The 69,472-nt window shown below is 56.4% G+C and overlaps 1 protein-coding gene across 1 annotated transcript; it reads left to right on the forward strand.

Annotated features, from left to right (window-relative positions):
- Window positions 1-19,703: 19,703 nt before the first annotated feature.
- Window positions 19,704-34,609, forward strand: NGFR (nerve growth factor receptor). The gene is made up of 6 exons (XM_074926630.1): window positions 19,704-19,810; window positions 23,450-23,591; window positions 27,980-28,339; window positions 30,349-30,592; window positions 31,304-31,464; window positions 31,540-34,609. The coding sequence occupies exons 1-6, from the start codon at window positions 19,769-19,771 to the stop codon at window positions 31,839-31,841; spliced, it is 1,251 nt and encodes a 416-aa protein (XP_074782731.1). The 5' UTR covers window positions 19,704-19,768; the 3' UTR covers window positions 31,842-34,609.
- Window positions 34,610-69,472: the final 34,863 nt, after the last annotated feature.

Consider the following 69,472-nt stretch of genomic DNA (forward strand, 5'->3'; position numbering starts at 1 on the left):
CCCGGGTGGGTGGGTGGCTGAGCCCACCCGTGCGGGGCCGGGTGACTAATGGTTCCAGGTCGGATCCCCCCCTCCCCTCTGCCCAGGGGCTCTGAAAGCATTTTCATCTGAGCTGATACGTTACAGAAAGCGCTGGAAGGGGCTGGCCCTGCACAGGAGGGTGAAGCTGTGGCGTGGCCCCAAGATGGGGGGGTTCACCCCGGGCTGGCAGCATTTGGGGGCCTGGGAAGACCTGGGACCCCCCCGTGAGGCTGGTGGGAGCTGCTCTGCCGGGGGGGACGTGGTGTTTCTGTGCCACTGCCCGGGTCTGCGGGAAGGGCAGGAACAGCCCTCGGCTCATTTGCAGAAAAGTAAAGAACAAACTTGGCGGTTTTGGGGGTGACGTGACCAGGATTCGGGGGGTGTCTCTGCTGCTGGGGTGCCCACAGGGAGGAAAAACCCTCCTGGGGGTTTCTGCATGGCTCGGAGCAAGGTGGGGGGTCAGGTCTAGGGGGGTGCAGCTGCTGCATCCCGCCAGCCCCATCACTTGTCCCCGACACGGGGGTCCCCAGCCCTGAGCCAGAACCCTTCCAGGGGCTCGGGCTGGGCTCGGCACACGCCACATCCCGTGCTGGGACGAATCCTGCCCTCTCCCGCTGCGGCCCCTGGGACAATAGCACCTCAGTCTCGCCTCGTCGCCAGCAGCTGCCCGCACGGCCGTGCCCCACAGCCCCGTGACCCACAGCCCCATGCCCCACAGCCCTGTGCCCCTCGGCCCCCTGCCCCTCCTTCCCCCTGGGGGGGCTGCGATGCTCCCCCATTCCGCTGGCAACAGCCGGGCTGAGCATCCCCAACCTGCCAGTCCAGCAGCTGTTTCCAGGGGAACTACGAGGGGGTCAGGAAGAGGTCTGGGATGTTTTAGTCTTTCTGTAATGTCCTTAATTGCTCATTTATTTAGTGCAATTAGTCCCAGGTGCTTGCTCTTGTCTGTGTGACCCCAGCGGATGCCTCTCCAGCCTGGTCCAGCTATTCCGAGCTGCCAGATCGATCGGCTCCTGGTGAAGGTTGCCGAGTCCCCTCTCCCCACTGAGCCAGGCTGTGCCCATGCGTGTGCACGTTCACGTCCCTCACCTGTGACCTTGTCCTTGGCACTGTCCCCCCTGTCCCTACAGGGTCAGCTCAGCCCCAGCATCCCCCTGTGCCCGTGCAGGAAGGATGGGGCAGGGGGATGCTGTGCTACAGCCCCCCAAGATGTGCACCCCGTGACAATGTTAGGTTAAGGGTTGGACTGGGTCATCTTCAGGGTCTTTTCCAACCGAGACGATTCTGTGATTCTGTGAGTGCAGCCCCCCCGGGGAAGCCAGAGCATCCTCACCCCAGTCAAAACCGTGCTGAGCACCCAGGGACAGGCCAAGAAGGCAAACGGGCAATGCCAGGGGCAGGAGCCATCCCTGGAAAAAAAAAAAAAAACACCTCCCCCCACTTTCTACTGTCTCGGCGGAGGCAGAAACGCTGCCGGGGGGCTGGCGGCTGCTGGAGGGGAAGGGTGGGGGGAAACAATCTGATGCTTTGTGGAAGCTGCCGTGAAAAGAAACCACTACGAAACGCCGGCGAGGTCAAGCAGCCCCGGGCTGCCTTTTGTCCCGCAGGCAGAGCGCTGCCGGGGGCGAGGGGGGGACACACACAAACCGCAGGGCCCCCTTCGCTCTGAGTCAGGGCAGGAATCACCAGTGCTGGCAGCAGGAGCCGAGCGGGGGCTTGCAGGAGTCGGGGGGGGGTTACCCAGCCTCTGCTCTTTGCCCACCAGCACAACCTGCCCCATCTCTGCCTTTGGCAGCCCATGGGGGGGGGGGGGGGGGTTGGCAGCCGCCCCCACCCCCCGGCAGAGCACCCCATTGCCTCCAGCCCTTCCCTTTAACTCCTCCAGCTTCTAAAAGGCCGGGGGCTTTCTCTGCCAAATGCATCTCCATCGCTCCCCAGGTATTACTTCCCCCATGGCTCACTCCCAGCATCTTCATTCCCTGGCACCGTTAACAACCGGGAGCTCTCCGAGATTAAACCTTTTTGCTTCCTATTTCTCCATACACCCAAATTTCAATGCACTTTAATTGTCTGCCAATTGATTCCCTAAATTCCCCACTGACACACATAATGTTTAATTCGCGGATACTGGGAAAGAGGCAGCTCGGGGGCCGTACGAATCCAGCCTTAACTCAGTTGTGCTCAGACAGATCGCAGAGCGTCGGGGAAAAGATGCTGAGAAAGCCAGTTCTTTGTGAGCCGGGCACTGGGGGGGCTGGGGGGGGGTGTGTGTGTCCACTGGGGCACCCCCCAGAGTTCAGCCCCGGAGCTGGGCTCTCAGACCCTGCAGCAAAGTTCACGTTCACCAAAAGCTGCTACTGAAACATCCCCAAAGCCGGGAGGGCAAAGGCATGGCCTGATCCTGCCCTGTGGGTGTCTGCTGAGCTTGGATGGAGCTGGGGGGCTCTGAGGAAGGCAGCCCCCCCTCCCCGCCGTGCTCTCATCCGTGGGATAACTCCCTGTTGTCCCCAGATCCGGCTGTGCACGGCGAGGCCACATCCTGCCCCGTCCCCCCTTTGCTTTGCAGCGTGCGAGCTGTGAGGCTGCCTCAGGCGAGGCGAGGGGGTGCCCCCAGCCTCCCCCCTTCCCTCCCGCTCCCTGCCCCGGCATCCCTGCCCCACGGGATCTGGGGAAGCCTCGGCAGCAACAAGCAGAAATAATGAGTCCGACCACGAAACGGAGATGAAAAAACACTTCAGCTAATGGCTGCCCATGGTGAAGGCTTTGAAGTTTATTGGAGCCAGACCTTCGGGGGCTGCGCCGGTCCCAGGGAGGGAGCGAGGGGGGGGCTCAGCCCTGGGGAAAGCCTCGATTCATCCGCCGGAGACACCGACTGGACATCACATCCCCGCCGGGGTCAGCCCTTGCCACCACGGCACGGGGAGGTCGTGACAGTGGGGACGCGCTGGGGACCCAGCTGCATCCTGGAGGAGACTGTCCCCACCGGAGGGGTGACATACGGCCCCCCCGGCCCTGTCACTGCCAAGGAGGGGTCCCCTCAGCGCCAGGACTATGTGGGTGCTCTGGGTAGGGAGGGGACCCCAGCTTGGGGCACTGCTGTGTGACCCCCAGCAGAGGCATTTTGGGGGGCAGCTCCCCCAGAGCCCCGCCAGGAGAGGCTGCGGGAGTGGGTCACGCAGGAGCTGGGGGTGCTGGTCCCTGCTGGGGTTTATGGCCAGGCTCTGCACCGGCTCTGTGTTACGGAGGGAGCTCAATTTTCAAACTGCTGCTAATTGAGCACTCGGGCAGGCGGGTGGCAGAGCTAACGAGAGGTGCTGGGGGGACGCGGAGCCCTCGCCTTACAAAGCCGAGTCCGTGGGACCAAGCGGCTGCTCCCAGCACCAGCCGTTGCTTTGCAAGGGAGAAAAGCAGACAAAAAAGTTTCTTTTTCCTGCTGGGGTGAAGGACAAGTGGTCCATGAAGGTGCTGCAGCACGGTGGGGGGAGCAGAAACCCCCGTCCCAAGCAGCTTGCATGAAGCTGGGACATGGATGCAGCCCCCTTCTCCCAGCCACCGGCTCTTCCCCACCTCCCCTGTAGTGAAGGGGAAATCCTTAAATCATTTAATTCAATTAAGCCTTGTGGTCGCTGCCAGTTAAATAGATGGATCACACGGACCTCTGCTCTCCCCTCTCCCAAAGCTGATCCTTCATTAAAGCCTGTCCCAGGTCTGGCAGGAGGGAGGCTGAGGCTGCTGGAGAGGGTCTGGGGGGATGTCGAATGCCCAGAAAGATGGGTCCTGGGGGGGCAAATCCTGCCGGGAGGGCCAGGTGCTGGGGCAGCTTTAGGGGGTTATTAGTGTCCCAGCATCACCTGGGTCCTGTAGCACGACAGACCTGACCCAGGCACAAACAGCCCCCAGGGGGGACCTTCTCCCCAGCTGCAACCCCCCTCGCTCTTCCCCAGCCCATCATTCGCAGGGACGTGGCTCGGGAGCAGCAGGATTTCATGAATGCTACCGGGTGTGGGACATTCACCCTCCACATGTGGGGTTTTGGGGGAGGAGAGACCGAGTCTGAGCCCCCCCCCCCCTCAAACCACCTTCACACCTCCGGGAGCAGCCGCTGCAGGAGCTGATCTGCCCAGGAACGCCAACAGCCATCAAAGCAGGGGAATGCTCCTGGCCTCTTTATACAGACAGTAAAAAGCTTTAAACAAAAGCTGCTAAGTAAATAATAAAAGCCAAAAAAGACTGGAGGGAATTTTTTGCCTTGATAGGAACTGCTCCCTCCCTTCCCCTGCTCCCCGCTTGGCCCAAACCACCCGGCCGGGGGTTTATTTCCCTGGGCGACGTCTCGGAAGTCTGTGCTGCACCAGATTTGCTCCCCGGGGCCTTTGAATGGAGGTTTTATGAGGGGTAATAAATATCGAGAGTGTAGCTGTTCAAAACGCCACTTGCCAGCGTCTTGCAGGGGGTGGAGCAGGGGCTGCAGGGAGGGAATTTGGAGGTTCTCACTGTGAGGGCTTGGCCACATCGTGGGTTCGCCTCAGCCACGGAGCTTTACGGAGGTTTATGCCACATAATCCCTCCAGACATGACCCTCCTCGCTGCTGCCAGCTCTGCCTTCGGCTGGGTGTCAGGGTGGGGGTCACCTTCCTGCCTCCCACACCCCACCCTGTCCCTCCCCACTGCCCTTCTGCTGTGGTGACAGTGACCCCAGAGCCTGGTGACATGAACACAGCCGAGTAGCTCCTTCCCAACCCAGCTTGCCTCAGGCCAGAGGGGATGGTCAGGATGAACGGGAGCTCCCCGAGCCTGCTGGTGCTCAGCCCCCTACCCCAGTGGCTGGCCAAAGCTGGGGGGACACACGCTTCATCCAAGCTGTCACCCCTGCCTGGCCCCAGAGGGGACCCCGCACCCTCCTTTTTATAGCTCTTCCCAGGAAAAGCCCCTCTGCAGCGGGCAGCTGCTGGGGGGGGGAGATGCTCTTTCCAGAGAAGCCAGGAGCAAAGCTGCTGCTTTTCCCAAAATCCCCCCCCAGGCTTTAAAATCTTCGGGAACTCACAGCAGATTGTCCCAACCTTGCTGTGCACAGCTCCCCGTGGGGCACGGGTTAACTACCCATGGCAGCGAGGCCCTTCCCCGACGCGTGCATGGCCGAGCCCTCTCGGGTTCCTCTGCTTTCAGCTCAGGGACACGTTCATGGGAGTTTTTCCCAAGGTTTCCTGTTTTATTGCACCCCCCACCCCAGCCCCTGTGGCTGCAGAGGAAGGGGGAACCTGGGAGAGGGCAAAAGTGGGTCCCACGTGGCATTGCAGGAGGGAAGGGGAGACCGTGTCCTTGGAGGAGCCCTGGTAAGGACAGTGGCTGGAGGAGACACCCAGGGAAGGTTTCCCTTGAGGGGAATGTTGTCTGAGCTGCTTTCTGCCCAACAGATAGGTGAGAGTCGGGGAGAGCATTTTGCTGCTCAAAGCACTTTCAAAAAATCCCAGAATCATCTGGGTTGGAAAAGCCCTTGCAGCTCCTCCAGCCCAACCATGACCCTCCCCCTGACCCTTCCCAACTCCCCCAGATCCCTCAGCGCTGGCTCAGCCCGACTCTTCAACCCCCCCAGGGATCCCGGGGACTCCCCCCCTGCCCTGGGCAGCCCATTCCAACGCCCAACAGCCCCTTCTGCACAGAAATCCTTCCTCAGAGCCAGCCTGACCCTGCCCTGGGCAGCTTGAGGCCATTCCCTCGGGGCCTGGCGCTGGGGCCTTGGCTCCAGAGACTCACCCCCCCTCTCTGCCCCCTCCTGGCAGGGAGTTGCAGAGGGCCAGGAGGTCTCCCCTCAGCCTCCTCTTCTCCAGACTAAATAACCCCAGAAAGGTTCAAGGATTTCTGTGCAGAGCGAGCAAAGCTTTCACCCAAACTCTGTGCAGATGGAAGTACTGCACTGTTTCCTTTTTTTTGTTGTTGTAGTTTAATTACATACAACTGTGGGGGTGAAAAGCATGCAGGATGGTTTGTCTTAATTTCAGTATCCTTTGGAGATGCTGGAAATGGCATTTCCAGGCAGGTGCAACAAGGCTGGGTGCTGAGCCAAGCGGCGTGGCTCTCGCCCCCAGCACCTCGCCCCACTCGCCGCAGCATCCCTGTCCAAACTGGGAGCAGGTCACCAGGGGTCACGGCTCCTGCGCAGCATCCCCGGCGCGAGCCAAGGCAGGCGAAGCAGCAGCAGGGGCTGCACAGGCACCGTGTGAGGAGGGGAAAGCCCTGTGGTGCAGAGCCCCAAGGGTGAAGCAGTGTGGGAGCAGCCAGACTGACAGCCGTGCTGCCACCTCCCCCACCTGCACCCTGTGCCCTTGACACCGTTTCCCCACCCTGGGTGACCCAAGGAAACTTCCCACGAACAGAAGATGAAGGAGAACAACCCACGGCCCAGGTAACCTACAGAAAGCATCGTCACTGGCTCTCTGAGAGCCGGCTGGCTGAACAAGAGTGGCAGACAGAAACCCAGCCGCGGGGGAGATCAGCAAACCAGAGCAGGGAACAGCTGCCGTGTTTTGGGAGAGTCGCTTAAGTGGAATAATCAAGCCAAGCACTCAAGGCTTTAACGGCTTTAAACTCCGACAGGGGGGGGTTTAGACTGGACATCAGGAAAAAATGTTTCCCAGCAAGAGTGGTCAGAGAGTGGAACAGGCTGCCCAGGGAGGGGGGAGTCCCCATCCCTGGGGGGGTTTAAGGGCCGTTGGGATGAGCTGTGGGGGGATGTGGGGTAGGGGAGAGCTTTGTAGAGTCGGGCTGAGGGTTGGACTCGATGATCCCGAGGGGCTTTTCCAACCTGAATGATTCTGTGAATGCCCTGCCCCGTCAGCAGGGACGCTCTGGCAGGACACCCAAGCACCTTCCTGGTGAAAACAACGTGAAAGGAGCTGCTTTTCCCCAGGACCCTCGCAGACGGCCCTTTGCACCAGGGAAACCACTCGGGGAGAAGCTCAGGTCCAGGGCTCAACCATCCCGAGCTGGCCAGGGACCTTTTCAGGGGCTTTCCATCGGCTCATACAGCAAAGGGCAGGCTTCTGGCATCCTCTGTGCCCTGGATAATCCTGGCTCAGGGATGTGAGTGAAGTTGGGTGTGTGCACAAAGACAAATCCTCCTCCCGACCTGCCCTGAGTGGTTGTCTGCCTCAAGATGCCTCTTTCTTCCCTGGCAATGATTCAGCCCATCTAAGATATAAATTGTCCCCGGAAGATTCCTGTCCCTCTCCATTGACTGGAAGGAGACCAGAGCAGCTACATTATTCATAGAAGCCTCTCGGTCTGATGCCCAGGGTAGAGATGCAGCTTCCAGAGCACACGCTGAGCACCCAGTAACCTCGCTGTAGATTCAAGCCTTTGAAAGACCGGTCAGAGACACCAAATGCAGGTTCATCTCCCCACTCCGGGAGCTCTGCTTCCATCGGTGGGTGCTCAGGGAGAGCACCCAGCAGCACCTCTGCTGAAAACAGGGATCCCATCACCCAACAAGCACCCCTGAGTTTGCAAGCAGGGGAAGCAGGATGCGGCCCAAGGAGCTCATCACCTACACATGGATTTAACAGGGCAAAACCTCCAGCATCCAGACTACGGGTCACTGCAGTGGAAGGTCCAGCCCACATTTCCTGGAAGGCTACAGCGATCTTCCAGGCATCCCTTCACAGGAAACCTGCAGTAGCTGAATGAGCAAACGGGTGAATGAGGCTCCCTGCGAGGAAAACTGCTCCGCTGCTCTGGATCTGGGTCATCTGGTCAAGGCGAGGTCTGAGAGCTGGTTGAATAACTCCGGTGCATCTTGCACGGCGGGGAAAGATAACAGAGATCCCACCCTGCTTCTCGGCTTGCTCTGGAGCAGGTTGCATACGGGGAGAGAAGGGAGACAGCCAGTGCTGCTCGAGGCTGTAAATTAACCTCAGGGTTTCCTAATGGGACCCTGATTTATCTCCTGCCTCTGTCTGAACTAATTGAGTTCATTCCACTCGGTGATTCATGCCATGGAAATGGGTTCCAGAGAAAATGGGACCTCAAGCGGCTTCAGCAAATCCCTCGCTTTATTAGCCAGGGAGCCGTAATGCTTTTAAAACAAGGAGATTTTCAAAAGCAGCAGCCAGCCCCCAGCCCATCAGTCACTGCCAGTGGCCGCAGCTCAGGTTTCAGCCAGGGCTGCCACGTCCATCCCTTCCCCAGCCAGGGCTGTCAGAAGGACCCAGAGGGCAAAATAAGGGGGTTTGTGGCCCCCAGCCCTGCTGGGGGTGGGCTGGAGGCTCAGCCAACCACCAGTACCCCCAGAGTGGTGGCAAATGTGTCCCCTGCCCCTTCCCATCTCAGGGGATGGCAATGGGGAGGGAGGTGGGTGAAGGAAAAGCCACCCTGAGCTGCTCTTACCACCCTCTGCTCAGCCCAGGAGGAGGAACAGGGACTCGGTTTGATTCCTTGCATCTGCACGGCGGGATGAGCATCCCCGGCTCTGACCCACATCTCAGCTGAGAACCCAGCCCCGGAGCTCACCCCTGCGCTGCCCATTGAGCATCGCACCCTCCTCCTCCTCCTCCTCTTCCACTCCACCCTGCCAACTTCAAGAGCCTTTCCCCAAACCTCCCAGCTTTCCCGTGCTCGGCTCTGCCGATTGCAGCAGAAATTCAGCCAAAACCCCCAACCAAGGCAGTCGCGGGGATGGCGGCTCCGCCAGCCCTCGGCTCCCCCCCTGCACGCACGTGTTTGTTTGTTGGGCTGTTTGCGTGCGGCTGAGCAGAGGCAGAAGGAGGCTTTTGGCGACAGGAACGGCAGATAATGGTTTGTTTGCTTTCAGCTTGTCTCGCGTGTCCCCGGGGAGTCTGAAGGCTCGGCCTCGCAGCCTGGGCATCCCGCCGCTCCTCCTCTGAAGCAGCGAGGATGGGGCTGGTGCAGCTCTTGGAGACCTTGGAGCAAACCACTCGTGATTTATAAAGACATTAAAGCCTCCTACACCCACATTTCCCCATCCCACGGTGCTGGCAGAGCCCTTGCCAGCCTGGCACAGGCCCTCTCCAGGTCACCAAACCTGGGTGCAGACCTGGGGGGGATGGAGGGATCCACCGCCAGGTGCATCCCGAGCTGCAGTCCCTTTTGAAGGATCCTGGGGCAGCTTTCCTCGGCCACACCGCACCCACCAAGCACACCCAGGAGATGCTCACCCCAAAACACATATTGCTTCTCCCAGGTGGATTTTCTGCTGCCCGGCTTGCCCAGCCTCCTGGTGCAAATGCCAGCTGCGTTTCCTTATTGCTGTCATGTTATGAACCTCATTAAAACCCTTCTAGAAGCCAAAATAAAATTACCTTTACCAATTTCCTCCTTGTCCTCAGGATTGTTTACTTATTTGGAGAATTCCAGCAGGTCTGAAAGGCCTGCTTCCCCACGGAGACAGCGCTGCTCATCCCAATCAGATTACCTTTATCCAATTGATCTTCATTTATCTGACCTTTATAAAGCTCTCACCTGATTTCCAGAGCACAAGATGTTTGCAGCGTACGGTTTCCTTCCTCTCCCTCCTTGGCTCTGCTCTATACGGGCAGCTGACTCCCCAGCAAACAGCCACTAAACCTGCCGTAACCCACTGGGAAACAGTTAATTAAAAAAAAAAAAAACAACCCAAACCCAAACCAACAAACACTATAATTGAGTGGATTGAACTGAAGGGGCTGGGTACAGGCAGGGCAAGAGGTTGGGAGGGGACGGAGCTGGAGGCACCACGCGTATGGATGCTGTACATCCAGCAGGGCTGGGTTAGCAGAAGTCAGTGCACGAAGCCTGGCAGCTCCCACCCGAAATGGGGGAGCCGGGCAGCTCCCAGCCCCCCAGTCAGCTCTTGCAGATGCTCTGGGCTTTGTTGTGAGGGCCAGCGGCTGGCTCATTTGCATAGGGAATGAAGGCAGCAATTAGTTTACCTCATCATCTCAGCAGACTGGGAAATTAGCTCCCTTCTGATTCAATCACAGTTGCTGGGAAGAGGCTTCAGGGACACGGAGGGTGGGGTGGGGTGGGGGGGAGGTGGCCATCGCACCCGAGCACCCACTCCAGAGCCCCGCCAGGCTCAGCCTAACGGGGACGAGAGCCGCCGGCCCAGTCAGCCCAGTCTCACACCAGCGCCCTGCGCTCACACGCCGCAGCTCAGCCTTCAGCACGTGCCTTCCTCATCTCCGGGCTCATTTCTGCCACATCCCATGTGGATGGGACACGGGGAGCCTCAAGCACCTGCTTTGCGTGGGGAAGAAGTCAAACCCTGCCCCAGCCTGGCATTTCCCCAGGGCCGATGGCTCCAGCTTCACCTCCCGCCACGGGGAAGGATTCCCTGGGGAGAGCAGATGCACTTGCCCACGTCCTTCACTCCCAGACCGCTCCCTCCCTTGGCACAGAGCCGTAATTCTCCTTGACGATTTATTCCCTGCAGGAATATTAATGAGCCTAGGAGGCGCAGAGAAGCCCCCTCTCCCCATTACGCTCCCGGGAGCTTCACCTTGATGAGCACTTCGCTGCCGGGCGCAGGTCGGAGCTGCTCTCCTGTGGGGAAGATGGATGGAAATGCATTTCTCCCAACCACATTGCTGCTGGTTAATGCATCCAGCCAAGCTCCGGGAAGGACCCACCACAGCTCTGAGGCTCCAACCTTCACCACTTTCAAAAGGGTAGAGTGAAGAGCTTGTCGTTTTTCTGGAACAACTTCCCAATGACACCCAGAAAAGTTTTGCTTTTATATCAGGTGCGACACCTTTGCCCTCCCAGCATCATCTCCTGTGTCCCATCCACCTTAAAAGTCTTTAATTCAATCCAGCTGGGCTCAAACCCTGCAGGGCTTCCCATCTCCGGGCTTACCCAGCCATTGCTGCGGTCCTCAGCTGGACTGTGAAGGTCCCCAGCATCTTCCCAAATGTGAAATTTTGGAGAAATGAGAAATTTGGGGAAAATTAAGGGTGTCTATCTGCTGACACAAAGGTTTAAACCCCGGGTTGTCCCCAAACCAGCCTCCTGGGGATGGCAGAGGGGAGGTGGAAGGGAGCGTCTGGGGTTTGGCCATCCAGCATCTCCCAGACCAGCACATGGGGCTGCAGGGGGGAGTCACGGCTCTGCAGCCCCCCAGGCTGGCCCGCCCCTGCTGTCTGGGCAGAAACACCATGATTTCCCACCTCTCCTCACGGCCCTGCGATAGCACTTGATCTCCAGTCCCTCTCCACCCTTCCCTGGAGGTTTCCTGACCCGCTTTTGTGCACAGATGCTCAGAGAAGGAGCTGAAAAGGAGAGGATGCTGCAGCCGGGGTGCTGGAAGCAGTTGCCATAGGGACAGTATCTGAGTGGCAGCTTGGGCTTCATTTGCAGTCCTGGCCTCCTCTCCTTCCCTTTTCTCCCTTTTGGTATCTCCAGGAGCCTGATTTGGCAGCTCTGCCAGGGCCAAATCCCTCCCTGAACTGGGGGAACATCAGGTGGGCGCAGGAGGAAAGCGCTGGATGCTGGAGATCATCAGGCCGGATGGATGGATGGATGGATGGGTGGATGGATGGATGGGATCTGTCAGGATGAGCGTGGACCAGAGCAGGGAGGAGGGAAACGTGGCCAGACAATTCCCAGAAAACTGTATCCCTTGATGAAAGGGAAGGTTTGGGCTGTAGAGACCCAGCAGTCAGAGCTGCACCCACCTGTCCTCACCCTGTGGGGTGGAAGAGCATCCCCTGGCCTGGGTTGGGCAGGGAAAGCCCAAAGTCACCCCCAATCCCAGGAGGGAGGTGCATGCAAACACCTTTTGCCCTTGCTAAATTCAATGGGAAAAGGCTATCCATCAGAGAGACAGGGCTGGAGGAACCACATGGGGATCTGAGGAATGGGGCCGTCGGGGGTCACTTGAGACCCCCGTTACCTGACGTCTTCACCCGCATCATTATCCCAGTAAACAAAGGCAGCTCTCTGGATCTCTTTGTTTCCCTCTAAGTGCTCCAAAATGTTTTGCATTTTAATCAAAAGCAGAGGAGAAAGGAGCCCTCTGACACCGCCGTACCCCACTGTCTCCTTCCGCTCTCGCAGACTGTCTGATTTGGGTATATAAAAGGAGAAAATGGGATTATATTGGAGCTCCCTCTGTTCAGGTTTGCCCCACATCCATCCAGCGCCAAAGGGCTTCAGCTGCTGGGATGGACAGTCCCTGCGAGGAGAGGTCCAAGTTCGTTAGGAAGCTGTGGTTGAGTTTATTACCCTGGTTATTACCTGGCTTTGAGGAGATATCAGAGATATCTTTGAGGAGAATTCAGCCTCGGGAGGAGAGTTTCATCATTTCCTTTTTCCAAGCAGGGAATGGGTGCTGGGTTGGGGGGCACCGGGGTCTCTGTGGGGATGGGATGGAGGAAGGTGTGGGAAGGGCATTTCATTCTTCTCCAGCCCTGCTCAGCCCCCGATCAAGATTTCACCAGCGACTTCAGCCGGAGCAAAACCAAAGAGGAGACTCAGGGGGACGCCTGGGGAGAAGGAAAATAAATGGGGCTGGAGTGTTGCAGCTGTTCTGCACATCCCCGGCAGATTACAACCATCAGGCTGGCTCACCCCCTCACCCCTCACTGCTGGAGCTGCTCTTCCCTGGACCAGCCTCGTAGAAACCTCGTCACGCTCCAGGAAGCAGCTCGGACCCCCCTCCCCAGCCCCTGCCCCTTTCTTCCTGCCCCAAATCAGCCACCCCCTGCCTTTGCTCGCTGCCAGACATGCCTGGAAGGGGGAAATGAAGGTGATTTAAAGACCTGCAACCTTTAGGGCCAGTGCCCCAGGGAGGCAGGATGAGTGATGGGCAGCGGGGCGGCCGCAGTGATGGATCTTGCTGTCGGAAGAGGGTCGGGATGGGGCCAAGCTGCTGGAAGTGGCCAGTGCAAATGTGCAGGTGGCCACGGTGGCACAGTGGCCGATGCGTTCATGACTCTGGTAGCAAAGGTTTTGGGGAACAAAGAGGGGAATCTCTTCCCCGGATAGGAGCCTCGGCTGTTTCCTGCCAGTCAGGAGCAGGCGGGAGCAGGAGCAAAGCTTTGCTGCCTCGGGGTTTTCTGAAGTTGGGCTGGGGAGGAGAGCGGACGCCCTGCGGATGATCGTCCAGCTCCAGCAAAGCTGAGCAACCTCCCAGGGCTGCATTAGTCATCTGGGATGGCTGGATGTCCCCGTCCTCACAGCGACCTGTCAATGTGCCCGTAGGGAGCCTGAAAACAGCCCTGAGCAGAACAGAAACCCCCCTGATCTGCAAACCAACAGTTCCAGTTTCACCAATTAATAAACAGAGTCCCAGTATCTCTGAGCACTCGGCAAATAAACAGCTTCTCCTTCCAGATATCAGTGAGAGAGGCAGGGAGCAGCTGCCCTGCTTGACACCTGGGGAAACTGAGGCACAGCAGAGTTAGCAGGCGATAGTTCTAGCACAACCACTAATAACATCCCTGCTTGGTGTGGGTCAGGTGCTGGGAGAAGGGAAGAAGGAGGTAAAAAACCCTCTGGATCTTGTCTGGGCTACGAGAACTCTGGAAACCAACTGGGAAAGCATCCCATAGCTGGACTGGATGGTCGTTGTAGGTCTCTATTCTATTCTATTCTATTCTATTCTATTCTATTCTATTCTATTCTTTCCATTTCCATTTTATTCCCATTTCCATTCCCATTCCCATTCCCATTCCCATTCTTATTCCACAACCGGCTAAGCATCGAAACAATTAAAATAAATGTCACTCCCAAAATAAAAATAAAACCGGCAAAATCTCAGCTATGAGTCAAGGGAAAAAAACACCCTCCCAGTCCTTCTCCAGCCCGCACTGCCTGCCTTGCTCCACCCTTATCGATGCCATGACAGATTTGACATCCATTTCCTCCCAACAGCAGAATTCTTGATCCATCAGCAACAAAGCTGAATCAATCAGTTCCCAAAAGCCGGGCTGGTGAGAAGAAAGCCAGCCCTGCCCCTGGCATGTGGAATCAATCAATACCTTAAGCAGAAAAATATTGATAATGTTGCTGCTGCAGACATATTTATGTCCTTTATTATACGTGCCACGAGGAGCGATTTTCTCCCCCCTGCCTGGCCCTGCCAGTGTTATTTTAAATTGTGCAAAATTTTCCTTCTTTCTCAGGGAGGGAAACCACGGTCTATTTTTACCGTCTCAGGATTTTGCCGTGGCTCCATCCCGAGGAGGGATTGAGTTTCCTGGACATTGTGGTCTCCGCTCGCCGGAGATTCCTTCAGTCGGTCCTTATAAGGAACCAGAGATTCATCTCAGCCGCTACCACGAATCCCCCCTGCTGCAGTCAGGGTGATGGATCACGCTGGAAAAGACAGTTAAAGAAAGAAAAAAGGAAAGGGAGGGAGGCTGGGAGCCGTGGGGCTGAGGATTAGCAAGTGAAAAAGGGAGGGGAGGGGGAGGGAGGATGGAGAGAGTCATTAGGAGAAATTACAGGCATGGAAATCAAGGAGTGTAATTGAAGCCAGATTGGGACATTTTGATAGTAATGTAAATAATTTTTTTTGGTGAGTTTGAGGAATGCTGGCTCATTCCTACCCCAGTGCTGTGCTTTTGGGGTGCTTTGGGGTACCCCAGGCAGGTGCCCAGCGGCAATTTCACATCCACACCTCAAGGGTATCTGGGGGCCAAAACCCCAGTGAAACCTCTGCTCCAGAGCCCCCAGACAGCACCGGGCTGGCCCTGTGGCCCCAATTCAGGCAGCACCCAGCCACGTGCCCCACACATCCCGGAGCCCTTCGGTCCACCCCAGCGCCGTGCACATCCCCAGCGCTGTGCAATCCCCAGCGCCGTGCACATCCCCAGCGCCGACGATTCATCCCTCCCCGATCCACCTGCAGCGGCGTCGCTGACACCAGTGGGCTGTGTCCATCCCAGTACCTACAAAGAACTGGGGCTGCTGTTTCATCCTGGCCCAGGCTGTGCTGGAAGGGTGTCACCTCCCACCCTGAGCCAGGAGGGCAACATCTGAGCCGCCTGGTTTGGGTGCCGTGGTCTGGCCAAGCCCTGTCCGCACTGATTTTTCAGAGCACTCCCCGTTTTTTGCAGGAGCGCAGCACAGACAGGATGAGCAGCTACAAGGCTCGAGCAAGGGAAAAGGGGGAGGTATTAACAGCAGTCCCTCCCCAGCTGTCTAAATCAAGAGAGCAGTTTTCCCCTGAATGGTAAAATTCTGCCGTGGGCGTAGGAGCCCGGAGCTGCCTGGCGTTTACGCTTCATCCAGGGAAGATGCTCGGCAGTTTTTAAATTGCGGTTCAAGGTGGAGCTGATCCTCCCATCCCTCCATCGCGGAGAACAAATGAGTGGTTTTGGAGCTGGCAGAGGCTCCGAGCAGAGGATGGGAGCGAGGAACACGCCTGTGCGCCTGCTGCACGAGAGCCGACCTTGGCCTCCATCCCTAAAAGCTTTTAAGTACCTAAATCCCATCGATCGTGAGGAGAACCAGAGGCGCAAGGGCTGCGGGAGCCCTCGGCTTCCTGCTCTCCAGACGTGGCCTTGGCTCTTGCCAAGTGGCCCAAGGTGCAAATTTCTCAGCAAAGCTGGCCTAGAAAGTTCAAACGAAGCCATTTTTCCCCCTCATCTTTTTCCTTCTTCCATCGAAAAAATTATACTGAATTCTCTAAAATGCGACTTATTGCCATGAATTCCTCTCCACCCTGCTAAGACTCTCCATCAAGGAGAGCTCCAATCGCTCCCGGTGAAGTGAAGCCCCTCACTGAAGTCAGCAGCAATAACCCCAGAGCCTGATTTCCACCCCAGATTTCCTCCATTTCTCCCTCAAAAGGGACATTTCCCAGCACAGTGTGGGCAGCTCAGGGCCCCCCCTCACCTTCCCCCGGAGCAGCCGGGCTCTGTCGTACACCAGGACCCATCCCCTGCTCTGAAAACCAGCCCAGCCCACGGTTGCAGGGGCCCTTTTGTTCCCCCCAGGCTTTTCCTTGCCGCCCTTTATTTAAGCTCTCAGCCCTGGCTGTGAACAGCCAGGATGATATTTTCCCTATGTGTATTATTTATTCAACATTATTTATAACTTACCATTACTGTGTTACTGTCTTTGTTGTGAAAGTAATTACCTACGCTTTTTAGTATAATCAATAAAAAGTTTGAAGGCAGGAGCTCGCACCGAGTGTTTAACTTGTGCTGTTTCTGATGAGCCCTCGAGGATGGTAGGAGAGGGGAAAAGCATCGCATGGGTTTGCTCGGACACCTCTGGCCCGTGGAAGTGGTTGGGGGAATCTCAGAATCATCTGAGTTGGAAAAGACCTTGAAGCTCCTCCAGTCCAACCATTAACCCAACATTGACAGTTCCCAACTCCCCCAGATCCCTCAGCGCTGGCTCAGCCCGACTCTTCAACCCCCCCAGGGATCCCGGGGACTCCCCCCTGCCCTGGGCAGCCCATTCCAACGCCCAACAGCCCCTTCTGCACAGAAATCCTTCCTCAGAGCCAGCCTGACCCTGCCCTGGGCAGCTTGAGGCCATTCCCTCGGGGCCTGGCGCTGGGGCCTTGGCTCCAGAGACTCACCCCCCCTCTCTGCCCCCTCCTGGCAGGGAGTTGCAGAGGGCCAGGAGGTCTCCCCTCAGCCTCCTCTTCTCCAGACTGAACCCCCCCAGTTCCCCCAGCCGCTTCCCAGCAGACCTGTGCTCCAGACCCTGCCCCAGCTCCGTTGCCCTTCTCTGGCCACGCTCGAGTCATTCAATGGCCTTTTTGGGGTGAGGGGCCCAACACTGAACCCCCTCAGCGAGGGGCGGCCTCACCAGTGCCGAGCCCAGGGCTCAGATCCCTTCCCTGTCCCTGCTGGCCACGCCAGTGCTGACACAAGCCAGGATGCCACTGGCCTCCTCAGCCCCCTGGGCACACTGCTGGCTCCTGTTCCTGGATGAGCCTGAAGAGAGATAAGGAGGGGGAGAGACGGTCACTCCAAGGATGCTCCATGCTCTGTCCTTGAAAGGGGCTTAATGCAGTATTTCACCAAGCTGTAATTGGGCTTTTGCTAATTAAACCTTCCCTGTTTGGGGGCAAAGAGGCACGCCAGCATGCGGCTGTCCCTCTTGCAGGCGGCGGTGCCACCCGAGTGCCAACAGCCAAGCAGCCAGGAGCCCCATGCTGCCCCTCCGGCAGGGAAACACCTCCATGTGTGATCCCCCCCCCAGCCTGAAGGAAGGTTGGGAGCCAACAAGAAAACCCAAAGTTCCTTTTCATATCACAGCCCGGCAGCTTGCAGCCAAACCCCTCACCAGCCTGCTCTCAGCAAGGCAAACCCAGCTCTGCCGGCGGCCAGCGCTGCGCCAGCCCCTGTGGCATCGTCCCGCCGTGGCAGAGCGGGACAGGCAGTGCTGCTGAGACCCAATTTTGGGCCTCCTCGATGGCCACGAGCCACCCTGGGAGTGTGACCGGCCACACGTGGGCACATGGAGCTGGTTGTAGGTGGATGCAGCTTTTGGCTGACCTTAGGGGTCCCTTCTTCCATCGGCAGCCTAAAGGATGCTCCCCCAGCAAATAAACCCCTGGAGCCTTTGGTTTTCATTCCGAGAGGTGACAGCAGACTTTTAGGAGGCTCTTTGTCATTTCATGGAGTCAGGCAAGGTCCAAAAGCTTTCTGGAACAGGAAAAAAAACAGTGGTGGATTTAATGAAAAGCACTAGCAAGTCCCTTCACCAAAGGAGCCGCAGAGGGTTAGGCTGGGAGCAGAAGTTTTCACTTACCTTCGCTGGCGGCTGGCCCAGCCTCGTGCAGACGCAGCCCAGCAGAGCGGCCGTTTCTGTCTGTTGGGCTCAGCTTTACATCGCCAGTACCGGGTTTTTCCCGGGGTGACCCCCCCATGCTGGCATCAGTTGTGCAGCACCCGTGCTCGGGGTGGTGGCAGGGAGGGTGGCTCGGGGATCCCGCTTGTCCCAAGCCCTGTGTCCCCGGCAAGTGCATCCTGCGGTGGGAGGCCGCAGCCCCAAAACCCTGCAGGGTGGAGGGATTTATCAAGGGGGGCCAGGGGGAAGCAGCTGGGTTTGCCACTTGCTGTGGCGGAGCGGCAAAGGCAAATTAATTGCGGGAGACCCGGGCTGCTCCCCCCGCTGTGCCCAGCCCCACCATATGTCCGCAGGCAGCTTTGCCCGGTCTCTATTCATCAGTGTGTTAAAAAAGAGAGCGGGATGCTTGGCTTATCCCTTCCCACCCTGCCCATCCGATCTGTTGGTGGGCATCCCGCACCCCACCGCCCCGGGCTCAGCCTGCCTCATCCCCACCTGGCCCCGGCACGACTTTCTGGCCAGCAAACCCATCGCCATGTGGTTCACACATGTGTTCCCGCGTCTCCGTGCTGGAGAACAAACGGCAGCTTTGGCTTCGGTCTGATTTTATTGAAAGGCAAGACCGTGATGTGAACGAGGGGCTTTCCCTAACGCCCTTCTCGGCTGCCCGGCGGAGCAGCGAGAGCTGGCCGGGAGCAGCTGACCCCGTGTGCCTCAGGAGGTCGATAATTTGCTTTTCAAGAGGAAATCCCGCTGAGCTGTGCTCAGCCCCGGGTGCTTTGCTGCCCAGGGAGGGAGATGTGACCCAAGGGAGGAGCCCACGGGGCTGTCAGGAGCTGGGGGGCTCCAATGGCCGTGGTGGGGGGAAAGGCTGGACCCAAGCATCACTGTGGGGAATTCCGAAAGCACCTGCAGAGCCCACAGAGGGGAGGAAACACCTGGCGCTGGCAGGACCTGAGGCCAAACCCACTGTGCACTGGACAAAGACGGAGAGGGAAGGTGTCTCTCCTCTGTCCTGGCTGCAGGAGCCACCCCAGGGGCCAGCGACTGTGTGTCTGGGTATTTCCAGCTACTCTCCCTTAGGACACCACCAGAAAGCCCTCTTCATTCTCCAGTGAGCCCCACAAAGGGCGTTTTTGGTGCTGACACGCCAAGGCGGGGCCTGGCTAGGCTGAGGGACAGGCTGTGACATTCCCAGCTGCCATCACTGTGGGGTCTGGGCTGGGCAGGACAGCAGGCAGCCGCCCTGTGAGAGGCTGGGAGTGCCAGAGCAGGGGAGATCAGCACCCAGGGAGCTTTTTAGGAACCGAAGGACATCCATGTGTTGGGGTTTTTCACTGCCAAGGGTTGATTTACAGAGAAGAGCAGGCAGCTTCGGACAGCACAGCATCACCTGTGTGCTCCCCGCTGGGGGCTCCTCCATGTTGGGGTCCTGGGGGTGTCACCAGGCAGCCGTGGGATGTTGTCCCTTGTCACAACGCAGCCAAAGTTGGGTCACCCCATCCCAGCCCTGGCCACTGACCTGCCCGGAGCCTCAATATCATTAACAAACCCATGTGGGGGACGGTGAGCGGTGCGGGGGGGGCTGGAGCAGGGTGTGAAGGACAAGACGGACGGATGGACGTGGCTGAGGGATGAAGGGAGATGGATGGAGGGATGGACCGCAGAGGAGGGTGCGTGGAGACGGATGGATGGATGTGAATAACTGAGGGGCTGGAGAGAGCTGGCTGAGCCAGAGAGCAGGCGCACCCCAAAAGCGCTTCGTGGGAGGGCGGAGGGTGCTCGGGGCGCAGGGGGGGGCCCTGGGCTTTGTGTGCCGGTGGAGGAGGGTGCTGGCTCGGCCGCTCGCCGTGATGCTCCGGGGGCGGAGAGGAGGAGGAGGAGGAGGGACTTGCAGCCCTTTTCTGGCTGCCGCCGAGGCGGCGGGCGGCAGAGGGAGGGCAGCCCCGGCCGCGCACCGGCTCTCGGGGGGGTGACCGGCCCCGCCGCCCCGCGCACCATGGCCGGGCTCCTGCCGCTGCTGCTGCTCCTGCTCCCGGCGGTGAGTCCCGGGGCGGGGGGGAGCGCAGGGGGGCCGAGGGGTCCCGGCAGCACCAGGCGGGGGTGCATCACCCGGGAGTATTTGGAGGGTCCCGGGGGGACCGGGCTGGCAGACACGGAGGATCCTCCATGGACCGGGAGGGAGACCCCCGAGGGTACGGGGGGGTCCCCACCGTGCGGGGCTTGGGGGTCCCGGAGGTACCGGGCAGCTGGGCTGGAGGGGGAAGGTGGGGGGAGCCGGGCAGGGGGGCCCGGGGGTGCCAGGCAGAGCACTTCTGGCTGCGGAGAGACGGGGTGTCCAGGGAGGTGGGTGGTTTCGGGGGGCCGCCAGGGGTGGCTTGTGCAGTCCCTCTGAGCCCGCTGCACCGAGCTCTGCCATCCCTTTTACCCAGGAAAAAAGGATGACAGAGCCCTCAGCCAGCGGGGGTGGGAGGGAGGAAGCCACCCACACCCCGGTGCCCCTATCTCCTGCCATCCCACATCCCCAAAATCTCCCTTAGACTTTCCCAGCACCAAACTCGCTGCCCAAAGTGAAGGGTGAGATCCTCTTCCACTCCATCCCACCCCCCCGCACCGTGAGCCCCCGGGATGGGCAGAACCTCAGCGTGTGCCGGAGGCAAAACTTCAGGGCACGGAGGGGCGAGGGGAAAGGGAAAGACCAGGAGCAGGGCAGGTGGGTGCGCACACGGCGTGGACCCACCTGGGGCAGAAACAGGGTTTTTGTTGGGGAAGGGTTTGACGGGGGTCCCCGAGGTTGCCGGAGGCTGCAGGACACCTTTCGGGCAGGAGATTAAAGCCGGTGCTTTAGTGGTTTCGGGCAGAGACCGAGGGGGAGAGCGGTGTTTGCGGCTCTGGTCTCCTTTGCCCGTACAGCCACGGCACCAGCCGTGGGACCCGGCTGGCCAAGCTCCCTGGGGATGTTTGTGGCAGCGGGTGGGTGTCAGGAGGGGCAAGAGCCGTCCCAGCCATAGAGACTGACACTATTTCACCTCAAGGAATTACCCATCCGCAGCGGGGCCGGGATTCAGTGACCCCCAAATCTCCGCAGCTGCCTCCCCGGGTCAGGGCTGAGCCCAACGGTCGCCAGCTGGGGCACCCACTGCCTTGGGGCTGAATTTACCCCCCAGGATTAAACCTGCCGAGCTGGTAAGGGTGGGGGGTGTGCAGGGGGGCAGCCCGACTGCTCTGCTGAGCCCTCACCCAGGCAGGTCCAGATGTGTACCTACAGCTGTGGCTACAGCCCAGGGGCCACCCCAAGCCCCGGGCACCCCAGGCCCCGGGCACCCCGTGTTCGTTGCTCTTTACCTGGTGCTGCTTGGCCGGTAGCTCCGTGTGGGAAGAGGCAGAGCCCTCCCGGTCCTGCCGTGCTGAAGGTTGGCTGGACCCGCAGACCTCAGACGTGGCTTTCTCTGCTGCCCAAAGTTTGGGGATTGCTCAGAGCCAGAGGTTTGGCCTTTCCTAGACAGGGTGCTTGGCCAAGAGAGGCAGAGCCCATCTGTCAGGCTCGCGGGCGGTTCAGATCCAGGCTTGCCGCTGGGCCCACCTCCAGCTGTAGCATCCCCTCCCTTCCCCGCGCCGGTGTGAAGCGATTTTCCGTGCCAGGGCTCCGGAGCTAATGGTGCTGCGCCAAGCTCCCGTTTTGACTGGCTTCCTCCGAGGCCATCTCCTCAACCCCTCCTGCCTGCTAGGACACAAAACCCCACTGACATGACTCAAAAAACAATTAAAAGCTTACAGAGGTGTTGCTCGCACCCTCCATCCGTGCCCCCCCCCTTCCCCCCTTGATCCAGCTGTCAAAATACTTTATGGTGTTAATACCTGCGGCTTTGTCAACAGGAGTTGTGATAATAACATGCACATTTCAGCGGGCTAATGCAGACCATGTGCCCCTCTTATAAGTTTGTTAATCTTTATGGGGGTTTCGGTGCTCAAGATGCAGAACTGAAAAGGAAACACAGGCAGAGCGGCGGGGCGCAGCACCTGGGACTGGAAGTTGAATTTTCTACAGCATTTAGGAGCCCGGAGGGGGGAACCGAGGCACTGGCCGCTCCATGAGGAGGGGACACGTGGCTGGAGGGGGGTCTCGGGGGTCAGCTGCTGGGGGTCCGGGTGTCGCAGGGAGGAAGAGGCCCAGCCGGGTCCCATCCCCGCGGGCGCACGGAGCCGCTCGCAGCTGCCTGCGGCGTGGGAGAGCTGGCCGCTGCCGGCCCCAGCTGCGCTGCCCCAGCCTTCCCAGCACTATTTATAACCAGGCACGTTCGGCTGCTCCCCCAGCCCCGCTCACGGCTGCTGGGACGGGGCTGAGCTCCAGCCAGGTTTGCTGTCAAGCCCCGCGAGCCGGATCTGGCCCCCAGGAGAGGCGTGCAGCCAGCTCGCTGCAAAGCGAGCCCCTTCCTCACCCCCAAACCCATCTCCCAGCTGTTATGTGGGGGTGCTGGGAAGCTCCCCCCCTTGTTCCCCCAAGCTCTCCCGCCTGCCCAGCTGGGGCCCAGCGCTGGAGAGGGCTGCCAGCCCGGGCTGGCGAGGCAGCGTCAGGGAGGAGAGCACATGCTTTCAAGCGCAGGGTAATTGGAGCACTTTGTCATTCAGATGCCTATAATTGGCGCTCCATTGTCTCAGCCCGGCCGGATGCTGCCGGATGATGCACAGCGAGTTCATAACGCCGCATTGTGCAAGGAGGCGGCCAACTGGCTGACGAGGCATCCAGATGCACGGGGAGGGGGAGCTCCTCCAAGCATTTGCTGAGTTTCTTCCCCCCCCCCCCCCCAAAAAAAAAAAAAACAAAAAAAAACCAAAAAAACCAAACCCTCAGGCTTAGTTGGATGGCAGAGGGATGGTCCAGCCCTGGAACACACCTGCCTGCCAGCAGAAGGAGCAAAAGAAGCCCTGGCAGAGCTCAGATCACCATGAGCATCTCGACAGCCCTGCACCCAGGCAGAGATGCTTCCTGCACCCCACGGCCCCAGCTAAGAGGTGTTTTGGGGAGCAACCGTCCTGCAAACACACCCCGCTCCCCAGGCTGCCAAGTGTGTGTGTGTGCAGGGTGGCTCTGCCCCCACCGCTCGTGGCAGGTTTAGTGCTTCCACATGTGACGACAGGTTTTATCAGCAGATACACTTACTTCCATTAGACAGTACCGGGGCTGAAGCTCTCAGAGCTCCCTTCAAAGTCTTTATTTCCATCGCGGGGTCTGATTCCTGGCCCGCAACGTGCAGCAAGAGCTGTGCAGAGCTGCCAGCCCAGCTCTCTCCAAACCCTCCATCGTGGCTGGGAAGGGCTGAGCCCATCAGGATGGCAAAGCTTCCTTGAGGATGGTGAGAGACAAGAGCAAACAATGCTGTAACTCTGCAGAAAAGCCCACATTCCCCCCCCAATACCCATCAGCCACAACCCTGGATACATGGGCTTTCCTAACTTCCCTCCAGCAGCAGCACTTGGCAGGGGCTTTCCTGATGAGCAGGTTTTGCATAGAAAAGTCATTTCTCCCCAAACCTGTATTTAATTTGAATCCCTTTTAGGACCCACATGGGGTGTCCACCCCAGAGCAGGACCCTACGTGGGTGCAATGCATTTCTCCGCCTGCCCTTGCAGGGAGGGTCCCATGACAAGGGTCACCTCCCGGCTTTGTTTTCTCCCTCAGGGACCCACCTGGGGCTCCAAGGACAAGTGCTTCACCAAGATGTACACGACAAGCGGGGAGTGCTGCAAAGCCTGCAACCTGGGCGAGGGGGTGGTGCAGCCCTGCGGGGTCAACCAGACGGTCTGCGAGCCCTGCCTGGACAGTGAGTACCCGCTCCCCTCCTCAGAGCCCCACAGAGGGGCTGCCACAGGGCCTGGGGGGGCTTCGGGGACCATGGACATTCGCAGGTACTTGGGTTTCCCCAAGCGCATCCTCTTTACCTCCTGGAAGCGTTGCCCGGGCACAATTTGTGCTGTTGGTTTCAATCTTTCTGTGCACAGCCCTTGCAGGGATCAGTTCCACCCCAGGCGCAGCCTTCGAGGCCACCCAACTGCACCACCACCAGCATCTCCCCAAAGCATCTGCCCCGCAATCCCCAGCCACGGATGCAGCATCACCCCATTTTAGGACCCGTTGGTACCAGTCACCTTTGCAGATCTGCAGATCCCCCTTCCAGCACCGTTCCCTTCCCTGGCTACAGGCTCGTGGTCAGCATTTACCTCCAAAAAATCCCCCTCCCAGCACCGACTGCACATCAGTCTCTGACCCAGACACAGGGATGTCTCCCAGTGAGCCACCTCTATTTTTAATATTTTTTTTTTTAAACCTTGTAAAGACTGCAAAATAAAAGCAAGTTTGAGAGGGAAGAAGCAAATCACATAAGTCCCCCAAGAGAGAGGGGAACAGTTTTCTCCCGGCCAACTCCAGGCACATTGCCTATGTCAAATGCTTCATAAATGTCGGTCAGAGATGTGTGCTGGAGACCTGCTTAAATGCTTACAGATGAAGTGGTCCAACTATTACTGTTTAAACAATGCCATGATAGGCATAAGCAATCTGCCCTTCAAATTTACTGCTGCAAACCCTTTGAAGGCCTGAGGACAAGTATTTGTAGGAAAAGCTGTGCCAGCCAAGCCCAGATTGCTCCAGGGATGTGATTTGAGAGGGTGGGGGGGACGGAAAAGAGCGTGACCGTGGGGGAGCAAAGAGGAGGTAAAGTTTAGAGCGGGGTGAGGGGGAGAAGCAGCGTAAGCAGAGCGAGCACGGAGCAGGGGATGGAGCAGCAGCAGGGCAGTGCTAAAAATACCTCTTGCTTTCCTGCAAAATCGATGAACAGCGCTTACCCTCCCTGCGCCTGGCAGCAGGGGCTGAATCCCACCGCTGCAACCTTGGGGCTGCTGCACAGGGTAACGCCGCCGGGCACGGGGAGGGGGGGCTCGCTCCCTCCCGGGCTGTGACAGGCTCAGCCCCACCTTGCTGCCAGGTGCCATCCATCCCCCTGAGCCCCTCCTGCAGGGACCCTGCCCAGGGTGGGGGGGTCCAGCCCCTGGGTGTGCAGGACTGTAAATCCAAAGGGTCACTTTGCATTCCTGGGGATGCTCAGATGAACATGTTTCCCTTTAGTTGCATTTCCAGGCTGGCAGGTGACTGGTCTTCCTGATTTCTTTTTGGAAACTGAAGGGATAAAGGGAATTTCCACCCTCCCTGGAGAACAGGGGGTGTGGAGGTTACGGAGAGACCAGGACTGTGACCTCAGTGCGGTGCTGGAGGTCTGTGTATCAGCTGGGGTATGGGTGCAAGGGCTGCTGCTCCAGTTTACACCCCAGCCCCACATTGCCCCAGGCCAGGCTTTTGCATTTTTGAAGGGAGATTAATATCAGGCAGCAGCTCTGTTGGGTTGGGGAGCTGAGCTGGAAAGCACCAGGACAAAAGGGAATGGGCCCTTCCTCCATCCCTGCAGGATGGGAGCAGCCAGGAGTGACCTGCAGCCCCAAGGCCTCTCAGCATCGCACCCAGGCCGAGAGCAAAACCCCAGCGCAGTGCTTTGTGCCCTGCTTAGCTTTGCTGCTGATGGACCAGCAAGGCCGAGAGCTCCTGGCCTCCAGGCAGCTGCCAGCTCCCCTCTCCATGCCTCAGTTTCCCCTGCACCCCTTTATCTGCATCCCAGCAGCTCCCAGCCCTGCCACCCCTCACTTGGGAATATCTATTACATGGGATCTCCCTCGCTTACCCCACTGCGCAGCAGCGTGGTGTACACCTCAGGGCAAGATCAGGCCCCTACCCCCCCAAAAAGAAGCAGCACTAAGCTGGGGGAACACTGCCCTGCCCTGCCCCCCCCCCCCCCAACTACCTCAAAGGGAGAAGCAACCAAGACAAATCCTCTGCAAACCCTCCTGCTTTATACCCCAGCCCTGCCCCAGCTGTAGCCTTTTTAATCTTTCATTAGCACCAACTAATCTCCAGCAGCTCCTCAGCTGGGAGCTGCTGGGTGGGGGTGGCCATGGGGTGATTTATGGGTGCGGGTAATACAAAGGGGTAAATGTTCCCCCGGCTCTCCCCTGGGTCAAGAGTGGGATTTTGGGGTGGGGAGAGAAGGAGACCTATAAAACCCATCATCAGCCCTTGCTGGGATGGGGAGAGGGTCCTTTTGGACCCGGGCTCATGCTGGATCCTGCTGCCACGGGCGCTGCCAGCCAAGGCTGAGCCGCGGGGAGGAATGTGGGCACAGCCCTGGGCCGCCGAGATCCCCACCTCCACCCCGGGCTGCCTCCAAACTCTCACCTTGGATCTCTTCCCGATTCACCAGCCAAATTATTTCACAAAAATTTGCTACAACCAAAGCACCACCCCTGCCAAAGCCAGCGGGTGCTGGGGAGCTGGAGGAGAGGGTCCCTGCATTAGCCCAAATGGCCACTTGCTTTTTTTTTTTTTTTTTTTTATTATAATTTTCCTTCTCCCGTCCTCCCCTTGCCAGCCACCCCTGATTGCTATCTCATGATTTATTTATCCCCTTCGCCAGCCTCCATCGCCGCGGGCAGGAGGGAGGGAGGGGGCCCTGTTTGAATCTCAGCTGTAATTGCTCAGCTCAGATACCTTGCTGCCACTGAAAATGTGCCCACTCAGCCGTATGCCTTTCCTGGCCACTTCCCCGCTCTAATGGTGCCTATCAATAATTCAGAATAATGCAAAGGATGAGTCCAGGTTAATGGGAGCTGTGCATGCCGGCGGTCGACCCGGTGCTGCTCTGGCTCTGCTCGCTCGGCTGGGCAGCGGGGCGAGCAGCGGGGCAGGGGCTGCTTGCCCACCCCGGGACAGAGCCAAGGCAGTGGCTCAGGGCCAGCGGCAGCGGAGCAGGTCCGTCCCCAGGGTCCTGCAGTTGTAGGGAGAGCACAGGGCTGGCCCTGACAGAGGAGCAGGACCCCCAGACACAGGCAGGGGGCGAGGGGAGGTGTTGGGGATGGCAATGTCACGGCTGTCAGGGCTCAGGGTTTGCTGCGGCTGAGCCATGGTGGGAAAGCAGTCACTGAGCCTGGGATGGCACCTCCATCCCCCTCCTCTGGCGCAGGAGGTGCTGAATCTGCCCATCACCAGGGTCTTGGGGGTCTTCTTTTCCCCTCTATCTTGAAAACGGCCAAAAATGAAGCTCTGCCCTGAGCCTGCCCATCGCTCGGTCTCTCCTTGGCCACCTGGGGAGGCTGGAGGTCACTGAGGGTGGGAATTGCTGTTTCCCACGGTCATCCTCGGGAGACAAGCAGGTAATTAAAGATTAGCATGTGGCTGGATTCCTTCTCGAGGAGCAGGGCTAGCAGGGGGATTGCGGTTGAGCTCCCCAACACCTTCTCCATCAAGGAGGCTGGACTTTTCCCCGGCATTTCGGACAAGGGAAGGCGGGGTGTTGCGGTAACACGGGCTCTGGCGGGATCAGTGGGAGGCAGCCGACGAAGGGACAGCAGCTGTGCCCTCCAGGATGGGAGCTGACCCGTCTTCCCGGGCTAAAAATATCTTCAAACACCTTTGGGAGCAGGCAGGAGGAGGGAGGGAACGTGGGGGCCGCTTGCCGGGCTGCGGGAGGATTGATTTCCTTGGCAAAGTCAGTCCTGCAGGATGAAACTGGAGAGCAAGAAGCCCCAGGGTCAGAGGAGAGTCAGCAATTAGTGTTGTAACCTCCTGTTCGCATCACGCCCCGCGTTGGGGACACGTGGCCGAGGAGGGGGGCACAGGGTGGTGATGCCCTGAGGGACCCCCCAGGCAGGATGCGGAGGAGAAAGCGTTTGGGATGCTGGGGAGCAGCGGTGGCTGTAGGATGCCCACAGGGACCATCCAGAGGTCAAAAATGGGGCTGGTCTCTGGCTGGGAGCAGGGGTGATTGTTTGGGGACACCAAGCGCTGGGATGGGCACATGGAGGGCAGCATCCGGGAATTGCTCCAGAAAGGGGGTAGCTGTAAATGGGAAGAGTAGACTGGTGGGTTGGGGGATACTCGGTGGTGGTGGGGGGCTGCAGAGGGGGGGACACCTCTCCCTCTGACCTGGAGGAGGGGAAAAATGGTGAAAGGGGACATGGTCCCAGCTAGTAGCCACTGCACAAGCCCATCTCCCTGGCCCAGCAGCATTTGGGGATGGGATAAAGCCAGCGCCGGGGAGCAAAGTGGCCACAGGGACAAGGACATCATGCTGGGACCCTGCTCACCTCACCCTCTGTCCCCTGCCAGGTGTCACCTACTCGGACACGGTGAGCGCCACGGAGCCGTGCAAGCCCTGCACGCAGTGCGTGGGGCTGCAGAGCATGTCTGCGCCCTGCGTGGAGTCGGACGACGCCGTCTGCCGCTGCGCCTACGGCTACTACCAGGACGAGCTGAGCGGGAGCTGCAAGGAGTGCCGGGTGTGCGAGGTGGGCTTCGGCCTCATGTTCCCCTGCCAGGATTCACAGGACACGGTCTGCGAGGAGTGTCCTGAGGGCACCTTCTCCAGCGAAGCCAACTTTGTGGACCCCTGCCTGCCCTGCACCACCTGCGAGGAGAATGAAGTGATGGTGAAGGAGTGCACGGCCATCTCGGATGCCGAATGCAGAGGTAACGCTGTTTTTTTTCGCAGAGAGCCATTGCAGAGGGGAAAGCGGGGTTTGCCGGGTCTCCTGTAACACTCCCTGCCTCGGTTTCTTTTTGCACCACAGCAATGGGGAGGACAAGGCATGTCCCTGGGCTTGGAGGAGAGGACCCCAGTGTCCAGTTGAGACCCCCAGCCCTCGGGCACTGCAGCATGCAGCTTCCTGAGCTGGAAAATGCCCAGCCCAGGGTCTGCCCAGCCCTTTCTAGGGGCTTCCTGGGTCTGCGGGTGCAGACACTCTGCTGGGTGGCTTTTGGTGTCAAAGAGCAGCAAGCAGAGCCAAGAGGTTCACCAGTCTCAGATCCCACACTCGCTGCTGCCTTAGCTTTCATCAGGAGAGGACTTGGCAGCTGATGGGTTTCTGATGGGAATGAACTGCCCCGAAGAGCCGGGGGACAGCCCAGGAGGGTTTGGTGCCCAAGGGAAGGGGGAGAGCATCACTCACGGGCAGCTGTGCCAGCCTGTACCCCGCTGCCGTGCACAGCCCCCCAGGTCTGGAGAAGAGGAGGCTGAGGGGAGACCTCATCGTCCTCTACAGCTCCCTGAAAGGAGGGTGCAGAGAGCTGGGGATGAGCCTCTTTAACCTAGTAGTAAGTGACAGGACAAGAAGTAATGGCCTCAGGTTGCACCAGGGAAAGTTTAGACTAGATATTAGGAAGTATTTCTCTGCAGAAGGGGCTGTTGGGCGTTGGAATGGGCTGCCCAGGGCAGGGGGGAGTCCCCGGGATCCCTGGGGGGGTTGAAGAGTCGGGCTGATCCAGCGCTGAGGGATCTGGGGGAGTTGGGAACGGTCAGGGGGAGGGTCATGGTTGGGCTGGAGGAGCTTCAAGGTCCTTTCCAACCTAGCTGATTCTGTGATTCTGTGACTGCTGCAGCTGGGGGCACCCCGGTTGCTCCTTGGCAGCAGCAGCGCAGTTCCCTGCCCCAAGCCTGACGAGGGAGAAAAGAGCTTTGTCCTGGCCGCCGCTGATTCACAGCGCGGGGGCAGCCAGTGTATCTCCCTTGAAAGGGTTGAGTAAATGGAGCCATAAGTCAAGGAGCACAGGGCCAGCTTTGTTAGCCGGCAGAGGGGCCCTGCCGGAAACGGCCACGGTGGCCACCAAAGCGCCGCTCCAAAAGGGCAGCGGGTTCCAGCCGGAGGGTGGGCGAGGTGAGGTGCCAGCAACCTGCTGTGGCACCCGCTTGGTCCTCTGGACCCTGGAGAGGGGTGTGGGGGTGTTGGGAGGGAGCCGGCACCCAGGGGAGGGGATGGGGCAGCCGCAGGTGAGAGCATTTCCCTGGGGCAAGACAAGACGGATCCAGTCGCTCGGCGGGACATGCCTGGGTGCGGTGGGAACGGGGTCACTCCCAAACGGGGCTGGGCTGGTGGGGTGCAGGGCTACAGGCAGGGGGCAGGAAAGGGGCAAATCCAGGCTCTGGTGGTGCTGGCAGCGGGTGAGCCCGGCTCTGAGCTGCGGAGGCAGCTGGGTTGCTTTACACGGGTGTAAGGTGGAGGGGAGGCAGCTGGAGCTGCTTCCCCGGGCTTCAGTACCAGCGATGGGAGCCCAGGGCTCAGTCTGCAGCTTGCACATGGTGGGAAGAGCTGCAGGACTCGAGCAAACCCAGCGCTGGGAAAGAGGAGCTTTCAAAGTCATGTCCATGTCCAGCCACAACCAGGCACCATCAGCCACTCAGGGCGAGGGACAGCTCCCCCTTGTCCTGGGGACCGGGGAGGCTGGTGCTACCCGGGGCCAGGAAACATGGTGATTTCACAGAATCATTTCAGTTGGAAAAAGACCTTAAGATCATCTAGTCCAACTATTAACCTCACACTGACCATAAGGCCAAGTCTGGGGACAAGGGGATGGGGCAGAGCCGGCACCTCTGGAAGAAGATCCCTGCCAAGATCATTGTCCCTTCACCAATTCACCCACCACAAGGCATGGCCGGCTGCGTGACTAATTATTCTCATTTCTTTTCTCCTCCTGCCTGGCAGACCTCCACCCTCGCTGGACAACACACACGCCATCCCTGGGAGGCTCCGACAGCCCCGAGCCCATCACCAGGGACCCCTTCAACACTGAAGTGATGCCCAGCACCCTGGCAGACACTGTCACCACCATCATGGGCAGCTCGCAGCCTGTTGTGAGCCGTGGCACTGCCGACAACCTCATCCCGGTCTACTGCTCCATTCTGGCAGCCGTGGTGGTGGGGCTGGTAGCCTACATTGCTTTCAAAAGGTAGAGGCCCATGGCAGCACCGTGGGGTCATGGCAGAGGGTTGGGGTAGTGGGAAACAGGCTGTGTCCCTCTCCTTGGAGGTCCCGCAGTCACCAACAAGGGAGGGAGGAGACCAGGCTGGGTGGGTAGGAGGTGGATTTCCAAAAATGCATGAGAAATTGGGCAGTTGAGGGGTGAAAGGGAGATGGCAGCAGGGTGGGGGTGCAGGGTGGGGGAGCCCTCTTTGCAACCCCCCCCCCCCCCCGGCTCCTGCTTGTTCTGGCACGGTGCAGGCAGCCGTCACGGCTGATCACGCTCAGCAGCTCATCCCTGGTGTGCTGGGTTTGCATCTGCCTGGGCAAGCCAGGGCTGGCTCAGCAGCTCCCCAGCACCCTGGGCTGGAGGCACCCTGGGGGTGGGGGGAGACCCACTGGCAGGGGGGGACCCACAGGCAGCCCCGGGACTCCGGTGTGCTCCGACAGCACAGCCGCATTTTTGCAGCAGATCCAGGCAGAAGGAAACCCTGCCCTGATCCCTCGCAAAGCTCAGGAGCTCAGCACCCACTTGGCAGCTGTAAATGCCAGTTTAAAGCGATCCAGTGCCATCCTGGAGAGCTTTGAGGCTGCAGGAGAAACGCTTCTCCCTGGGGGAAGTGGTCCCAAAAAAGGGGGACAAAGCAACAAATGTGCTCCCAGCCTGGGGAATGTCACCTCCCCGCTCCTCTCCCTGCAGGTGGAACAACTGCAAACAGAACAAGCAAGGGGCCAACAACCGCCCGGTGAACCAGACGCCTTCGCCGGAGGGGGAGAAGCTGCACAGCGACAGCGGCATCTCGGTGGACAGCCAGAGCCTGCACGACCAGCAGCCGCCCAGCCAGAGCACCCAGGGACCAGGTAGGGTGAAGTGGGGGCTACAGGGTGGGCAAGGGCACCCCAGGGATGGGCTTAACGCTCCTTCATCCTTCCCAGCCCCCAAAGGAGATGGGAACCTCTACACCAACCTCCCACCCAGCAAGCAGGAGGAGGTGGAGAAGCTGCTGGGAAGCTCTGTGGAGGAGACGTGGAGGCAGCTGGCTGAGGAGTTGGGCTACAAAGAGGATCTCATAGACTCCTTCACCCGGGAGGAATCGCCTGCCCGGGCTCTCCTGGCCGACTGGTCCTCCAAGGAGACGGCCACCCTCGACGCCCTGCTCACCGCCCTGCGCAAGATCCAGCGCGGGGACATCGCCGAGAGCTTGTACAGCGAGTCCACCGCCACCTCCCCTGTCTGAAGGGTGGCCCGGGGCAGCCCCGTGGGGTCCCCTTCCCCCTTCTTCCCTTTGCCTCTCCCCTCCCTGGCACCAAGAGCCCCGGAGGGGAGGGTGGGAAGGAAGTGGGGGCTCCCCGGGCCCCCCCAGTTTACGGTCCTCTATGCACTGAGCTCCTGTTTTCGGTATCGCCCCCTCCCAACACCAACTCCCCCTGGCAGCCCGTAAGCGGGTCGGGTGTTGGGACTCAACACCCAAAGCCCGTCTGCTGCCGGCGCATCCTCTGCAGCCCCGTGAGGCTGGACAGACGGACACAGGAATGAGCCCCGCGCTCTCAGCCCTCTCTCTCTGCCTTCCAGCCCTTCTCCTTCCTCCTTGGGGCTCCAGTTCTCCTCTTCCTCCTGCCCTTCCTCCTTGGCCTGCCCTGCCTCTATCTCCTGCTCCCCTCTAACGCCCTGAAATCCAGCTGCTTTCCCCAAAATGCAGGTGAAGGGCAGGGCTGGGCTGGGCGTGAAGAGCACTGGAGCTGCTGTACCAGGATTTGGGGAGGGGGCTGGTCCCACGGCCAGGCCGTGCCATGACAAGTGGGCTGGGGGTAAGGACTTGGCTTCCAGCAGCTCAACCTACACTGTGAAATTTGGGGGGCGCAGCCCCCGCGTACGCTCCCCAGGGCTGCCAGCGTTTGGTCTCGGTGAGGAGCAGCCGGGACCACCCGAACATTGAGGATCAGACGTCTGGGTGCCACGACCTCCCTGCCAGTGCCCAGCTCACCTGGGGACGCTGGAGCTACACGGGTGGGGGGACACTGAAGGTCTAAAGGGCTGAAAAAGTGCCTGCCCACAGTGGGGACACGACAAAAGGGCTCTGCTCATCCTTCCCCTGGCACCAGCCCCGACATCCCCACCCTGCGCCGACCCAGGAGCAAAGCCACCCTGACACCTTTGCACTGTCCCTGCTCGCCTGCAGACCCGCCCGGGGCTGGTGGTCCCAACCCCCTGCTTGTAAGGGCTCCTTCTCCTCCAGCACTGTGAAGGGTGGCTCAGAAATGCCCCTGCCCGCTCCCCTGCGGGTCCTTCACCTCCGTCCGGGTGCACAGCGGGTGCTGCCCACCCTCAGTGCACGGACTGCCTCCCCAGGGCACCCTTGGGTGGCCCCAACATCTCCCTCTGCCAGGACCCCGCCGCTGCCCCGGGGAAAGGGACATCACTCACCGCCTCTACGCCTCCAGAGCTATAAGTGCATTTTCTTGGCATATCAGCTCCCCACCCAGCACCCAGCTCACTCACAGGTGATGCTGGAGAGCAGCCGCCGGGTGGGTGAGCACCCTGATGCCCCCACGAGCTGCTAGCGAGCAGCCAGGGTGGTCCTGGGGGATGCCCCCCGCCCAGCTACTGCTTTGATGTCTCACTCGCCTGGAGCATCACAAGTTTTTTGCAGAGGAAGGACTGCAAGGCGAGCTGGTGCATGGCACCAGTGCCGGTATGTCTGCGCCTACAGACTCCCCCTTCACCTCTGGATTCAGCCAGAAACTCTTCTTCCTCCCCTCCTTAAGGAGATAAGCAAGACTTGTAAATAATATCACGTTGTTTTACTAACTGCTTGATGTTTCTACGTGTGACACGGGGTGACGGTGCCCGCCCTGGCTCCTCTGCTCTTCCTCACAGCCTTTCTGCCTGCAAGGCGAGCCTTCGTTTTGCAGCCCAAGCCTTTGGTCCCACTTCGTTTCTGGCCTTAAAGACTCAATGGGGAGGCAGGGAAACATGCACATCCCAAAAATCACTGCAGCAGGTCCATGAGAAACTTTGAGGAACATGGAAGGATGTGGCTGCTCCCGGCAGAGTTGCTGGGTGTCAGGAGGGAGAGCTCAGCACTTGCCAAGGGATTGGAGCCTGCGTCAACAGGATTCGAGCACCCAGATCCTTCAAAAGCTTTTGGGAATTTTGCCCCGTGTGCTTTGGGTGATAAAGCAGCACAGGTTGAATCTCCAGGATGGGAGATTTGATGCCTCCTGCCCTCGTGCAGCAAAAGAGCAAAGATCCCTTCGGAGGAACAACCCCTGTGACACTTTGGCCGCTGGCTGCCCATGCCAAACCCGTTGGTTAGAAACACTTGGCCCTGACAGGGCTGCAAGTCCCACGTCTGAGTGTCAAACTTCTCCCATCACTAAAAACCAAGGAAACTGCCCCAAATTTGCAACCCCACTCGCAGTGGACGTCTCTGGCTCGCAAACCCTCTGCTGGGGTGCCGGCTCCTGCCAGACCAAGCCATCCACAGGGATGCTTTTGGATGAATTTAAAAGTTGGTTGTCGTCAGGTTCTTTCCATCGGTCCCTTTTTTTTTTTGGTGAAGTGACTCAAATATGAACTGAGGGCAACTGGAATAAAGTGCCCGGATCAAAAGCAAAACAAACTGCCCGATTCAGTCTGACAAGCCAACCTGGCCATAATTTGCCAGCTGGAAATTTATTTTCTTCAGGACAATATTGCCATGGTCTCAGGTTTCAATTGCCATAGTAAAGGGATTTCCTCAGGGCTGAGGAAACTGAGACAAACTCAGCATCCAAAGAGAAGCCGGGGGATGCCTCAAATCCCTGGTTGCAGGAAATAAATAAAAATAAAACAAAACAAAAACCAGGAGGGAAAACCAAGCCAAAGTTAGTGCTCGTCGGTATGTTTTGTGTCCTTTTCTAATGTTTCTGTTGTACAAAGAACGCGTGTTTCTCCACTCCCCCCTCTGTAATACCAGTGCCGATTCAGTAGGAAGTTTTACGGTGAAGAAATAACCGTCGTAGAAGGAGTTTGGGGGGGTTTGTGGGTGGGGTGTGAGCAGCATGAGGTGGGGGGGGTGATGCACGGGGGGTAGCAGGCCGCTGCGCCGGCCGGGTGAGTAGCTGTCCTTGTGTATCCATCGGATGCCAATAAAGAGCATCACTACCTTGGTGTGCTGCTTATTTCCCCCCCTCCCAGCCCAGAACTGAGGTTTGTGAATCCACAATAGGAAAAGTCACCTCAAAGCCTTCAAGGATGTTTTGGTTTTTTTTCTTCTTTCTTCTCCATCCTCCTATTTCAACCTTATAAACAGCAGGAATGTAAAGTTTAATCTTATCTGATGGAGGAGGATTTCTTGGGAGAGGAGACTTGGACTTCAGCCAGAAATGTGGCGTTGGGAGCTTTGCACGACTGATCCAGATTTGTACAACAGTTTCCTGAGGTGCTGGGCAGCATCCCCACGCTCCTGCCCTGCTCCCTGGGATGGCACTGCAGGAGAGACCTTTGGCGTTGGGGGGAAAAAAAAAAATGGAGAAAAAGAGAGAGTAGCTTCCTCCTCCTGCCCCTCCGAGTTACTTCAACTGCAGTAAAAGAGCATTAAAAGGCTCAAGTCTGCTTATTTTGAAGCATTTGCTGCTGCTCTTGGCTCAAGGTGCTGATTTCTGCATCCCGGTGCTATTTGCAATGCTGCCCTCAGCACCCCAAAGTGCAGGAGCAGCCTCCCGAGACCCTACATAAACCCCCCAGAATCAAGGAGATTTATTTACGTAGTGGTAAATTTTTTGCAACAAGTCCAGGAGGGGCTTGGAGGGCTCAGCTCTGGGTGGGCAAAGGGATACAGGGTGCATTTGTGATGCTAAATACTCACACCACGGCCCTTGGACAACCAAATTAGGAGGAAAACCACCAAGCATGGTGACAGGTAAAACTTCCCCCAAAACAAGAAGTTGGGTCTTGCCCCAAAGAGCTTCCGATGGCTCCTAGGAGGGAGCATGTCCCCAGTGAACGTGGGACACACGGGCGAGGGCGGTTGGGACCTCACGGGGCTGGCGCTGGAGCTGCTCCACACAGGATCGCGTGTGGGTTTGCACACAGAAGTATTTGCACATCGCAGTTTATAAGAGCTTGAAATAGAACGCTCAAATGTAGCTGGTTTTATTTTTGGCTGGCCTGGGTCACTCTTTAGCAAGAAAAGTAATGAGGACCAGGACTGCACACACATAAAGCGCCTTCCCTTTCCGTTTTTCAGGCTCCCACACGGTACTGCAAATAAACAAGGGAGAATAATTGCAATCAATCCATTAGATTTAATCTGCTTCCTCTTAATCCCCATCCTCCCCTGGGAAAAAGGCTGGAACGGAGAAGAGGAGCGGAGCTGGGCTGCGAGCGTGAGCTGAAAGGTTTCTGCCTGCAATGCCTGGGAAGGAGCCTGGAGCCAGCACGCAGGACCCGGGAGGGGGATGAGCATCCTCTCCCCCTCCGTCACCCTCCCTGCAGCCCTGGCTGAGGCTATGCTGGGGGGAGAGGGAGAGAAGGAGCTTTGTGAGGTGGTCTTCATGTGTGGGATCAGCTGTGTTAGATGGTCCTTGGGGAGAGCAACCTGATTTATGGTTAGTGCAGGAGGGGGGAAAAAAAAAACCGAAAAAAAAAAACCGAAAAAAAAAAACCGAAAAAAAACCCCCCCACAATAAGATCTGGAAAGGAGCCTGATGTTTGCATCGGCTGGTGAGTAGGGCTGGGGAAAAGGCCCTGGAAAACTTCCTTCCCGTTCTTTATGAGTGCCTGGGGAGGGAGAGAGCAGCCCCCTGCTTAATCTCGCATCTGCTGTAAGGAGCTCTGGAGGGGCTCCCCCAGGCTGGGGGCTGGCCCGGGGGGGTGGGAGGAGGAGGAGGAGAGGCACCAGCACCGGAGCACCGGGACAGACCCGTGCTGGATCCACACACCCACTCCAGACACCATCACCCCAGCAAAGAACCATCACTTTGCTAAATCCCTCGCCATCCCCAGCTCAAGGTCTCAAATAACCTCACCAGTCCCCGAGAAAAAGGTGGGGGGGGGGGGGAAAAACCCCCCCAAACCACCACATTAAAATCCCACGATGCACTGAGATGCTCTTGATTCAACTCCTGGCCCCTACGGGGAGTGGGGATCTTCCCTTTGCAGAAGGACAAAGATGGGAAAAGAAAGCTGAGCTTCCCGAAGAGCAGCAGGGCTTTGCAAGTGAAACAACAGCTCGCGGCGCCCAGCTGCAGCTGACAAACTCTAATCTCACCAATATTTCTTCCCCATCCATCTGTCTGCCTCCAGAAGCAAGCCCAGCAAGCGTTCGTGCAGGTTCCCCCGATGCTTTAGCACAGCTTTGGGGGCGCAACCAGCCACGGGGTGGGGGGATTTGGAGATGGTTCATTCCCTGACCCCAGAGACAACCCCAACCTGCCAACAGCCCCGCGGTACCTGCCCCGAGCGGAGCACGCAGGTCAGCGCCAGCCTCAGCAGCCCCCATCTCCCCCCTCCGCACCCCCAGGCAAAAATCTGCCTCCCATATGCCGGCGAGAGCCACATTCCCAAATAATGGAAAGCAGGTCGGCGGCAAAGCCGGGAGCGCGGGGGTGATGGCCGGGTGCCAGCGCCGGGCACGGCACAGCCCCGAGGCTGCCTCGTGCCGCGCGAGCCCAGGGGGCTACTGAGGGGCCAGTGGCATTGAGGTGGGGGCTAATGGGAGAGCAGCATAGCTGCCTTCCTCTTTTAACCTGCTCTTAGCTCCTCACCTGAGGTTTTTCCAGCCCCGTAGCCCAGACCAGTAGAGACAAGGCTAAGCCAAGCATCACAAGGCGCTGGTTTAACCCACCACCACATCTCTATTGACCAGGTTTGGGAAAAAAAACCCTGTGTGTGGTCCAAACCTTGAGGAACTGTGGATGCTGTTGCAGCATCCAGAAGCTCCAGCAGAAATCAGGACTGTGCCTGGGGCAGGATAAACCTGGTCAAGGATAAACCTAGCCCAGGATAAACCTGGCCTAAAAGGCAAGGGAACAAGCCAGTGGGTGGAGAAATGCCCAGGTGGCTGGCAAGGCAGGGCAGAGATGGGAAGGTCCCTGCATCTCAGGGTGTCCCCACCACCCCGTATGGGGTAGGGGACACAGGGGAGTGGGATGGGGGGTGTCCTGGCACAGGTTGTCATGGGACAAGGCTGTCTGAGCAGTGACAGAGCCAAGACCAGCCCCTGTAGCAACCTCACTCCAAACCACCTCTAATTTAATGCATCTATGAGATATTCCACCTCACTCACCTGGGAAGGAGGGACAGCACTGCCAGCAGGGACAGGCAGGAAAGGGAAAAGAGAGGGAAGTGAAAGTCTTTCCCTTCTTTTTCTTCCCCCAGTTTCCCCCAGGTGATTCTGTTTTGCTGCAGCTGGGTGCAAACCAAGGGAGGTGATGATGGGGCTTCACTTTAATGGATGTGGCCTTCCTGGAGGGAGCAGGGAGAGGTTAAACAAGCCCAGATGGATGTGTCTGGGGGAAGTTAGCAAGGAAGACAATGTGAGAGGGGATACAGCGGCCGGGGCAAGGCAGTGGTTCCCTCCAAGCATATGAAATTCCTGTTGCTGCTGTTGAATCATCTCAGTAAGAGCCAGCGCAGAGGGTCTGGCACAAGGGTGTGAGTTGTTGCCCAAAATACGCTGAGAAAACCCATCTCCAGCCCAGTACCACAAGAACGAGGGTACAATGGGGCTGCCCAGGGAACTCTAAAGTAATCCCTCAGCCAGGTGAGCTGAGGAATAAATGGGGGAACACACATTGGTTTCCCCTCAAAGCTTCTCTCAAATGCAAATTGCCGCTGGCTGGTAACTCCAGTGTCATTGCAGGCTCCTGTGCAGAGCCTGGCTTCATCTGAAGCTGAAAAGAAGCCACCTGGGTATCGAGCAGTGCTTTTGTTCTGGCAAAGGGGCAGCAAAATGACACCTCAGAGCAAAGGGAAGGGAGCAGAGAGCCCAAGAATTGGCCAAATCCCTCTGATGGAGGCATCACAGCAGCTCCCTGAACGTCTACCCTGCTCCTGCGAAAGGCTTCAAGCTCTGCACGGCACCCTAACGCCGAGCAGTTTTGCAGGAAACTTGCCAACAGCTCATTTTCCTGGTCTCTTAATTATTTCCTTTATTTGAGTATGAAAGGGGAAGGGGTAGGGGAATGATTTACAAAGAACTGGAAGAAAGTGGTTGGGTTGGTTTCCTTCCAAATGCGGATGAAGACAAAATCACCGAGAGCAGGAAAAAGCCTCCAAGGAGTCTGGAAGAATTGACTTTCTCCTGTTTCCAAGGGAGGATGGGGCAAACGAGGGAGATTTTAATTCCCAGGCAAACTGAAGATAAACTTCAGCCAGGACATCGTTGCTTCACAGGAGGCTTCCAGGGTCCCTTGCTCCCAGGGTGAGCATGGAAGCCCTCTCATGGGAAAATTACACCATTTGGGTGCAAAACCAGGCTGAGGCCCAGACTGGAAGGATGGTAAAGAGGTTTTAATTCCCTTGAAAGGTGAGAAACCCCATGTAATTCATTCCAGTTCATCAACTCCCCTTGGCCATTAGTTGGTGACTCATTTTCCCCATCTGAAAAACAGAGTGAATGTAAATCTTCTTCAGATACAAGCTCCTTGGTTAGTTTATTACTCATTTTAAAATAAATATTTTATTTATTTTTTTTAATCTCCGGTGTCTGGGTGTTGGAAATGTCTCTTTGTTTCAGAAGCAGAACAAAAAAATCAGAATAAAATTTTCATTAGATGCAAAATGAGACTCTTTGAACAAAGTGAACAGAGTGCAGCCTCCGGTCCTGGCTGACAGTTGCTGGAGTTTTGCAACGCACAGTGCAAAACTCTGGCGACCTTCAGCCGGGAGCAGAGGCCGCGCTCTGCTTTGCAAAACCGCCAGATTAAATACTCAGAAATACAGATTTCTGGTTTTCTGACTAGAGAGGCTGGGCTGGGTGCCAGGCGAGCCGTGGGAAGGCAGCAAACAGCAGCCAGCTCCAGTGCACTGTCACTGACCCTCGTGCATGATCTCCCTTCCCATCCCTGGGCACATCCTTGGCCCCCATCAGTGGACAGATGCTGGGAAGGACCCGTTTTTGCAGTTTTCCTTCTAAAAACAAGCCAAGTCTTGGTGCAACCACATCTCTCCAGCTCCCTGCATCACTTCATGTCACTGTGCTGCCAGGGATGGGTCGCCACCGTGGCAGCCTCACGACAAAACTCAACTCTTGCTCATATTCATCAAGCTTGAAGAGTGAAAAAGAAATAATTAATGAGGATTTTATTCAGCTGCTGAGCGGGGAGAAAAGCCTCCCTCCCTGCAGGTCCAGCCTGTCTTTAAGCTCAAATCCATCCCACACAAATTCTCTTCTCCGTTTCCCTTGCTCTGCTCCATAGCTGGAAGGGTTTTGTTCCATCTCTAATTGCTTCAGACCTGCTTTTCAGCCTGAAATAATCAGGGCTTTCTGGAGAGATGCTTCAGCTCAGCCCTGGAAAGTACCCAAGGCAATGCACACAAAACTGCAAGGTCAAAAAACCAGAGGCGTAAAACAGTTGCAGATCTGTGGGCGGATAACCACCACCACCAGCCCCAGCCAGAACCTGAGCTGGGGTTTTCCAAAATACCCCCAGGGAAGCAGCATCCTGCCCACGTGCCTGGTGGCCAGAGGCCAGAGGCACCAAAATGGCATTTTTGGGCTAAAACCTGGTGTAACCTAAAGTACCTGCGCACTCCGATGAGGTGCTGGGTGAGGGGGAATGTGGCTCCCCAGTGCAGTGGGGGGGCAGCATGGGCTGGGGGGGTTTAAGCAGGATCGGTCAAAAAAGATTGGGGGAAAATGGGTGAGGAGGGGAACAAAGTCACCAGGCCCTGGCTATGCCCATCTGAGCTGGGCATGGGACCTGCAGCCCCCCAAAAAAAGGGACCAACCCCCCCGCCCTGGCCAGGTTCTGGGCTCAGGGCTCCTTCCAGATGTTGTTCTACTTCCCCCTCTAGTTTTCTGCTCCTGCAAGGTGCTCCCAGGCACCCAGAGCTGCTGGAAGGGGAATGAAAAGCGAGGAGAGGTCCATGGGTGCCACAGGCCCGTATCATCCCCGAGAGTGTGCTGGGGACGGGGGGTGATGTGCTGCCACCCCCCAGCTCTGCTCTCCCAAGGGAGCCCAGGTGAAGGGACACGGGCTGGGCAAACGGCACAGCCCTGCTCTCCAGGGCTGGGTGAGAAACAGATTTAGCCCCTTGGTTTGATTTGATCACAAGCCACACACTTCCAGGACCCCCCCACCGGGCAGGGCTGCCGGCACCACCCCAGGAAAGAGCCGCCAACCAACCCATTTCCTTCCAGAGAGCCTCAATTTTACACTTGAAGTGAAGGGATTGAAACATTTATGATTGAGCCCAGGCTAAAAGTTCCTGGGAATTGCCCGTGCAACCATGTGGATTTGTTCCCTGGCTTAAAAAACCACAAACATAAACCCCCAAAGACACCCCCCCCTTCCAGCCCCAGCTTCCCACCCCCTTCTTTCCTCCCCTCAGCTCAGAAAATGCTGCTCGCTCTCCAGCTATGGCCACTGGTTTCAATTATCTCCATGATTAACTTTCTTCGTTTTACAGGCGGTTCCTGCCAGGCGCCCCATTTCCACCCTGCTGGGGTGTGGGGGGCAGTGTGGCTGGACAGGGGGGTGTAGAGCTGCTGGGGCACCCCGGGGTGCTGGTGTGGGGGTACAGTGATGCTCTGGGGCTTCAGCCCTGCTCAGGGATGGGGAGGACCAGCCTCTGGGCAGGTTGGTGGGATGCTGAGCTGAGAGCTTGCAGACAGAAAAAACTAAAGGGAAAGGGAGGAGGAAGAGGATGGAGGCTGAGAGAGATGATGAACGGGGTCAGGAAAGGTTTGGAAATGCGGGATTTGGGGAGTGAGGGAGCCAGGAAGGGGGAGACCTGGTGCTGGGATTGCACAGGTGCCCAGTCCTTAAGAGGGAAGGTGGGAATGTCAGAGAAGAGATGAAGAAAGGAGCAGCAGGTGATGAATTTTATCTATTTGCTCCCACCCACGCTCAGCCCCTGGGATTCGGCTCTGAGCACCCACCAGCTGCACCCATGGGTGCTGCCCCAGGGCATCCCCATCTCCCCTACAACAGCCCATGGGAGCCCGGCTGCCACAGGACTCAGTGAGCTGCAGACAGCCGAATCCAGCCCAGCCCAGCACTGACACCCTTCTTCACCCCCCTCTACCATCTTCCCCCTTCCATCAGCCCCAGGCACTGCCGAGGACATTTTGGTCCATCCACGCCAAAGAGCTCTGCGAAGCCCAGAAGTTGCAGGGAGCCCATCGGTCCCCATCGTGGGGGGGAATCACCTCCAGCCCAGGCCCTTCCTGGGGCCCCCCACCCTCCACAGCAGTGGTGTTACCCAAACACTACTAGTATAAGCATTAACCATGAAATTTAGTAAATATGAAGTCTACTGTATCAGTGGGAGAGGAGGAGGAGGGACCACAACCCCCTTCATCGCCTGCAAGGACCCTCAGGGGAAGCCGTGGGATGCCCCAACCCACCTCTCCCCCAGCCATAAATCCTGCCCCGATTTCCAGCAGGTGCTAGAAGCTGATTTGATTCTAATTTCCTTCTCTTGAGTTAAGATTGAGCCTTTAATCCCCTCCAGCAAGCAGTTCCCGACCATACCACCTCCTCCCTCTCCCCTTTTCCTTCCCGTCCCCCCACCGGCCTCCTGCCCGGGGCTGGGCGGCAAGTGAGGCCAGCTGGGCTCTGTCACCAGCCCTGAGGGGCTCCCCCACCAGCCCCGTGGTTATATGACCCTTCCCCTGCTGCTCAGATTGCTGCAAAACCTGAGAAGGGTCCTGGGGTCCCCTCCTGTGCTGGAGAGGGGCAGGATGGAAAAAACAAGGGGTAAAAATCTTCACTTTTGAGTGGGGACAGAGGGTCTCAGGGCTGCACCTGAGGTATGGAAATCTGCTGCAGGATCATCACCTCCACACCTTTTGGGCCAAAACAGGTAGAAAGAGGTTAAACTGCAAGCTGGGAGAATTCCAGCTGGATGATGGGACGTGCTGGGGGGAAAGCTGCACAGCCCTGGCCGTGGTTTTTTTGGAGAGGGCAGTGGGGCAGATGCCCCAGGTCTCCCCACAAAAGGTTTTCATTGCTCAGCAGCCCCCTTCTCCAGAGAAAATGCGACGTGAGGATGAAATGGACCCCCCCCCCCCTCCCCATTCCGTTCCGTGTGTCTAGGCTGAGTGAGGCACAAGCTGGTAGTCAGGACTCAGCCGGGGCTGCATGCAGACAATTAGCAGATTGGAGCATCATTAAGGGTGCCAGAAATGCTTAACGAGGGTCTGTGGGCTTCTGCCAAGATTTCCTACCCATCCCCATCTCTCCCTAGTTGTGTGTCATCCCCCCCATCCCCTCATGGCCCATCACCCCCAGGCTGTTGTGCTCAGCCTCTGCTGTAGTGAATGCAAAGCCCTGGTGAGGGGCTGAGAGGGAAGATGCTGATGTGGGAGAAAAACGGATGTTAGAAAAACGCAGGGTGTTGGGCTCCGAACTCCGGGGATAGACACCAAGCTCTGGAGGTGGGGGAGTAGCAGCAGCTGAATCCAGAGGTTGGGAGTTTTGGCTTAGAGGAACCGGGGGGGGTTGAAGCTGCAGAGCATCAGCACAAAACCAGGGCAGTCCATGTTTTATTTACCCCCCTGACGTACGCAAGGGTTACAGATCTTGCTGCCCTCTGCGGGGGGAGCAGAGCTGTTTTGGAGCCGGGCTGGAGGGGAGGATACAAGGGGAAGGGGAGGCGAGGTGGGTCGCGGGCCTTTCCACACCTCCCTGCTGTAATCCCAGCCTGGGCGGCTGTAATCACCCCCTTTGTCTGGATGAAAAACTGGAAGGTTGTGTTACCAAATTACACCCATCTTTTCCTCCCCTCCCTGCTTCACCCCTCACTGTCTGCCCCCGCCACCGGCTACGGTTACCCCACGGACAAAGGTGCTGGCGGCAGGGGGCTGGGGGTCCCCAAACGGGGACACAACCCTGCTCTCGGTGCTTTCATCTCCTCGCCGCTGCCAGTGGAGCGGAGATAACCCCTGCCCCCAGCAGACTGCCTGGCGAGATAAGATCAAAGCTCAAGACAAGGCTCAGCTCTTCAGCACCCAAAAACAGAGAGATTCTCTGGTGCCTTCTGCCTCTTTGCATCTCAACCTGCTCCCTCCCATCGCTGTACTGGGTAGCACAGCCCTGGGGGCTCTGGCTCCAGCAAACCCACAGCTGTTCCCCTTTGCTTGGTCCTTGCACAGCTTTTCCAGTGTTTCCCCTTCGGATGGAGGGGATGAAATGACAACTCCTTTGCCATTTACATCCCGCAACACCCTCAGTGCCTTTGCCAAGCAGCTTGAACCCAGGCAATGCCAGCAATGGGAGCACCCTGGAAAAACCAGGCTACATCCCAGAGAGCTTGCTGTGGTGGTCGAACACAGCTTAATTCCTCTGCTGCCATCTCCCTGCCAGCCCGTGCCCTTGAGCCCTGAGCTCAGCCTGGCCCTCACGGTCCCCACAGCGCCTGGGAAGCAGCTCCTGGATGCAAAAAACAAGCCCAGAAGTGCTCCTCGGCCCTTGCACAAGCAGCCCAGGGCCAGTGCTCTGCCAGGGTGGGATGAAAAGCATCTCCCGGCCACGACAGCCTTTCTTGGCTTTCAGGAAAGGTTATTTCTTAACACAGGAGGCTCAGAACGGGGTTGGGGAGGGAAAAAAAAAAGCATTGATCCAACCAAGCGCTGCTCACTCTGACATCCCAAGCCTTGGCTCTGGTAGCGCTGCCTTTTCCTCGGAAGGAGAAGCAATATTTATCTGGGACGAGGGAGCTGGAAAGCCGGGTGTTTCTGCGCTCTCCCCACTGCTCCCTTGGACGGCGGAGGACTGGGAGACGTGGCAGATCCCTGGGCGCATCTCCAGGTCTCCATGCAAGGTGGGTTTCGGCTCTTCCCAGTCTCAGCCTGGTCGGGGATGGGGTCCTGCAGCGTGGGATTAGTGCACAGGAAGGATTTTCCTCCAGGGACGCTGCTTTGAACCAAACCAGGGACATGGGGACAGAGCAGAGGTCCAGCCCCCAGCAGCGAGCGTTCGACGGTGCTTTTCATCAGAGACCTGACAACCCACTGAAACGATGACTTTGTTCCCGAGAGAAACCTGCCCCTTCTTTGAAGCTACTGGAAGTCCCCTAAAATAAGGAGGCTTTTATGGAAAGGGTAATTGCTCTTCATTGCACCGAGAAGCAGTTGGGAGAAGAAATCAAAGGCAAAGAGCCTCCGGAGCATCTCTCCTGCGGGTAGGAGAAATATTGTCTCTGGCTGCTCCCGCCACTCCTGCCCGCCCTGCCGATGCTCCAGTCACCTCTTGGGTTTCGTTCCTGATGTTACCAAAATAACTTTTCCTTTCTCATCAGGACAGGAAGCTGTAAGAGACAAATCAAAGTCCAAGCCTGCTCCAAACGCTGATTCCTCCAGCGTACCAGGCCAGCTGAGGCTGGGAGGGTTTGGATAAGCAAGAACAGGAGAAAGCACTTTTTAATTTCCTTGAAGCGCAGCGAGTCGCCCGAATTTTGGCACCAATGTTTGCTCAGCGCTGCATTCACACGCTGCCTCCAGCTCCCAGCAGTTTTCCTGTTGGTGAATTTGGCCCCTCATTTGAAGTTTTGCGTCGCAGGGACAGCTGCAGCAGCCACCACCCAAGGTGCTGCCATGACCCCCGGACCTCCCTCGCTCCCCAGTGTGTCCCTGAAACTTTAACATGTGTATTTGCAACACCCTGACGTGTGGGACTGGCTCAAGGTTGGGCTTCCAAATCCCTCCCCAGCCCCTGGCCGCCAGCTCCTCCATCCTGACAAAGCCGCTGACCTGGGAACCGCAGACAAACCGCTGAGTTTTGGCTCTGAAGTGCTGGCTGGGAGGGTGCAGCCGAGGACCCAACGTCCCCCAGGAACCCTGCCAGCTACTCTGGGGCTCAGCTGTCCCCACTCACACCCGAGACCCTGCCAGGGCTCTATTGCAGCAACCACCGGGAGGGCAGGGGGGGCTGAGCGAGGCTGACTCTCGGCTGCTGGGGAGGTTTGAGGCCAGGCTATAACCATCAGTGCCGCGGTTGCTGCAGTCTGGGGGGGCTGATGGCAGCTGTAGATGGATCCTTACACCAAGGCGTGGGGCAAACCTTCATCCTCAAGCCACTGCCTGGCTCCAGGACACTGGCAACAGCAGAAACAACAACAAAAAAAAGAGCAAAATGCCCCATTTGTGCTGCCAGAAGCTGGCAGCGGGCTTGGAGCAGTCCTACCTGAGGAGGAGAAGGGACCACGGTAGAGCAGCCCCTTTTCATCAGGGACCCAACAACCCACTGAAAGGATGACTTTGTTCCCCAGAGACGCTCAGGATGTTCCCGAAAGATGCTCCAGAGCCTGGGGGGGGGCGAGGGGGAAGGCAAGAACTTCATACAGCACATCTGGATCTGGATGAGAACATCTGCCCACAGCCTGCCGGCTGCGAAACATCGAGCATGCACTGAGGGAACTGCAAACTCCCCCATTTGTGGGACAGCATCTGATCCAGCGGAGAATTAAAAACAAATATTTTCACAAGATTCCCAGGAAGCACAAGTGGGGGGGGGGGGAAAGAGGAGGGGATCTCCACGGCCACCAGCATGTCGGAAACATTCACTTTTCCCTTCCCTTTTACATCTTTTTTTATATGCTTGTGAGTCAGTGGTTCTAATACACTTCTGACCCACCCTGTCATATTACAAGACTTAAGACTTGTGCTGGGGGAGTTGTTTAAGTGTATTTAGTCAGGCCAGGGTGCAGGGAGAGCCTAAGCTCTGCCTGCATGTGTGGAAAAGCACCGTTGCTGTAAAAACACATGGGAGCATTTTGTTCCTTCATTGGATGACAAAAATGCATTAACGGATTATTATTATTAAGCTGGGGAATGACAAATAATCCACCTCTGAAGAATGCCCTAGTGAGAAACAGCTGTGTAACATTTAGTTATAGCAAATATTTCCGTGAGGACCAGCAGCTGGCCAGGACTGACCCATCTTGGGAGCCTCAGGGAGCAAAACAAGGGGGGGAAAAAAGTGTCTTATCAAGAAAATATTTCATCCATCAGGTGACTCAGTTTGCTCTTTGGCTAAATGAAAGGCCCCAAAAATAGAAGGCATTCAAGGAGTTTGCAGTGAATAAACAGAAAAGGGGAAAAAAAAAAAAAAAAAAAAAAATCAAGTCTAATTCTGGCTTCCAGGCTGCGAGGAACAGCAACAGTCCCTGCAGAAATCTGGTCCGAGTTTCGTGCTCATAACAAAGCTGAAACCTCAACGAGTTTCACATGGTTTTGTGTTTCTCTTGCAGCATTATCCGCAGCCACAAAAGCAGGGACTTGAAAAACGACCTCAAAATTTTTTATCTGAGTTGAGAAATCTCTCCGTGGCCCTTCTGACTCATCCCATCCGTGAACGGCCGGAGTATAAAGCAGGAGCGAAGCAAACACACGTGCACTGAGCACGCATGGCCCAACCTGCCTCCAGATGTAAAACCTCTCCAGACAGGGCCAGATTTCCCCACTGTCATGCTTCTCTTTCCTTAAGAAGTGGCTCGAGTGTCACAACCCCCCATCCCAGCCCCTCTTTGACCGCCCGCGGGGCCACGATGCTGCTGGGAAGAGCCACGGGATGCGCTGGGGACCACAATCTGGAACCTGCTCATGAATTTCCAGGGGTGATGGGGAAGCTGTGGCTTGCTCCCAGCGCGGCCTCTTCTATTCCAGCGCTGAGAGGCAATTCTGTGATTTTTGTTGCACGCTGGTTAATTAAAACATCTCCAGCTGCTTGATGTACATGGGGATGCGACAGCACCGTGTCCCCGCAGGGTCTCGCCGTCGCGTGACAAAAAAGGGGTGATGCTGGGGCTGGGAAAGCGTCAGCGCTGCCTGAGCAGTGAGATGAAGTGTCTTGAAAGAGCTTAACGCCGGCTGTGTCCGGGACCCGCGGGCATTTGTAGCTCAGGCTGTCACTTCAGCTCTGAGTCCCCACACGGCCGGTGTCTCAAAGGAGCTGGCAGCATCCTCTGCCCCGGCCAGGCAGCGAGATCAGCCCCCCAGTTGTCACGGCATCAGCCCCCCAGTTGTCACGGCATCAGCCCCCCAGTTGTCACGGCATCAGCCCCCTCCATTTGCAGTGAGGAGGGGAAGCAGAGGGGAATGATTTAGCCCCAGCCGTGGGGCTGCTCCAGGGCTCAGGGGATGAGGGAGCAGGTGGGAAGCGAAGCGCGATGCTCCAGGGCTGCAGCAGAACGTCAGCTGGCAGTTTGTCTGTCCCGGACGGGCTTTCGGCACTGATCAAACACCACGACGCTCCACACGCTTCCCCCACCGGGCTGGCTTTGCAGCTGAGCAAAAACCACTTTCTGCCAAGTCCTGTTTTTTCTCCAGAGCAGCAAAGAGCTTGGGAATATCCCCCTCCCAAAAACCATCACAGCACCCCCAAAACATGCGGCTCCCCCCATCTCCCTTCACTTTCCAGGCAAAGCCCCTACCTGCAGACCCCAAGGGGATGAGCCTCGACAGCCCCAACCTTCCCCAAAACAGCATCTCCAAGAGCCTTAGCAGGTTAAACGGCAAAACACCATCCCCAGCAGCCAGGTCTTATCCCAGGAAAATCCAACAGCAGGACCTCATCCCCAAAACATCACTCCACTTGCAGAGCTCATGGAAGATTTTGCACAGAATTTTTTTTTTTTTTTTTTGAGTTTCCTCCCCTCTTTGCTAGCAGAAGCATCACGAGACCCCAATAAGCAGCACCCTGTTGCTTTGCACTGTACCTACCTGCATCTCCAGACGTTTCTCCAGGTCTTGCTCTTGCTGCTCCTGCTGCCACCGACTGTGGATATTTGAAAATTTGGGATGGGAGAAGGATCACCTGAGCAAGCAGCAGGTTAAACCCATTACAGCCTCAGTGCCACGCTTCCCTAGGGTGGAGGGGAAAGGAGAACAGCTTTATTACCCCTAATTGAAGTGAACTCACAGACCTCTCCCTCCCCCCTGGATGCAGCAAGAGCTTCCCAAAGAAACTGAGAAGGTCGTTTTTTCCCCGAAAATATTCCCTTCACCTTCCAGCCTCCCCCCACACCTCCCACGTTAATTTAAAACAAATTAAAATCTGGCTACACCTGGCTCCCTCCCGGCAGCCCTGGCTGGGGGGGGGGGGCTGTAGGGAGTCCTGGGGGGATGCAGGTGGGCAGGGTCAGGGCAGGAGGGTGGATGTGGATCTGTTAATCATCACCTGGGTGCTGCAAGGAGGGTGCCAGACCACCCGACCCCGGCATGGGATCCCCAGGGACCTGCGGGTGGGTGATGGGTGTTGGCAGTGGGACCCTGGCTGGGTCCATGCAGGACATTGAACCGTGGGAATCAGGGTTTGGGATGGTATTTTGTGGGGAAGATGAGGCTGTAAGTAGCTGGGAGGGCTTTTCTGCTTGCCTGGGATTTTTACCGGAAGGAAGATAATGTCTATGAGCTTTTCTGGGGGAAAAAAACCCAAAACAAACCCAGCCGATGATGAAGACAAGACTGTTCAGTTTTACTGCTCCATAAATCAACCCTCGGGCCTCCGGCCTGGGGATCACCCCGGGTAAATCATCGCCCCTTCTCAAACAAAGTCCAGCACCAGCACAAGTGGGGATGGAAGGAAACATTATCCCATTTTCCATCCCTGCTCCCCCTCCACTTCCCCTTGTCAGGAGGTTTTAGGTTTTCAGTGAAAGTCACTGCATATACTTATAATTCCAGTTTTTAGCAGCTGACACTTCCCCTGCTTTCCGTCAGCTGCAAACTCTCCGGTTCCCAATGAAAGGAAGAAACAAATAAATAAAAGCTGCTATAAAAACAGCCACATTCTGTAAAGATTTGGGGGTGAAATGAAAACCCAGCTTCCTGTTTACCAAAAAAATAAATGGGAGGGAGAAGATTTTTGTTAACCTTTGAGCCAGTCCAACCCTGCTTTTGCACCGACGACCTCAGGGTTTAGCTTTTAACTGCCTCTGCCCCTGCCAAGAGAGAATATCTGGATCAAGGGGGGGAAAAACTGAGCTGGGAACAAATGGTGCTGTCTCTCTGGGGCTTGGTGCAGACAATCTCACTGGGGTTTCAGGCTCGCTTTGTGGGTGCTCGCCTGCGTGGATGCTCTTTGGAGGAGGTCGTGGTCCCCCCAACCTCCTCCCTCCACTCCTGGGGACCCCCACCACAGGCTGGGGAGGGCAGGGATGGGCCAGGGCTGCCGTGACCCTGTCCCCAGCTCAGCCCCGTGGGAAACGGCCCCATAGACACCCACAGGGTTGTTGCCTGTCCTGGCTCCGCTGGAGCATCATTTCGCTTTCCTGACACTGCCGAGCGCTGCTGGGTTTCTGCATCCTATTTATTTTACAGGGATTATCATAGAGTTTTCGGACACACAGCCTGTTCGCTCTCCACGTTCCCCGCTGGCTCCCCGCAGTAAGGAGGCTTGACTGGTCCTGAGGCTGTGGGAGCCTCTGAAAGAGCTGAGGCAGCTCAGGAAAGGAGCCAGGAGGTTTCCTCAGCCCTGACGAGCTGTGGGAAGGTTGTGGGGGCTGCAGCCCAGCTGTGCAGTCTGGGCAGACACGGGGGAGGGCTGGAGGGGACCCAGAGGCAAAAAAACCACTGAAAAGAGCCTGTCCTGGTCCCCTCCACCTGCCCTAAGGACAGCGAGGAGCCCAGACATGAAATCACTCCCGCGACCCTACAGAAATGCCTTTTCCCCGTGACATTACCAAGGCACAGCAGGCAACAGCTGGGACATCTCAGCTTTTACCTCTTACCTCCTGTTGCTCCCGGTTTCAGGTCCAAGATTAGCAAAGACCATGTCCCCAGGCTGTGGTTTATGGTTGCACATGTTTCTTGCTCGGCAGCAACAGCAACACGTGCGCCGGTGCCTCACTGGATGCGTAACCTTCCCTATGCATCAAACGTTTCTGCCCCAAAATCACCTATAAAATCTGCCCAAGGAATAAAGAAAACTACTCCAGGAGCTCCCGGAGGCAACAGTGACGCATTGAGCTTGGTCCCAGGAAAATCTTGGAGAAAGGTGCATTTTCCCAAGCATTTATGCCCGGGGAATGATGAGCAAAGGGGTTGGCGTGATGCGGTTGGACCAGCCCAGCATCCCAAAGGACTGGCTTGCATCAGGCCCCCGATCGGGGCTGCGACAGAACCAGAAGTTATTCTGTGGATAAATGCCCCTGCCATGCCCTGCCACACACTGCGGAGACACGGTGGAAGCCAAGCACCCAGCTCCTTTTCCTAATTTCTGTCACCAGGACCACCCCAAATAGCAACACTGCCGTTATCCATTTTCAGGCGTGTGGACCCATTTCCCAGTGGGGACAGACTGTAGGAACCATCTTCTCCATGCTGAGCCCTGCCACAGGCTCGTCCCCAGCTGCCACCATCCCTTCTCCCCAGCCCAGGGTGGGTGCAGCTCCCCATCCCCTTCGTGGCCCTTCCCAGGGATCTATATCGGATCAATACATGTCTAGTCAAGAGGTGAAAGGTGAGTACATTAAAATACACTTAGTAAACACCATCCACACAGCTGGTGAGAAGGTGAAGGCAAGAAATCATTGTAAAATAGCCCCTGGAAGACGCATAACAGGAGAGAGTGGCATCCAAGAGCCAATAAATCTCCCACCGTGGGTCTGAGCTCTGGAGGGAGCAGCTTTGGATCGAACGGGGCAGGGTCTGAAGGCAGCGAACGTAATGGGATTCATTTGCTTTCCAGGAGAGACATTTCCCCAGATCCTTTCTACGCCCTGGTTAATTCAGAAAAGGCTTGTTTTGCAACAGCCAGGAACAGGAACAGAGCAGTGGGGATGCTCTTGGGAGATTTTTTGCACCCGAAAGCATTTCTGGTTTCTAAGTGATTTAAAGTGGGACCTTGGAGGTGGCAGGAAACATCCCTGAGAAAACTCAGCACCAGTTTGCAGCCTGTCAGACCCTGGTACTGTGGTCAGGGGGAGAAAATTCCCCAAACCTGCCTGTGTAACTGCAAAAAAGCAGCAAGCAAAACAAAAAGAAGAGGGGATCTTGGGGGGAAGGTCTGGAGGTGTTTCAGGGTGTGGAAATGCCATAAGGGTAACAAAAAATGCTTCATTGCACTCCCAGCTGGATCCAGGATCAAAAGATGCTTTGCATAAAGGAGATTTTGCTGGATTTTACTTTCATTTGGAGAGTCAGGTTGGACAAGCTCCTGGGTGTGCAAACGTCACTGTCATCCCTTGTATCTCCCCCCAGCCCCTGTCCCTAAAAAACAGATTCTCTTTGCCACCAGCCACAGTGTGCTGGGGACAGAGAGGCTATGACAGCACTTGCACCCAACGGGTAACCAAACCTTGATTTATTCCTACTCATTAGATCATGGGGATCTGTGCCCAGAACATCAGCACCCAGGAAAACAGGGCTCCTCGCTCGAACCAGCATAAACTGGGACAAGTGGGAAGCGTTGCAGGTTCAATAAAATGCTCCTCCTTATGCTTAGGGCAGCAGGATTTCCAGCCACTGCTAGTGGCATCCATTGATCTGGGAAATTTATTCCCTGGAGATTTACAGGAAATGGTTCAAATCAATTTAGACCCAATTATCACACCAGTCACCTAAGAGCAGGGTAAAGAGAAAGCTTTCCTCCCTCCGCCGCAGCGGATAGCAGAAACCTGGTACAAAGGAGTGTATTACCCCAGGCAGGACTTGTGGGGGTCTTTAAAGATGCCCCAATATTTCCAGCAAAGAGCTTAAGTCTTCAAAACCAATAAAACAACGTCACTGGGGAGCAGCCCAGGGTTTCCACTTGGAAACTTTGGCTTTGCTAGCAGGCAGATTCACTTCCCAAACCCATGGAAACACCTTCGTGCCTAGTAGCATCAGATATAACTCATCTAACGGAGAGCTCTCGGAGGAGATGCTGACACGGCGCTTGGCCCCAGCAGCTACATCGGCTTCTGGAGAGCAAACCGGAGCTGATCTGCTCCATCCATCTGTCCTCTTGTAGTGGCGAGCGTGGCTTGCTAACACGAATATCACCTTTCTTCTTGGCAGAGGTCCCAGCCTGGGGGGTGGCAGGTAAATACGGGGACAGGATGGATGGGACAACAACGTGGGAAAGTCTGATAGGTAAAACACAACATGTGTGTGCTGTACGTCCTCAGAGGAGGAGCACATCTCTCCTGTCCAGGGACACGGATATTCCACCCAGCGTTGCAATATGGCAAAACACTCAGCGCTCTCAGCCGCTCGCCTCCGAGCTCGGTCCAGCTGAAGCTCCGCAGACCCGGCTTGGGGCCAGCCACGCTGTTCCCGATGGCCAAGGGAAGAGTTAACACAGATGTTAGGAGGCAAAACCAGAATATAGGATCAGCAGTAAATCTGCCTGCCCCCAGCGGGGAGCAGAGCAGTAAGAAAGATTAAAGGAAGCAACCCAGACCTCTGCTTCCATCGGTAAACAAGACAACAACAGCAAAACAACTTCAGGATGAACCCGGCAAAAGGAAAGCTGCCCTCATGGCTGCTGGGGGTGTGAGGCCGCCGAGCCAAGCTCACACACGTATTTGGGATGTGCTCTTTCGCTTCAGCCTTCTGGAGCGATACAACAACCAGAAGCAACGTGGATCCCACGCAGCGATGGCAGCCCCTGGAAAAACGAGAGTCCCTGTGGGATCGTTTGCTACCACCGACCAAACGAAGATGCTTAGAAGATGTGAGAAAGAAATCTATATTCTCCCGACACAGCCTCCTCCCCATCCCTTCCCTCTTTGCCCTCTGGGCTTTGGTTTCCTCCATTATTTCTGTTTGTTTGTTTTGCAGCATCCAATAAGGGTCCCTGTGAGGGGAAGGAGGTGGCTGGGCTGTGGGAACCCAACCCTATCACAGATCCAGCGTCTGCTCCTGCTCTGGCACCTGGAGCGCCTGAGGTTTACTCTAACAGGAGATAAAAGAAGATAAAAAGGGATAAAAGAAGACTGAGAATAGTTGAATGAGTGATAAGTTAATTAAAAAAAAAAAAAAAAAAGACAACCGTGACCTGTGTCCGGGTGGGATCTTTCACAACGTATCCTGGACAAATGTAATGATGTTAAAACTTTTTTGGCATCCAGACCCTAAAAAACTTGCACCAAGTAGAAGTGGTTTTCTTAAAGCACTTTAGAAAGTGTCAAACAAGCACTTAACACCTTTTGGTTGTCTTTGCAAATCAAATCAAACAGCAGAGCTCTGCTCGGACCCCGTGAAGTGAATGAAGGGTAACCTGCAGGGAGAAAGCAGCTCGCAGGAGCTGTTCTCCCCTGGTTTTAATCCCCCAGGGATAGTAGCCCTGGGCCAGAGCTTGCCATGGGGAGGACACGGAGATGCTGCTCTCCCTGAGCCGCCGGCCTCGCACCGAGAAGGCGTTGAGCCGAATCAATTCTGTCCCCGTATCACATTTGCAGCTCCCCCCGTCATGGGGACAGCTGGACGGGGCTTTGACGCCCGAGCGAGGTCGGTTGGGCTCCTCTGCCCGCGAGCTGCTCCCACCTGCCCGCGTGGCATCGCAATTAGCTGCGGCGGGAAGGGCTGCGATGTCAGAGTGGGAGGATTACGGCTTCAAAAGGAAGAATAAGCAGGAGGAACAAATGACATCCCTCTCCCAACACGAGGGATGCCCAAATGTGCTGGTAATGCTGCTAATTAAGGAACAGAGAAGGCGCCTGGGCAGAGCTCCTGGCAAGTGGTGCTGCAGTCTGCCGGGGGCGGGGGTCACCCCACCGCCAGCCCCAGCTTTGGGCAAGGACCACCCAGTGCCAGGACCTCCAGGCATCTTGAGGGATGCTCAGCCAGTCTCTGGGCAAGGCTTCACGCTGGATCCAACCACCAGCAGCTCTCGCAGGGTCTCTGGAAGCAGAGAGCACCCGGAGACACCCAATTAACAGGGCAAAGTCATCGGTTGAGCCACCCCACAGCCCATCTTGTCCCGAGTCTGCTCTGTCAGCAACCAGCCCCGTGTATATCAAAGTGAAACATTGCAGCCGCGCAGGCAAGGGCAGAGCCAGGCCTCCCAAATGACAGCCTACTCTTAATTAACTTGAGCTCAGCCTCAGCGTCTCCTCCAGGACCCTTTCTGCGAGCATGAAGCACAGCCAAGCCTCCAAGAACTCATGTAAACACTTAGTTCCTCCAGAAGAAGCCAGTAACTCATGTGACCCACACTATTTATTTTTGTAAGACCATTTCTCTCACCCTGGCACTGCAGATTCTGCTTTTCACACTGACTTTTGGAGACAAAAAGGCACTAACCCTTGATGTTTAACCTCGCCGTGCCCTGGGTCCCTGGCTGGGGACAGATGCTGAACACGGATGGATGGGAATTCTGTAAATACCCTTGATTATTCCCTACCCTCTTGCTGCATCTTTCCAGCAGCTCTGCCTCCTGCATGCCTTCCCCAGCCCTGCTATTTGCTTCTGCCTCCCGGTCCTGACCTCCCGAAGGTGTTGGGGCTCCCAACCTCTCACAGCCCAGGTCAGGAGACTCAGGGGGGGCTTCAGAGGGCACCTGGGCATTTCACCACCAACGTGTGTTATTCTTGGCCCTATCGGTGAAGGCAGGAGGGGAATCTCCCACCCGTGGAGAGCGAGGCTTGGGGGCCAGGCCGATGGCAAGAGCAGACGCTGGGAACCAAACAGACTGAAATTACAGAACATCTGGCCGGGACCAGCCGCAGCCACCCGGGCACAGTGGCCAAACGCCGGAGCGGTCCCGCAACACGTGTCACAGGACCCCCGCTCCTTCCTCTGCTCCGAAACCAAAATCTCTCCTACCACTCCCATCTCACTGGGTTTCCTCCCCATGTCCCCACCACCCCACGGAGCAGCTCAGCACCTTGCAGCGAGCTGGCCGGTGCCTGGTGTCACCTTTGCTCTCTCCCATCGCTCTACAAATGGGCCGTGAGACCCAAGCGGTTCCTGCCAGGCTGCTGGGAACAAGCTGGGTGCTTTTAGCAGGAATCAGTGTGCTCTCCATCCACCCTTTTCCTGGAAAAAAACTCAACTCCCGTCAGGAATCATTCAGCAAAAAGGCAGGGCTGTCCCTGGACACTTTTCTTGTGAAATGGCATCAAGAGGAACCTCGCGCCTGTTATCCCGGGGTGGCATTGTGTTTGACCCAGTAAACACCAGCGATCCCACCTTGTAAACCTTCCTTCTCCCAGCCCACCCATCCCCTGGGGGGGGTCCATGAAGCTGCAATGGCAGAAGCATGGGGTGGGATCCATCCCCACGTGTTTGGCATCATCCAGCTGCACCCAAGTGGGCAATGTGGGGGCACTCATGTTGGGGGGTATTTCCAGACCCCCCTATTCCCAGAAGCTCTGGGGAAGGAAAGAACTGAAAGCACCTCTCTCCCCCTCATTCTCAGAAAGGCTTTTTCTGCTGGGAAGGAAACGGTTGCATATGTTCGGCCACAGCAGGAGCCAAGCTCTGAAATTTGGCTCAATGAGAAGGTCACAAGAGGCGACCCACTCGCCTTCCTCCAGCCAAGGGAGGCTGAAAGCCCAGGCTCCAGCCAGCCACACACAGAGGGACAAGCCATGCAAGACCCTCGTGGCCAAGCCAAGAGGCCCACTGAGCCCCACGCCACACATGGGGGCACACGGGGCTCTGGAGGACCTGTAGTGGTGGCCACGATCCCGAGCGACAAGGCTTGACAGCCCTCGGCTGGTCAAAACACCAAGCATCTGCTTCACTTCCCACTGAGGAGCTCCAGACCGAGCAAAGACAGAAAATAAAGGATAAAGCCATCAATTGAGGCAGACAGCTCACCCTAGCCCTCGCCCCTCGGCACAGGGACACGGCCAGCCCTTGACTCACATCTCCAAACACTTCAAAAGGCTCTTTGTCTCCCACCAGCACGAGCCTGCTGGCCCGGGATGGGGGCAGTGATGTTTTTCTGTCCGTGGGGATGCTTCGAGCCCCGGGGATGGCAGGGAAGGAGCCACGTGCACCCAAGGACACTCTGCGGCGGGGTGGTGAACCGTCGAGGCAGCTCCGCTCGCCCACACCAGGCTTAAACCCCTTCGGAGGAGGCTTGAGCCCAGGGCCCGTTGCCTGTGCACGGGAAACACGTGCACTCCCAGCATGAAGCTAATATCACAGTCTTTTCACCCCCCCACATTTGGGGTGCCGGCTGTGCAGCCCAAACCCCCCCCCACAGCCAGCTTGCTCCAGCCGCAGACTTGGGAGCTGATCCCTCCAAAGGAACCTGCCGCTCTCACAGTCCCAGCCTGTGATTTATTTAAGTGATCTTTGGATAAAATCCTACATATATTTCCAGTTTCCCTGGGAGGTTTGGATTATTTTTTTTTCCTTTTTTTCTTTCCCCCCCCCGCTTTGGCATCAGCTGTGCTCTCCCTGCAGGGACAGAGAGGAGGGGGGAGCAGGGAACGCAGCCGGAATCAGATTGCAACCTTCACACGTTTCCAGGCTTTCGGAGCCGTGTTTCCCACCAAGAAAGCTGGAAACCTCAATCTGTCAGGCCACCTAAACAGAAACACATGGTCGCAGCTCAGCTTGCCAGCCAGCAATGTAAAGGGAGGAATCAAAGTGAGGGAGAAATGAAAGGGTTGACCCACGGGAGCGGGTTGGGCAGAGCCAGCGCGGGGCAGCCGGGCAGGGACACGGGCAATTCGGTGGCTCTGGCAAAGAAGAAGAGATGAAAGATGTTCAGAGCTGGAAAAGAGGAATTTGAAACCTCAGGGCTGAGAGGATAGGGATGCCGGACAAGCCTGGGGAGCCCTGCCTGAAGGGGATGGGGAAGGGCACGGCTGAGTTAGACCCGTCACAACCTGGGGGGAAATTCATTGAAATGTCCCTAGAAAAAGGAGCTCCTGCACATATGTGGGCTGTGCAGCTAAACACGCCATTCCAGGGGAAAAAAAAAAATAAAAATCCCACAGAAGCACTTAAAATATTTGCATTAAATACCCAACAAGCCTATCAGGATTAATAGCATTACAGTAAATTCCAGACAAATTAATAACCATTAGGCCATCACGTAAAAGCACTCCTGGAGCTGGCTGGCCTAAGCCTCACTGTAAATCACTTTGCTATCAGTAGTCAATCCTCTGTTCACAAACCAAGAGCTCCTTTTGCCAGCAGTGCCTCATGATACAAATAAAAACATCCAGACAGCATCGTGTGTCGGCACCACGGGTCCCCACAGCGGGAGAGTGAAGTGCCTCTTCACGTTACCGCGAATAAAAGCCATCAAGACTCCAAAAAAATTTGCACATCCCCTTTTTTTTTTTGACTTACACTATTTCTTCTCATCCAAACCCACCAGGATAAAAGGTGTTCAGGAGCTCAGCTCTTACCTACGTGCTGTTACATACAGGGCAAAGCTTTCTGAAAGGTGCCCCGGGAGGAGGAGGGATGCTTTGGGGTTAATGGAGAACTGGGGAGGATGCATCTGATTTCCAGCTGCCATAAATTCGCTGCATGATCTTACCCAAATAATCCACCACCCTGGCTCCAGTCCCGCCCTTTTTCCACCCAGCAAAGCACTTTTACATCCAGGGGTTTGCAGCAGGATTGTCCCATCCAGGGCACAGCTGGCCCTGGACCCCACCTCACGTCCCCACCCCAGCCCCGTCGGGTGTGGAAAGGGAGAGGGAGGGTTCGTCTCTACTGCGGGTACAAACCCCTTCAGCCTCAGCTCCTGAAAAGTAGAAAAGATGAGAAAAAGCTTCCCAAACCCGTAAAATATGAACAGAAGTGTCTGCAGGGCAGGGGGGGGGTGGTGGATGGGGAGAATTAACATCTCCAAAGCAATTACATCATCACATCTCCCAACCAGCTTTGAAAACGTTGACCTCTACCACGTTCAATGCCTGAGATTAATTACCCGGGTTAATCACAGCTGTAATAACTGGCTTAGTCAGCATTACAACACTCTCTCATCCTCCGGGCCTGCTTCTTACTTGGAAAAGCAATCCCTGGCTTTTCCCTGCCCATTCAACAGGACTGGGGTGGAGGAAGCTCCTGCCTTCCTAGAAGGTCTGTTGTTTTGTTTTGTTTTTTGTTTTTTTGTTTTCAGCCAGGATTTACCTACTTTTTTCACACAACTTGGTTTTTACCCTGCCCCCCTGCTGCCATTGGGTGCAAAGAGGCACCTGTGAGTAGCTCATCACCCTTAAAACCTGCCACTATTCTCCTAGAAGGACCCAGCGGCGTCACCACTATTTCTTTCAGCAGAGCTGGTGTTTCACCCCAGCCCTGTGGAGCAATGAAACCACCAAGCCCCGACTTCCCACCTGAGGGCTGGCCGACACTCAGACAGATGTTCGCTATAAATAACAAAATAAGGAGCACGCAAGCTGCAGAAATAGGGAAAGCAAATCCAATTAGGTTGGAAAAACTCTTTGTCGGCTTTGCAAAAGGTCTGTGGTTAATCATCTCACAGAGTGCATCTCTATTAAAATAATAGATTTGGGTCTTAGTTCAGCCTCTCCTTCCGGGTAAAACCTGGCTGTGGAGGCAGGGAAGTGCATCCCCATCCCTATCTCTTTGTCCACTTCAGAAACAAGAATGGGAATATTTGTGCCAAAAACCCAAGGATTCGCTAACTGAAGAAGGGAAAGAGAGCTTTGGAGTTTGCTTGATTTCCTATAATAATGATTGATTTTTTTCCCGCTGCTCTCTCAGATTTTGGCTCAGGATCTGGGGCTCCCTGGGGAACGGGACTGCAGTGTAGGTTTCACTTAAATGGACGATTTGTTGCTTTAACTTGCTAAAACCTCAAAAGCCACAACAGGGCTCGGCTGTACAAGCTGTTTCTTTCCTGTCTCAGGTCAAGCGACAGCCAGCAGCAGACCCTGCCAGGTTAGCTGGGATGCCGGTGATGGCTTATGCTTTCAAAGAGCCCCCCTGTGACTCTCGGTGTTTGAGGTGGGCCAGCTCAAGACCTCTTGAAAGCAGCCCCAATCCCCCAGCGCAAAAGCTTTTAATCTAGCAGCAAAAGCCTAGCTGAGACGCAGCGGTGGGATGCTTAAGTGAAGCAAATGCAGCCTCCAGACGTGTTTTTTGTTCCTAAATCAGAGAAAAATTAACTAGAAACTGGTTGGAACTAAATTTAAAAAAAAAAAAAAAAAAAAAAAAGGCAGAGAAATCTTCTCATGAAGTCATTCAACTGAGGCTGGAAATTGTCCTAAAAGGTCGGCTCTGCCGAAAAGGACAGCAAAAAACGAGCTGTGGGTTTCTGACCCTGTTCCAAGGGCTCCTTATGCATTTTGCATTAAGTAGTAATTGGATAAAATGCATAAACAGGCACTGGCAGAGGAAGGAAACCCAGGGCTCCCTCTCCCCGGGGTACGTGGCTCTGCTGGCCGGAGAGGTAAGAGGTGGCCACCAGCGGGGAGCTGTGCCCTGACCCCTGGATGCTGACCTAGGGATGAAGGACATGAGTGAATCCTCCACCAGCAGGAAAGAGAACCAGGACGGCGTCTCCCCCAGCCAGGAGAAAGACCGTAAGCCACCCCACAGAGGCACTAATAGTCCCCACAACCTTTATATGTGCCAGGTTTGGGTGCTTCATCCCTTTGGGTGCTTCTCTTCTTGCTAGTCTGGGATGTCACCCTTAAGCAAGCATCGCCCAGCACCCGCTGAGGCTCATCTTCGGCTTTGGAGAGTTGGGAGGGAGAAAAAAAAAAACAATCTTGCATTCACTAGGAGGTTTTCTGATCTAATAAATCTCCCTTCCTCCCCAGCTCCCATGAATCGCTCCCTTTGCTGCTGCTAGAGCTCGAGGCGATCGGACAGAGGCCACTCGCCGCTTCATCCCGGGAATCAGAGCATCAACGGACCCAGAGCCTCAGCTGCTTCAAACTGGCCCTGATCCACAAGCCGCTCTGTGCTGTCTGGGATCCGGCCATTGGAGTAATTAGGGAAGCCGCATCGTTATCCGAAGCACGGTTTTCCAAGAGCAAATCCATCTGGGTTATTCTCTGGGGAGTCTGAGCTTGTCAACACGAGCTCACACAACGCGTCGCGTTCTGCCCCCTCCCACGATGGCAAGCGCCGGGTTTGGCTGCGGGAAAGGGGCTCGGAGAGAGCAAACAGGTCAGTTTGGGAGTAAAATGGACGATATCACACCAAAAAAACCCCTCAAACCACCAATGCTGAGAACAACGTTGCAGCCTTTTTTGCTTGTTAAAAGCTGCTTTTCCCTCCACTGACCTTCCAGCCTTCTCAAGCAGAGCAGGAAGGCTTAAAACCCAGTGAACTGAAAAGCAAAGCCTAAAGAAAGGCAGAAATTCCCCCAAAGCCCTTGAACAAGCAAAACTGCTCCGCCGCCGCCCTGGAGGGCAGAGAAGTCTCATCAATCACTGCCCCATCCAGCCCCCCCGCACCCCCCCGGGAGCCAGGACCTGCTGCCTGCGTGGCCCCGTCCCCTCCTCGGGGACAAGGCTGGGCTGGAAGTGCGGGTGTCAAGGGGGAGATTTGCAGCTTTCTGGCTGGATTTGTTGCTTTTCAGTGAGGATAAGGCAGCTGGGGGGTCAAGGGGTGAGCGGAGCCGGGGGGACGGGGGGGCACATGCAATTGCTGCAGTATTTTCACTTGGGGTGCCAGACGGTGCCTTATTTTGGGGAAGGAGCCAAGCACAACCCTGGGCTACATCTCAGCGTGTGGGTCCGGGTCGAACACACAGATCCAAACCCATCTGGCTGCTCTCAGCCTGCGTCTCTCACGAGGACCAGCCCGCAGGACCCTGTGTTTGAATTGAAAACGCTTCATGCTTTGGGCTGAGCGCACCCCCCCCCCCCAGGAGCCCCCCCCTGACGCCAGGTCACAGCTGAAGGCTCAGCCATGGCAAAGGGGACTGGGCTGGAAAAGCTCAGGTCGGCCTTTCCGTCACCGCTGAGACGGATGGGGCACAAAGATCCGTGCCACAATGGAAAGAAAAGGCTGAGATTGCAAATATCCCCCCTGGAAAACGCAGGGTCTCAGCTGCACGTCACCCCCCCGGGGAGCCCCCAAACGCAGAGGTGAGGACAGGACTGGGGCTGGGGCTGCTCTGGCCCCACAGCACCCAGAGACATCACTTAAAAACACACGTGCAACGCGTGGTCACCTCCTTTTTTTTTTAAAGCACTGAGCACCTGCCCCATTTGCCCCCCTCCTCCCGCATGTCCCCCCAGCCCATGCGCTGCTCAGCCCAACAGCCAAATCCCCCCCACCTCCACCCCAAAACAAGCCCAAGACACCTGGCCCAGGCATCTTTCTCTGGGCAATCTGATCCCCGGGACGGAAGGCAGCTCCGCTCCGAGCCCACTGGGACGGGGGGGGGGGCTGCTCTTGGCCAGCACCGGCCGCCCCCACCTTGGACCCATCCCAAGGCGCTGATGGAGTGTGAGTGCTGGAAACACACTGCTGAATACCTGCCCTCCGCCTCTCCTGCTGGCCCTTCGCCACCCTCCCCTCCACACAGGCTGCTAAAAAAAAATTACATTTTTCATTATTACGAGGAAATATTGGGGTGTGGGGGGGGTCATTCACCAAGCCTGCGAGAGTGCCCAGCCACCCCCCAGGACTCTCAGCCGCTACCACGCATCCCAAAAATGTTATTTCCATGTAATCGGGTTAGTAAAGGCATTTGAAGTCTCGACGAGCCCCTGGGCAGAGCACAATCGACGCTGAACAGCAGCGGGGAGCCCCGGGAGGGAGCAGGGTGGGTGGCCCCGCTACATGCAGCGCCATGCACCCCCCTGATGCTGACAGAGCATAGAGCCGCGGGTGGGATATTCCCTCACCGCAGCGATGGGCAAGGTAGGATCTAGAGGCTGGTATTTCTTCTTGGATCAGCCAATGCAGCTGAAAATAATAATCAGATCAAGTTTAGGGCACTAGAGCCCTTTCGAGGAGCTGCCGCTGCTGCTGGTGTCATAGAAGAAATTATCTCTCCCAGGAAACCCCGCTGTGCTCCGACGGCTCGGGCAGATGTAAAACATTAGCAAAAGGGCCCCTCACCTTGATTTTTTTTTTTTTTTTCCTGCTCTGACAGAAGGTGAAGCTGCAGGCCTGGAGCCAGTGGGAGGGCTGGGAGCCCTGTGATGTCCGGGGCACCCCATCCTGCCCTGGCCCGGAGGGCTCGAATCCCCCCGCGAGCATGGGGAGTCTCAGCAAGAGGGGGAAGAAGTGTTTTGAGATGAGGCTGGAAGAATCCCGGGGGTTTATGGACCAGGCTGCAGGTGAGAAGCTCTGTGAGAAACGGTATTATGGCAGCATGGAAAATGGGGCCAGTGCTGGAGCCCTGGTGGCCTGCTGGGCTGCTCAGAGAGTAGCTTAAATATTTCCAGAAAAAGAAAATACAAATTTTTTTTTTTTTTTTTAAAAAAAGGAGCAGGTTTTCCCCCTTTCCCTGAATTTTTCAGGAAAAATAAATGTCATTGTATCGCAGAATCAGAATCCTCTTTCCCCCACTTCTTAATCCCAAAACACTCTCCCCACATTTTTAAATGGCAATAAGGCAAAATTTTACATGGGGGGAAAAAAAAAATACCCCACCACTTATCCAGTCTAATGTCTAGCATTAAGAAATATTAATGATCAGTATTATCCCAGGGCTCCTAGACAGGGCTTATCTCCCATCCACAGCCAACGCCGGGGAAGCGCAGAGACGCGAACACCCAGCGCAGGCACGAGCACGGGGAGATGCAGAACGGGATGGGGCCGGGGGGGGGGGAAGCCTTGTCTAAAGCAGCTTTTATCTAGAGATGAGCCTGGGCGGGGGGGTGAAACCCTCCTAGTTTTTGGAGGTGACAGAAATAAGAGTCCCTGCCTGCACGCGCTCGGCAGTCTGAGAAGTTCAACCGTCTTCCTCCAAAACACGCCTCGGAAATTAAGATTTTTCTAGCAAAGCTGCGTTAATTCAAGGGGCCTGGCGGGGGCATCTCCTTCCTCTGCTGTTAGATACGCACCACTCGTCTTTCCAAACCTCCCTCTGCAAACGTCAGGTGTTTACAGCACATTGAAAACGCAAGGTGAGATCCCGGCATAAATCCCTTGACACCAGCAGCTACGACTTAAATATCAGCCGACACATGAGACGGGGGAAAAAACAGCCCATCCTAACGCGGCGGAGCTGCAGACAGTTGCTCTTTTGGGGCCAAAGCAGAGCTCTGAGCTGCTGAGATTTGCTGCTAAGAGGTTTTTCCTCGCCTTGCAGCTCGAGCAGCAAACTGTAAAGATTTCAGCCTCTTCTCTGTCCAGACTAAAATAGCACACGGAGGGCATTTTGCATGAGGAGATCTTTTTTTTTTTTTTTTTTTTCTCCTTATCCTTTCAAAGGCATGCGAGCAACTCAGTCCCAGCCAGAGTCATCACAGCATTTTTACTGATCATTTTAATTTCATTCAGCGCTGCCCCACTCCGAGAGCCGGGCAAGAAACCCTGACGGCTGCAAGCTGTGCAGTTTTTGTGCCAATAGATTGTATCGTGTTTATATTTGCCTTTTCACGATGATAGGACCGTGATGTAAATATGGGACACGACCCGGTAAAATGTTACTGGGACGTGAACCCTTTTCATCTCCAATTTATCATTTCACATCTGCCCTGGAAACCCGGTGGCATTGCTGTTTGCTGAGCCCAGCAGAAATGAGCTGTTCATCTCTGTCCTGCTCTGAAGGAAGGAGATGCTGTGCGAGATGCAAACCGTCACCTCCACCAGCGATTCATCCAGCAGAACGCCCTGCACCGCCTGAGCGGGCAGGATAAATGACTTTTTTTTTTTCCTTGAGGTTTGTGGTTTCAAGGCACTGGGGTTATATCGGCCGCCTGCACACGCTCTGCTGTCCTATGGGAGGATTTGCAGGTAAAATTAAAGCCTTGCTTTGAGAAAAATCCTGCACTCTACACCCAAAACACAAGGAAAGGCTGCTCGTGGCTCCAAACCCCATCTCTGCACAAAACTCCTTTGGCACAGCTTTGTTTTCCCTGGGATTATTTCTTTTCCCAGAGAGACTCCAGTTGCCTCTTTGGTTATTTTTATGAAATTATATTCGGCCTTGGAGGGTGGGAAAGGAAATCGAAGCCACCCATCCCCAGCCAGGGGGGAGCCGGGCACCCTCGGGGCCATGACACCCCTCTCCCAGCACCCCAGAGCAATAGGGACCCTCTTTCCAAACTCCCCAGATTAGAAGCAAGAAATTTATTTTCTCTCCCATTTGGCCTGAGAAAACCAAATGAACCAACACAGAGAAACCCAGTGGAGATGGGAAGGAAAAATCATCAAAACCCTGCATAGCACAGCAAAACAGGACACACTTATCCTCTCTGGGTCCCCAAATTTCCCAGGATAAACATGATTTCTGCTTGCAGAATGGTGCTTTAAATGTTCCCTGGGTTATTCGATTTTCACGCACGCTCTGGGCCATAAATAACACCGGGATGTGGACGGTGGTTTTGGGCAGCAGCCCTCACTCCCAGGCCAACCGGTTTTGGGGTTCGCTGCCCTTGCAGCCCCGGCAGCGGTGGGTGCACCCAGAAACCAGGCGATGCCCAGAGCAGCTCCCTGCTACCCTCTGCAGTCTCACGGCAGAAGGGCTCGCTCAGCTCGCAGCCTCCTCTGCCTCCTGCCTGGCCTCTTCCAAAAGGCAGGATTTACCCCCAGTCCTTCCCCAGCCCACCCTCCAGCTCCCCACCGGGGCGTACCCCACATCGCATCACCCCCAGACACAGGGGTGCATCCCCAATCGCATCCACATCACGAGATACTGGTCTCCAGCTCCACACAAACCCCCGGTTTTGCTCTATTTTTAGGCAATGCTTTGCCAAACCATTTCCCCCAGCTCCTTAACAAAACCCCCCCTCGCCTGCAGGTGTCTACAAGAGATAAAAGAGACAGGGAGGAACCTTTTAATTTGTTTTCCCACTTAAAAATACAAATAGGCTCCTTCTGCCTTAGCCAACAGGTCTGAGAACTTGACGAACGCGCTGCGGTGAGGGGTCACCTTTTGGAAATGATTATTCTTCATTACTGGAAAAGGGAGGAGAAAGACCCGTGCGCACGGCTGGGAAAAGGGCGGAGAGCTGGGACAGCTCAAGCAGCAGGATTTAAAGGCAGTTTTCCCAGGTGCAACATTATTTTGTCTTTTAGGATCCAACAAAGTAGCCTCATGTGTTCCAAAGGCAAAACCAAACTGCTCCTTGGAGGTACCTGCCTGGCTGGGGGGGTTCAGCTGGACCTGGAGAAGGGCTGAGCACACCCAGGGATGGGGCTGTTGGCTCCAAACCTCCTGTCTGGCAGCTGAGGATTGAGGGTGGGGGTTTTAGGAGGATGAGGGGTTTAGGAGAACTTTCCTCAGGACAGCGCTGGAGCCCAGAGCATGAACAGCCCTTTCATATACATTTATAATAATAATAATAAAAAAGCTGCATTATGTCCACGAACAGCAGCAGATGCATGCACACATACAGTGATAATTTGGGGGTGGAATCTGCTTGTCTTGCATATGCAGCAGAGGATGCAGCAAGATGCAGCTGACTGATACCCAGGAACGTGCCTTCTCCCCCCAGCTTCCCTCCTGGGCCCCGAAACTCAAATCAGTTTGGAATAACTATATTTACCAGCTTGGAGAAATCTTTTGATACCTGTTAATGAAATACTCTGTGAGAGCTAAGGATGAATTAACCACGTTTCACGTGTTTCTGGGTGCCAAGAGCATCCACCTGCTCTCCCTGCGTGCTGGGAGCACGTCCCTCCGCATCAGCCCAGCCGGGGAAGGCAGAGCCCAGCCGGCAGCTCCTGGAGAGGACGCAGGAGACAGAGCACTGAACCGTGGCTCAGCAGAGCTGAGCTCAAATCTCACCACTGTGGCCGAATAACCTTGGGGTGTTGGACTGCAAAATAAAAATAAGGGTGGTAGCCCTTTTCCCGGAGTAACTCTAAGGGGAAAGGGCTGCATCAGGGGATACACAACAGCTCAGGCTGTAGATCCCTCTTAATCAACACCTGAATTAATTATCCTCCTCCCCTTACAGCTGTCAGGGGTTTGAAGGCTTGGGTTCCTTCTCTCGCCACGCTCCCTTGCTGCTTCTAAGTCTCTGCGGAAGCCAGTCTCCCTGACCTCCCGATCTTTGCTGTCTCTCCCAGAGCATCTTTGCTCTCAGGGTTGGGTGGTTTATTTTTATTTTTTTTTTTCGTCTTTGGCACTCACAGTCCTGACAGCGCTGCTTGCCAGGCAGCTGCTCCAGCTTCGCAAGAGCAGCGCCGTGGCTTTACGGGGGCACTGGACCCCCCGGGCGGCTCCGTTGTGCCACATCTCTTCTCCACAACACCAGACATTCGAGCCCTTTCCCTTTGGCCTTGAACCTTCAAGACACCTGCCTGGCATCCTCCAAAGCCACCAGGACGCCACGACACGTGTGTCCCGTGTAACCAAGCTGCCTCTGCGTACGTGGATGTTGGTGGCACGTTGCCGGAGGAAGATGCCCAGTAGCGCCCTGCAAAACCCTCTTCCTTGCTGTTTCTGCCAGCAATGCTACCAACAGCCAGCCTCTCCCCCACCATCACACACCTGCAACCTTTCTGCTTAAAAATATATTCCTCCTTTCCGGCCTTTTTTGTCTTTCTAATCTTCTTCTATCCGTAATTCTGCTGAGCTTGATAATGCCTCGTGAAAAAAAAAAAAAAAAAAAAGCTTCCAAAAATAAGATCTGTTAATAGAAAGCTGCTTTGCTAAACGGGAGGTGCTTGCCAGAGCCTCTCCCCTCCCCATTTCACTCCCTCCTGGTGCTCAGCATCCTGTGATTTCTCGGCAGAGCTGAGCCCCCCCCCCCCAGCACCCCCAGGCTGAGCCCATCTTCCCAGCACAGGGTCCCACTAGAGGGCAATAGAAACCCAGGAAAAGAAATGCGGAGCTGGGCTGAGCAGCACAGGGGAGAAAGGGCCTGGCAGAACTGCCAAGGCTTCCTTCAGCTCAGCTTTCAGCTAAATCATCCCTAAAAAAAAAAGAAAAAATCTCAGCTGCTCCCCTGAAGCCCAGGCTGTTTCCCCCCGGCGGGATGGGCATGGGGAGAGGTGCAAGAGGCTGCGTCCTCCTTCCCCCCAGACCCAGCTCCTGCTCCCTGCAATGGCAACATCCCCCCCCGAGAGTCGGATGCCCTGGAACTGGGGGGAAAAAAGAGGTTTCCCAAGCACAAGAAACACACGGGTAACGTTTGAGTTTGGAAATTTGCACAATCCCAGAGCACATTTTAGCAGCAGCCCCTGGAGCCCCAGCTGGGGCGTCCGGACCTTGGGGTCAGGTTCTGCACAAAGAAATGCAGCTGGAAGAGCCCCATCACCCCGCTGGGATCCCAGGGGCATGTCTCACCCACTTGGAGAAGCCCACGCAGGACAAGGAGCAGTTTTGGTCACTGGATCTTCCTTTATTTGCAAAACCCAGCAGAATAAATGCGCAAAACCCACTTTGGCACCCACCGGCTGGAGCTGCAGCTTCCGAGCGACCGAGCTGAGCAAAGCCAGAGCCAAAACCTCGGCAACCAGCTCACCCCACCCTCAACAGCCTGGCAAGAGGCTGGGATGCCCCTTCCAACCCCACCACCATCCCAGCCTGGGACCCTCCTGGGGAAAAAGCAGCAAGAACAAGAGTTTTCTTCAGAAAGGCAGCACGCAGCCTTTCCATTACCTCCTCCCACCTCAATCCCATCCCAGTTTACAGTGCCAGGACTATATACACCAGTGTTTAAAAGGAAACCTGTCCCTAAATGCTGGCCCAGGACTTGCCTGGGTGGTTTTATTTCCACTGCCAAGGTCTCATTTCTGAACGGGAGGTGCAGGAGCCCACTTTTATTGAACAGACCCCTCAGATGGGCCACGGAGGCTTGGACATGTCCTGGGGTTAGACTGGGGGAGACATCCCCACCACCACCCCCAGAAAGGTGGAAGCACCAGCCCGATGCTCACCACGCACGGGCTATTTAAGTAGCTCCGGAGGGAGCCATCACAGAACAAGACGAGCTAGAGCAGCTCCTAAATCAGTCCTTCTTTATGCCACTCCAGTCCCCAGCTCCCTCTGAACACCAGGAAACCCAGAATGTCACATTAAATCATTTTTATCCCTTGTTCTTCCTTCTCGTCCTGAGCTGCGCTGACCTCAGCTCAGCCTCACTGAGTCACGAGAAGCCAAATCGGAGCCACAGAGCTGCTCCCCAAAAGTATTTCACCACCCAGAACCAGTGTGGGAATAGATGGGATGCATCCAGCATGGTGGGGGGGTGGTATGGACCTGAGCCCACACCGCACAGACGGCTCCGGAAGATGCAGTGCTTGGAGTGATTGAAAAGCAGGTGATGGCACAGGCATTTGGAAGTTTTATGAAGATCTTTTATCGAAATCACAGTAGTTAGTGACGTGCAGCCTATTAAAGGTATCCAGCACGCCGTTGGGGCCAGGACAGCGTTAGTGCCGCCATATATCCTCCAACGCTGTTCCTTCTGGTTTTAGGAGGCCCCAGAGTCCTTCCAGCACTGCTCTTGGATGAATATTCTGGAGCTTAATAGCCCTGGCTACCAGAAAGCTTTTTTTGAGGGATTCATCACTCTGCTCCCTTCTGCACAGGTCAACTGGGGGAACTGGGCTCTGTGGCTTCTCACCCTCTGTTGGCATTAAGGAGGTGCCTTGTCTTCCCGTGCCCCAAAATGCCCCTGCTCCAGGGCAGCAAGGGCCATCAACACCAATCAGGTTGCCCAATAGCGAGTAAAAAGTGATTCAACCCCCAGGTAACTCCTGTG

Source organism: Athene noctua, chromosome 25 (genome assembly GCF_965140245.1).
Source record: "Athene noctua chromosome 25, bAthNoc1.hap1.1, whole genome shotgun sequence".
NCBI lineage: Eukaryota > Metazoa > Chordata > Aves > Strigiformes > Strigidae > Athene > Athene noctua.

Excerpts from the sequence above, each read along its gene's own strand:
- NGFR (XM_074926630.1), top strand. The coding sequence starts at position 19,769 with ATGGCCGGGCTCCTGCCGCTGCTGCTGCTCCTGCTCCCGGCG. Across the intron at positions 28,340-30,348 it reads CTCGGATGCCGAATGCAGAG|ACCTCCACCCTCGCTGGACA; the intron begins GTAACGCTGTTT and ends CCTGCCTGGCAG. Across the intron at positions 31,465-31,539 it reads CCAGAGCACCCAGGGACCAG|CCCCCAAAGGAGATGGGAAC; the intron begins GTAGGGTGAAGT and ends CATCCTTCCCAG.